At 52.6% G+C, this 60,948-nt stretch overlaps 2 protein-coding genes across 23 annotated transcripts; one reads left to right on the top strand and one right to left on the bottom strand.

Moving 5' to 3' along the window:
* Positions 1-807: 807 nt before the first annotated feature.
* On the top strand, positions 808-15,347 carry Lrp3 (LDL receptor related protein 3). Of its 3 annotated transcripts, none has more exons than XM_023563993.2 (7): positions 808-1,039; positions 3,573-3,620; positions 9,682-9,820; positions 11,185-11,399; positions 11,798-12,914; positions 13,147-13,279; positions 13,557-15,347. In XM_023563993.2, the coding sequence occupies exons 1-7, from the start codon at positions 823-825 to the stop codon at positions 14,139-14,141; spliced, it is 2,454 nt and encodes an 817-aa protein (XP_023419761.1). In that variant the 5' UTR covers positions 808-822; the 3' UTR covers positions 14,142-15,347. The 3 variants fall into 3 exon arrangements, with proteins under 3 accessions (XP_023419761.1, XP_003467256.2, XP_063108649.1); XM_003467208.5 differs by lacking the exon at positions 808-1,039 and adding an exon at positions 1,203-1,725; XM_063252579.1 differs by lacking the exon at positions 808-1,039 and adding an exon at positions 1,204-1,725 and having other exon boundaries at positions 9,666-9,820.
* Slc7a10 (solute carrier family 7 member 10) lies at positions 15,155-29,849 on the bottom strand. Of its 20 annotated transcripts, none has more exons than XM_063252588.1 (11): positions 29,496-29,849; positions 21,436-21,640; positions 19,161-19,312; positions 18,775-18,900; positions 18,553-18,706; positions 17,647-17,770; positions 17,442-17,567; positions 17,028-17,124; positions 16,691-16,865; positions 15,761-15,826; positions 15,155-15,454 (listed from the first exon to the last, which is right to left on the bottom strand). In XM_063252588.1, the coding sequence occupies exons 1-11, from the start codon at positions 29,713-29,715 to the stop codon at positions 15,385-15,387; spliced, it is 1,515 nt and encodes a 504-aa protein (XP_063108658.1). In that variant the 5' UTR covers positions 29,716-29,849; the 3' UTR covers positions 15,155-15,384. The 20 variants fall into 20 exon arrangements, with proteins under 20 accessions (XP_063108658.1, XP_063108657.1, XP_063108654.1 ...); XM_063252587.1 differs by having other exon boundaries at positions 16,691-16,858; XM_063252584.1 differs by having other exon boundaries at positions 15,155-15,504; positions 29,496-29,847.
* Positions 29,850-60,948: the final 31,099 nt, after the last annotated feature.

Here is a 60,948-nt window from a genome sequence, read left to right as displayed (position 1 = left end):
AACTTGATAAGTGTACAGAGGAGCTCACATTTCACCTCTTGCGGAATTACTCTCAATCCTTGATTCCTTGTCTAACTTGCAAAAAGGTACATGGAAGTGGATAGCATCCTCCAGTAGGGACAAAACTCCAGAGCCTCCCTGCAGGGACCTCTGCTGCTGTTAAACATTTGAGAAGTGCCCGATCGTGGCAGTCAGCAAGCCTAGGAAATTGTGAAAGCACTTACAGGTAGGTTAGTTCTTGATACTGTAAGTCAGAAACGTGTCTCATTATTTGATTTTAAATCCCTTACTACATCTGTGAAGAAAAAGTCTCCTTTGGAAAAATCACCCAAGAAATCAGAAGAGAACAGAAACACTAAAGTTCTCCTCCAAAAAAAACCCTTTTGATTAAAATCCAGGTGTTCTGCACCATGAAAGTGAAGTAGTGTGTTACTCTGTGTACAACTTTCACATTTAATAGACCATCCATTCCCCGCAGCTGTCCTTCCAGAATATCAAATCAGTGTGTGTGAGTGTGAATGTCAGTTGAGTGTGTGAGCTCAGGTTGGTGGGGCCTCCATGCCTAAGAACCTTGGGGAACCTCTGATTTGGCATGGGTTTTAAAGAAAAAGGACTAAACCTCCTTAACTCTAAAGGACTCCCAACCCTTTCCCTGTCTCTTCCTTTCCTGCCTCTTCTGGAGATGACCACTTCGATGACTGCTCTGAGGGGTGGCAGCTCCAAGCTGAAAAGCAGACCTCTTGCCCTTCCGGGGTCCTGAGAGGAAGACGAGCTCAAGGATCCCTGGGAGGGAGGAAGGAAGATCTCCAGAGATGCTCACCGATGTCCCCCAACAGGCTTTTGTCTTCAGAGAGGGATTGCCTCAGAGACGTCAGGCACTTGAGCTGTGACAAAGCGTCAGATACCTCAGGAGAAAGCCAAGCCTTAGCCTCAGGTTCCCTACGCAGCCCTTTCTGTGCCACCTCACTCTATCAAGCTCCTCTCTCCCTCTCAGTCCCAGCACAGCCCCTGAGAGACCAGCTCGGGGCCGGGAGGCCAGGTGAGCGCTGCACCGGACCCTGGCGCATCCCCAGCGCGGAGCACGGAGCGCGGCCGGGCCGGGCCGGGGCTGTGCGCGCGGAGCCGTCTAGCACCCCGAGGCGGGCGCACGCCCCCCGCCCGCCCCGGCCGCCTGCTCCCGCCCTGTTAGCGCCACTGCGGCTCGGCGGGAGCGTCACGTGGCTGGCGCGACGCGGCCTTCGGGCTCCGGGCGCGGGCGAGAGCCGGGCGGGAGGCCGACAGACTTGTCGACGCACCGCCGGCGGCTCCGGCCCGGAGGGCTGCGCGTAGCGGCCGGAGGGCGGCGGGGCCGGACAGCTGCGCGGCGGGGCATGGGCGCGCCCGGGAGCCCCCGGCTCGGGCCGGCCTCGGCGCGGCACCCGGGCCTCGGGGGCAGCGGCGCGCGGGGGTGCTCCCTGGCGGCCGCCGCCGAGCCCCCGCGGGGCCCGTGACGCCGCGGCCGATGTGGCCCCGCGCTCTGCGGGCCTGCACAGCCGCCGCGCCGCACAAAGACCTCGCGGGAGCTGCCGCCGCGCGCGCGCCGGCCGGAGCCGAAGCCGGTGCCCCAGGCCGAGCCTGAGCACGGGAGGCGGCGTCCGCGCGGTGGCCCCGGCATGGAGAAGCGGGCGTCTGCCGGGCCGGAGGGGACCCCGGGCACCCGGGCGCAGCTCGCCGTCGTCTGCCTGGGTGAGTGGGCCGCGCTGGCGGGCGGGTCGGGCTCTCCCTCCTCGGTCTGCCTCTCGCTCCTCGGAGGCCCGGCCTCCCAAAGCCCGCACCGCGGTGGCTGCCGCGGGAGGCTGCAGGGAACGCGGGTCCGTGGCACCTCCCGCCCGCTAGGGCCTTTGCTTTGGGAGGGCGACTCCTGCGGCTGGCGCCCGGGAAGAGCGGCGCGCAGGCTGCCGAATCGCAGAGGAGGCTGGGGTCCGCCGGCGACTAGGTTGGCGGGGGCGGCTTCTAGTCCCTGCCGCCGGCCTGCGCGCAGCGTGGGGATCGGGGCCTTGGGAGCTGGAGACAAAGGCCCGGCCTACTGCCCTTTAAAGAAGGAACCATTTCCTGCCTGGATTTGGGGCTGGGGCTGTGAAGAAAGATGGGGAGGAGGCAGAAGCGAAAATGATTCCCTTTCCCTTTATGTCTTCTCAGACCCAGCGGGTGGGCCTGCTGAGCACCAGGCAGTGTGTTTGGGGAGGGCCTGTCCAGGCCGGCACCTGGGCAGGAGGGCTCCTTCCTTGCCCAGCAGTTGTTCTGTCCACTTTTCCACGGCCTGCGTGGGGACGAGGGGAAGGAACGAGTTAAATCCTCAACCCACATGGCTTCTTTATTTACCTTGTTGGAGGAGGGAGGCTCTTAGAAGAGCTGGGGGTCACTAGGGGACAACCTGTGATGTCACCGTTGAGGGTTCTGAAACCTCATAGGTTTGCTGAAGCCAGTAAAATGACTGAGTGAAAAAGAACCACATTCTTTTAAGCTTTGCCTTCCTCGGCCCCCTAGGAAGCAGGGAGCTCAGAGGCTGGGGAAGGTTCTTGTCCCAGCAGTGCAAGAGCTGATCCAAATAACAGATGTACCCCCACAGTGCCACCCTCCAGTCTGGTGGTTCATGGGCTCTGGGTTCTGAGCTACTGTGTTCCTGGGGAGCAAGGCAGACAGACCACCTCGGTGCTCAGGAGGTGCTCAAGAGAACCTGAGCGGTGTGGTTCTGCCCTGTAGAGTCCTGGTGTGCTGACTGAGGGCAGTGGCCCCCTTCTTCTCCAGGAGGGAAATGACACTTCCAAAGAGGCTCCTTTGGCATCCTTGATAAGGGAAGAAAGGTACACTGACTCCCAGGAAGTCATTTGCCCTCCTCCTTGTCTACATTCTCTTTTTGGGCCTGGATCCCTAAACAGAGTTGTAGATGGAAGCAAAAGACCCCACAGCAGGGTGTAGAGACACATACCTATAATCCCAGCACTCTGGAAAACTGAGGCAGGAGAGACTGCAATTTCTAGACCAGCTTGGACAACTTAGTGACTTAGTAAGGCCTCATCTCAAAATACTAAAAAAAACAATGTTGAGGAGGTAACTTAGTGCAGAGGTCATGAGTTCAATCTCTAGTACCAGAGAACAAAGGTGTTGGGTATAAACAGAACGTGTTCCTCTCCCTCCCTGGCTGTTGGGGGGACTAGGTGAGTGGCAAAATCTCTTGGAAGGAGGAAGCTCTTCAGAGTGACGGGAGCCTTCTTGACAGGCAGGACTTCACCTGGGCTGAGCCAGGGCCCATCCAAGATGGGTGGCTCCAAGACTGATGGGAAACTCCTGCACTCCAGGGCAGGGGGTGATACAATGTGGTACGATAGGTGTGTCCAGGTGGGTTCTAAGACCCTCTGGAATCCACATCTCTGTCTCCTATAGGCAGAAGGACCAGTGATGGGAGGGAAAGTCTGGTACTCTCTGAGTCTCAACTTTGTTGTGCTGTGCCCTGGCCCCACAAGGCTGTCCCTGGGACCTGACCCTGAGAGCCCATCCCTCCCCTCCACTGACTCACTCTGTGTCTCCCACAGTGAATCTCTTTCTCACGGGGAGGCTCAGCAGCGCAGTTCCTGCCTTTGGTAAGTAAACCCCTTCCTCCTTTCCTCCCAGCCCTTCTGGGTTAGTGACCTCTGAGGACTCAGGGTCTGGCTCTACCCTCTAGTCACCTGCCCTCTTGTTGGGAAAACCAGTTCTTGTGTATCTTTTCTGCATCATGAAAGAGTTATTTGGCTTTAGACAAGCTTCAGCTTCCTGAGCCTCAGTTTTCTCTTCTGTAAAATGGCTAACACATCAGGCTGTACAGTGAACCAATGAAGTAAGATGCTTAGCGTGACACCTGGCATGTGATGGTTTAATACCCCTGGCAAACTACTAGGCCCTGCACAATTGCCAGACTGTGTCTCCTGTACACCGTGGGGTTCCTGAGAACCATGGGATGCACACCTGTGTTTCAGTGTTGCCTGGGATTTAATTTACAGAGTGATAGCATGAAGAGGATAACACCACTGAGAGAAGAATTTGTAAAAGGACATATCATGCCCTACAGGCCATGGAGGAATTACTAAGTTTAGCTAGGCAGGAGCAGGGGCGAGGGAAAGGTAGGGGCCAGAACTTTTACTGGGGTGTCCATAGGAAAGTCAAGGCAGAGCAGAATGGGTCTGAGTGCTATAGGGTGGGCTCTAGCTGTCTGGTACCCACGCCTGGGATGCTCAGAAGGGGTGGCGAAGATCATTGGCTTGGTGTATGAACATCATACAGAAGGTCAGAAGGGCACAGCCTTAAATTGGCGCTTTGCACGTAAAAGGTGAGTTCTGGGAGAGCAAGTTTGCAGGACAGAGGTATAGCTTTGGCTGGTGGGACACTCAGTATGTTATAAAGCACAATAAGGACTCCATGCCAGCCTCCTTGTCAGCACGGGCTGCTTGTCACACTGGGCTGGCCATCTGATGGCTATCTTTGGGCTTTGATCTGATGCACAGCAAAAGTTATCAGGAGTGGGAGAGATGGCCAAGGAGATCAATCTCTTGCTACTGTGGGCTGCTGGGGGTTGGAGAATGCACAGGTCCAGGCTCATTGCCACCAAAAGCATTCTGAGAAGGGACACTAGGAGATCTTGTTTTATGATTGATTCACCTTGATAAACCCACCTTCTCTTGCTCATGCAATCTGTATACACAGCTGTCTTTGGCAAACTCTAAAAAGGTATTCAAGTACCTTTGGGCTTGTTTTTTGTGTGCTATACTGCATGGTGGGGCAGGAGTCACCTGGGGATTCTAGTTCTGCTCAGGGACCAACAAGTGTAGGACCAGAGGTTGTATCATAGGGACCATGTTTGCCTGTGTGTGTGTGTGTGTGTGTGTGTGTGTGTGTGTGTGTGAAAGAGGATGGAGCTCAGGGTCCATCCTTGCTAACCTTCTTGTTAACCTTAAAGCCTTGGCTTCTGTCCCCCTCTTGATTGTCTCTGTGCCCAAGCAACATACTGTGTGCAGCCAGACCTTCTCTGCTGACCTGGGCTGGCCCAGGGCCCTGCCTGATGGCCCAGCCACAGAGGACAGTGCAATTTCCCATCTCAGTTTCCAGGAAGTGACTGGCCCAGCCTGGGTTGGTTTCTGTGAGAGAAGAGGGAGAGAGGGGGCTACAGCTTACAGAGGTGAGCCCAAGCTGGCCCTCCGGCTGAGATGGTGGGTGGACACCTTGCCCTGAACATGTGTGTGACATGCATGTACCCCAGGTATAGAAAAGTGATAGTTCAGGGACAAGGTCAGTCATGTATCCTGGGAGAGAGAAGGATACCCATCCAGATCCTCGTGTATGGCTGTTCTTAGCTGTCAAGATGTCAAGGCCTGGCAGGGTCCATGATGCCCAACTCTAGAAGCTGCCTGCTGTTGTCACATTTGTTTGTGCACAGTGCCCTTGGTGTCCTGTGCTGCTTGCACAGCTTGGATTGTGATGGATGGTATTGTGGGGCCCTGGGGCTCTGGAGTTCAACTTCGATCCCTCCAGAATTGCTGACCAGCTTCTGGCTTCAGGAGGCACCTCCTCCCACCATGGCTCCATGACTCTGCCTTTCCAGGGCCTTTTCTGCGATTCCTCCTGTAAAAGCCTGAATGAGGAACTGTTCCCTCAGCCTCTTCTCCCTGGGTCACCTGGAGATCTCACAGGTTTTTGCCTCTCGGCTCTTGCTCTGCTCCAGAATGTCAGGCACCACCTCCCCTGGCCTTCAGGGAGGCTCAGAGGTGTGAGCGGCCAGGATTTGTGCTGTCCTCTCCACACTGCCAACAATTTCCCTGAGGGCCCAGTGGGATTCCTGAGTCTCTGTCCTCAGGTTACACCAGGCAGGTTGTCCAAATTATCGATCGCCTCTGAAAACTGGATCTGCAAATTGTGCTTCCTCAGGCCTTGCTCTTGTCTTCTCAGGAGTATCTGACGACTCTTTGGACCAGGAAAGGAGAACAATGCCTGTAAAAGTGCCCAGTCATCTCTTTCCCACCACTGAAGATCAAGACTTCTGCCATCATGAAAGCAGGTCCCCTCCAACTGATGCTCAGAGACCTCTCTGATTGCCCCTAAGTCCCCCCAAATCCCACTTTTGCATGACTCTCACCCAAAGCACAGTTTCCCACAAATCCCTCTTCTGCATCAGAGACTCCCTAAACACAGTCCCTCTCCTGCATCGATCCCTCTCCTGTATCGGTACCCCTCAAACACACAGTTCTTCCATCTCTCCTCTGCTCACCCCTCCTTTCGTGTCCTATCACCCCGTCTCCTACGGGAGTTCCTGGAGAGTCCCCTGATCCCCTACTCCCTCAACACCTTGAGATCATGGCCTTCCTGAGATCTCTCAGTCATTCCTCTGATACATACACCAGGCACACTGGCTTCACTTTATGGGTGGACAAGGCATAGGGCAGAATGGGGTGCCTGGCATTGTGGGTCCAGGATTCGAGCCTTGTCCCTGTCTGGGCCTGGGTTCCAGAGCGGAACACTGGCTTGGGGTTAAGGCTCCTGTCCCAGAGAGAGGGGGGCTGACTGGCTGAGCTGGAGCCATCTTCCAGGCCCGTGGTCAAGTGGCAGCCAGTCAGCCCAGGACGCAGCTCCCAGCTCCTCGCCCTGCCTCCTGCTCCACTTTCCCTGTGGGTGAGTGAGGCTGGGCCAGCACTATACAATCTCTAGTCTCTACAGAGCTGGTCTCCTGGTTCCATTTGGAAAACAGCAAACATTTAACTGAGGGCTGGTGCCCTTGATTCCCACCTGATGTGTGTTAGGGGAACTCAGTGCTTTATCTGTGTAGAGGCACAGCTTGGCTGTCAGTGGTGCAAGCATCTGGAGTGACAAGCCTCCACTTCCTGAACAGGTGATTAGACAGAGAGGCAGGAGGGAGAGGTCTTCTGGCTGGGCAGTGGGTTGGAAGAGCAAAGTAGCCAGAGATACCTGAGGGGAAGGCCTGCGGCCAGTGTGGGTCAGATATCTGACCTTTGCCACTGCCCAGACAAGATGGACAGGGTTGGGTCCATCCTCTAGGGAAAGTCTGTCCTTGGGGCTGAGGGCACCGATGACCCAAAGCTGGTCCCTACCCTTACTGACTCAGTGCCCTGACTGTGGCCCAGTACTTGGTTTAGCACATGCTTTAGAGACTCGTTGTGTGCCCAGCTCTGATATGATATGCCCCATCCTCAGTGGCCCTTCCTTCCTGAGACCCTTTTGTCCAGCACTCTCAGGAAGGAGAAATCTCCCCGAGAATCCCAGGTCAGCAGGGGTCTCGGTGAGGTCACGCGGTTGGTGGCCTCACCCGCCAGCAGGAGCCAGGCTGGAGCTGGGGCCATGTTCACGTTTGGGTTGGAGCTTGCTCTGCCCTTTGCTGGGAGTGGAGTGCATTGCTTCCATTTTTCTGGTGATGTAACAGAGAGATGGGTGACTGCTTCCCAGGATCACCTGTGAGGCCAGGTACAGAGGTTCGGGCTTGTACCTACTCAAGCTGGGAGTGCTGAGGCTGTGACAGAGGCCTGAAGGTGGCCAGCCTTGTTGTGGGCCAAAGGTGGCATTTCTGGTCTAACTCTGATATTCTTGAGAGCTGTCAGTGTGGGTGACCAATTAGTAGTTAACAGCATTGGATAAAGACCCCAAGGTCATGGCTGGCCCCTAAGAGGGGACACCTGGACAGATGCTGCAGTGAGCCATCCTCATGGGCACCAGCCATAGGTCAGACAATGTGCAGGCGGCTGGGGATAGAGCGTAGGATCAGAGCATCGCAGCACTGCCTTCCTGTGGGAGCCTGTCAGCTACCAATCCCAGCACACAGAGGCTGTGAGGGATAGGTGGAGGACAGGATGGAAACTGCACTGGGGGTGCCCTGGGGAAGACTTTCCCGAGAGGGCAACTGAAGCCTGAGGGCTAAAGCTAAGCAGGAGTCAGGGTGGCACAGAAGGGCGGGGGAGCACCCACCAAAGTCTCCCCACTATGTAAGGGACGTTGGGGACTTGGAAGATGAAGAAGTTTTGGGAGGGATGAGGTAGGCACGGTGGGTAGGCACTCTGTGTGCTTGTCTTAAAAGTGTGAGTGGACAACCCAAAATGTGTAATTGTCATTGTACAAAAGAGAGGAAAAGAAAGTGCTCTGAATGATATAACTGCATGTATGTTTAAGTGTATAAGATAGAAAATGATATCACCGAGTTTTATTGGATCATTGAACAGAACTGTTTGCAGTCTCACTGTTGGAATGTCCACTTTACAAGCTTTAATTTTGTGACTTGAACAATTATTTCTAAGATGACAATATGTAATCCATTAACTAGTGATTTCCTACTGTTTACTTTTTTCTGTAAATCTGTATAACTTGTACCCCTTCTCTGCTTTTTTTTCTCCTTAAATAAAATTAAAAAAAAAAAGTATGAGTGGACGCTGGAGGGCTTTCTTCCCTTCTGCCACTGCCCTATTTGGGGTTCCATAGAGGTTTGCCAACAGCCAGAGAAATTCAGCTTCTGGGTCTAAAGGGCAAAGTGTCTCCTGTGGAAGAGGAGGAAGTAATGTCACTGGGCATGGGGAAAAGGATCATCACCTTTCTCCCTGTGCCTCAGTTTCTTCATCTGTAAAATGGGCCCTGTCTTTGCCATGGGCCAGGTCAGATAAACCAGAGCATTGCAGAAAAGTACAAGGGCCACTGCCTGGCCCTGGGAACATCAGGGCAGCCCCTTCAAGTGGGGTGGACTCAGCTGGGAAGCCAGTGGTTTGGAGGGGCTCCTTGCCTGCTCTGGCTGATGGAATGCTCTGTGCTCATCACCACCACATCATGCAGTCGCCACTCCACAAATGCTTGTTGATGTAGGGCTGGCTGTGAGAGACTGAGCCCACCAGAGGGCCAGAGAGAATTCTGATTCTGCTACCCACTGACTGTGTGGTCCTAGGCAAGACATTTCCCTTCTCTGAGCCTCAGTTTCTTCTTCTGGTTCCAATAGCCATCTCCAGTGGTGTCCCACATACACTCAGGAAAAAACCCCAGTTCCACATGGAGTGTCTCAGAATTGGCTTGCACTTCTGGACATTGCCGCCTCCCTCAAGGCCTGTTTCCTAACCTTCACTTCTTCAGGGGTTCCACATTAAGTCTCTCTCTACCCGTAGGCTCCACAGGCAGGGCTTTCACTGGACTTACTCATCCTGCCTATTACTTTTGCTTGGTGCGTAGTAGGTGCTCAGTAAATATGATTTGGGTCACAAAGCCCCTGTCCTCCTGGGGCTGAGATCTGCATTTGGCAAGCCCCAGGAAAGCCAGGCAGGAACCATAGTGAGATGGCCTAGGTAGGCTTAGTAGGCCTAGGGTGCAGAAGGCCCTGAGGCCATGGTGGTATACTGCGGAGGTGCTGGTCACTAATGGGAATTGATGATGGCTTATTCTTAGTGCCCTTAGTGGAGGGGGCACATTGCATGGCCTGGGGACTACACTGCCCTGGGTTCAAGTGAATTCCCTGACATTCCTGTGTACGGCACTTCCATGAAATCTTTTGCCCCTGTCATGGACGCCCTTGGCTGGACTTGATCTCCATGGGGAAAGCCTGTGGTTAAGCCATGGGGTCAAGCAGTACCCCTTAATTTGCTTTTCACCTAAAGGTGGGAATGTGCATTTCTCAGCCTCCTCTCTTGACAGCGGCCTGCAGTGGGAAGCTGGAGCAGCACACAGAACGGCGTGGTGTCATCTACAGCCCAGCCTGGCCCCTAAACTACCCACCAGGCACCAACTGCAGCTGGTACATCCAGGGAGACCGCGGGGACATGATCACCATCAGGTAAAAGGGTCTGGGGTGTCAGGGAGAATCCATGTGAGACTGCATGTGCTGAGTAAGCATGTGTGTGTATCTGATGATTGTGGAGGGCTCACGCATAGGTATGCACAGATTTGTGAGTATGTGCATGTGTGCACGAGCACGTGTATGCTTGCACAAGCCTATGCTTGAACAGCCATAAAGAGCCTATGGGTGCGCTCACATCTGTATAGGTGCAGAGGGCATGGGTGAGAGCAGATGTCTGAGGAGACATGTGACCATGTGGGAGCTAGGAACATGGGTGCATGAGTCTACCCAGCTGCCCATGTCTCTGTGGCTGGGCGAGGGAGGAGGGGGGAGGCTGAGCTGGAGCTCTTCCTGTTCCTGGAGTCTAAGGAATGCAGCCCTGTGAACTAGCAGGCATAGCTTGGCCATGGCAGATGTCCTCTGTCCTGCAAGGGAGGCTTAAGGCCAAGTCGCATGGAGCCTATAACAGATTTCTCCCAAGGGGGCTTGGGTGGTCTCAGCAGGGACAGGAGTTAGGCTGGAGCCTCTAGCGGTAGTGCTGTGTAGAGGGAAATGGTATGAGGCAGTCAGAGGGAGCATCGGGAGGCTGGAGGCCCTTCTGGGGGTGGTCATGGGGACAGCTGGCTAGGGTTCTGTCTGCTGTAATTCTCCTAGGTGCCTATGTCCAGAAGCCTGCTAGGCCCAATTACTCCATAGCCCCAAAGGACATGGACGTGGCTTGGGGGTGTAGCTCAGTGCTAGAGTGCTTGCCTAGCAAGAGTGAGGCCCAGGGTTCTGGCCCTGGCACTGCAAAAACAAATTTAAAAACCAAAGAGTATAGATGTACCAGGCATAAGCAAGGGCTGTCCTGGGTTCTGTGCCTATAGTTTCTCCATGGCCACAGGGTTAAGGCTGTGGGACAGGGAGACCAGGGCTAGTGTTTGTAGGTGACTTCATTCAGCTGTAGCATTGGCTAGCTCTGAGGGCACAGCATCAGCTTCAGTACCATGCTTGGGAGCTTGTGCTGGTCTGTCCTAGCTGACCTAGTGTGGGAGGGATTTGGAGACTGGGCAAATGTGGCAGGGGCTCCTGACATTCCCCATTCTGACTTTGGCTTGAGGGTGCTGTGTGTACTGATGGAGGGGAAGAGAGAACTCCAGCAGAGCTAAGTGTACGGTTACTGTCCATGGATGTGCTGATTCTTCATGGTGCTGCCTTTGATTCCCTGCGAGTAGAGAAATCAGGCATCTCGGGAGACATGGGACAGGGGTGGTGGGTAAAGGCTGGGCTGGCCATCCTTGCCACAAGCTCTGGCCTGACCACCCTATGTTTGTCCTGGGTAGCCTACTCATCCCTTTCCATGGTCCTCTCTGCCCCTGCAGTTTCCGCAACTTTGATGTGGAAGAGTCCCACCAGTGCTCCCTGGACTGGCTCCTGTTGGGCCCTGCAGCCCCGCCTCGCCAGGAGGCCTTCCGGCTCTGCGGCTCTGCCATCCCACCTGCCTTCATATCTGCCCGTGACCATGTCTGGATCTTCTTCCACTCAGATGCCTCCAGCTCTGGCCAGGCCCAAGGCTTCCGCCTCTCCTACATCCGAGGTGATACTGGTTGCAGGGCAGGGGAGGGACATCACAGAGCACTCAGTGTGTGGGCTTCCAGCCAGGGTAGAACTGTTCATGGCCTCCTGCTCCCTTAGGGTCTCCCCTGACCAATCCTGTCAATCATAAGATGGGGGTGGGGCTGTCAAGCAGCACTGATCGCCTTCACAGGTTGGCTAAAAGGGGGACTCATAAGCCTATGGTCAGTCAGGTCAGAGACCGAGCATAGCTGGGCATCCCAGGAGTCTCTGCCTATTATCAGCTGGTCCTACCTTTTCCTGGGCCCGGCAGAGGCCCAGCTGAGATGCTGATCTGCCCACTCCTGGCCCCAGGTCTTGGTGCGCTGGAAGGGGAATCTTCCCTCCTTTGACTGCCTCCTGCTACCCATTTGCCCACAGGGAAACTGGGCCAAGTGTCCTGCCAGGCAGATGAGTTCCGGTGCGACAACGGCAAGTGTCTGCCGGGCCCATGGCAGTGCAACACTGTAGATGAATGTGGAGATGGCTCTGATGAAGGCAACTGCTCGGCACCCGCCTCTGAGTCACCTGGCAGCCTGTGCCCAGGGGGCACCTTCCCCTGCAGTGGGGCACGCTCCACACGCTGTCTGCCAGTGGAGCGGCGCTGTGATGGCACCCAGGACTGTGGTGATGGCTCTGACGAAGCTGGCTGCCCTGACCTGGCATGTGGCCGGCGGCTGGGCAGCTTCTATGGCTCCTTCGCTTCCCCAGACCTGTTTGGTGCAGCCCGAGGGCCCTCAGACCTTCACTGCACGTGGTTGGTAGACACGCAGGATCCGCGGCGCGTGCTGCTGCAGCTGGAGCTACGGCTGGGTTACGACGACTACGTGCAGGTGTATGAGGGCTTGGGCGAGCGTGGGGACCGCCTGCTACAGACACTGTCCTACCGCAGCAACCACCGGCCAGTGAGCCTCGAGGCCGCACAGGGCCGCCTTACCGTGGCCTACCATGCCCGTGCCCGCAGCGCGGGCCATGGCTTCAATGCCACCTACCAGGTGAAGGGCTACTGCCTTCCATGGGAGCAGCCATGTGGAAGCAGCAGGGATGGGGATAGTAGTGGCTCAGGGGACCAGGGCTGCTTCTCAGAGCCACAGCGCTGTGATGGTTGGTGGCACTGTGCCAGCGGCCGGGATGAGCAAGGCTGCCCTGCCTGCCCACCTGACCAGTACCCCTGTGAGGGGGGCAGTGGCCTATGCTACACACCTGCTGACCGTTGCAACAACCAGAAAAGCTGCCCTGATGGTGCTGATGAGAAGAACTGCTTCTCCTGCCAGCCTGGCACCTTCCACTGTGGTACCAACCTGTGCATTTTTGAGACATGGCGCTGTGATGGCCAGGAGGACTGCCAGGATGGCAGCGATGAGCACGGCTGCCTGGCCGCTGTGCCCCGCAAGGTCATCACTGCCGCACTCATCGGCAGCCTGGTGTGTGGCCTGCTGCTGGTCATTGCCCTGGGCTGTGCCTTCAAGCTCTACTCCCTGCGCACGCAGGAGTACAGGTGGGTACTACATCAGGCCCAGCACTTCTTTGAGAAAGGTCGCAGGCCCACTGTGTGTACTCAGCTGTGTGTTTGCAGGTGGAGGTGTGGGCTATCCGCTTGGGGACAGCTCTTGCGCATGTAGGTCTAGGAGTCTCTCAATGTCTGGGTAGAGAGGTGGGCCCCCCAAGTCCTATTGCTATGGCAAATCCCAGCCAACTCCGACAACCTTCCTTCTGCCTCCTGCTTTCAGGGCCTTCGAGACTCAGATGACACGCCTGGAGGCTGAGTTTGTGAGGCGGGAGGCCCCCCCATCCTACGGCCAGCTCATCGCACAGGGCCTCATCCCACCCGTGGAAGACTTCCCTGTCTACAGTGCGTCTCAGGTGAGTCCAAGAGGGTATTTTACCTCACAGACCCCAGTCTTCCTGCTGGACCTGAGACAGCACCCAAGAACAGGAGACAAGAGTGGGACTGCATGTGGGCTAGGCTGATTCAGGGATCAAAGGAGGGGCAGGTGAGGTGTGGGCAGGCTGATGCCGAGGGCAGCAGCCAGGTGGAGAGACACAAGTTAGTGTCCTGGGCATCAGGTCCCTGGGGGGTATGCTAACCTCTGCCCCGGAGTGGCCTGGCCAGTCCCTTAGCTGTGGCCCCATCCTCCAGGCCTCCGTGCTACAGAACCTTCGCACAGCCATGCGACGACAGATGAGGCGACATGCCTCCCGCAGAGGCCCCTACCGCCGCAGGCTTGGCCGTCTCTGGAACCGGCTGTTTCACCGGCCACGAGCACCTCGAGGCCAGATCCCACTGCTGACTGCTGCGCGCACCTCACAGACAGTGCTGGGTGATGGGCTTCTCCACCCTGGACCAGGGGCCACCCCAGACCTCTCAGCCCCCTGCATGGACACAGGCAGCCCCAGAGCACCTGGGGATGGGCCAACCAGTGCCCCTGGCCATGCATCAGAGGTGGGACCTTCAGTGACCTTGCCCTCAGGCCTACAAGACCCAGAGTACAGAGCTATGGACAGGGAAAGAAAAGCCTGCAGGGACCCTCTGGTGGACAGCCCGACCACTGTGGACACAGCTCCTGAGTCTTGCTTGGCCCAGGACCCCCTGCCCCAGGCTCCCACAGCCAGCAGCACCCAAGGCCCCCACTCAGCAGAGCCACTGGGGGTCTGCCGGAGCCCCCTGCCACCCTGTTCCTCAATGTTGGAGGCCAGTGACGATGAGGCCCTGTTGGTCTGCTGACCTACAGGACATGCTGGTGACTGCCACAGCCCCGCTTTAACCAGGGAATACACAGTCATTTCTACCCTGCCTCTGAGTCTTTTCTTAAGAAAGAGGCCAGTCCATGGCCCTCAGCCAGCAGTGACATCAGCATAGCACACCCCTGGGTGCACATGGCCAGTGGGGGAGGCAGGGGGCTGACTGTAGTGATGAACACGTCTTTGGATCTTGTATATACACAAGCATCCTATCCCTTGCCCCTCCCCAACTCCGACCTGGGAAGCCATTTCCAGAAAAGTGGGTGGGGATAGACAGGGCTCCATGGAGTGTTTTTTGTGGCTTCTTGCTTCATTTACCCCATGGTGGCACCAGCTGCCTTCCCTGTCCCCATCTGTGCCAGGAGCTATAGTAAGGAGGGAAAGGGGCTTGGAGAGTGTTGGTTGCTTTATCCACACTGAATCCTCCTGCTGTCCTTCCCAGCAGGGGTTGGGCTAGGAGACTTTGCCCCATCCTCCTGCCTGTGGTGGCAGCATGGGCCTGGCCAGGCTGGTGCCCTTTCCCTCTGGCTGCAGGGTCTGTCTTCTGGTCACAATGGCTGGCAATGAGGGCATGGGTTAGAGGATCCCAGGACATGCTGTTCTGTGCTTTCACAGGAGATAGAGGCCAGGGCTGCAAAAGTCAGAGGTCAAACCCATCCTATCCTGCCTTAGGGTCTCAGTTTCCCCAATGTAGACCAAGGAGAGGCTTTGGAAGTTTTGGCATTTACTCTGTGGTCATTTCAGGGAAGAATGATAATCCTAGCCAGGAATCCCCGGACTCTCCCAGGGGGCTGATGCTAGGTTGGCATGGAGAGATCTGGGTGAGGGGCAGGGTAGTTTGAGACCCTGTGGAGCCAGCAGGGTTCAAGGGGCAAAGCTGCACAATACGGAAGACCTCCTGAGCTATGGCACTTTTTCCAGCTAGTAACACATGCGCCCCCTACTGGAGTATGCCACCACCCACGCCAATCCAGCTCCACCAGGGACTCCCCTGAGCACAAGCAAACAACCAGCCCTGTTTATTCATAGGCCTTTTTCAGGAAAAGCTAGCAGGGCAGCGCTAAGACAGGAAGCCATGTCCACATTGCCAGGGCTTCCTTAGGACAGGCCTCTAAGAGTCTTATCTCTTTTTTCCAGGAAAAAAAAAAGTTTTTGCAAAACACCTCAATAAACAACATGTAAACAAAAACAGCTGCTTCGGTCTCTACAAACATCTCATTGTGACTTCAAGGGCTTGTCCATTGTGGGCAGTGGGGAGGGATGGCAGGGACCATTTTCCTCCTCTTCGGGGGAGCCCTGAGGATAAACCACGAAACACAGCTCCTGGCCCCAGCGTGTCACGGACTCTGAGGACAGACAGACAGATTGACAGACGGACAGGGGCCTTGGGGCCCGATCCCTGGGGATAGACACCCCCCTCCAGGTACCACCCCTGGGCAGGCGACTTCAGGGAGCTGCTCCCTCTGCAGGTAGGCTGCAACCACTTCTTGGGGAGACAAGGGGACATGGCCGGGTTCCACATTACCCACCCTTGCGGATGCAAGACCCTAGGTGGGCCCCCTCTTTAAGCCCTGGGCACCTCAGCAAGGCTCCCCGGCTCACCTGTGAGTCTGTGCACACACTTTGGTTTGCTTCTCCAGAACACTCCCAGGAAGAAAATGGGCACACCTGTCAGGATGATGATGATGCCAACCCCACAGACCATGGGCTCCGAGATGAAGCTGAAGACCAGCAGGAAAGCCCAAAACACCAAGTATACCACAGGGATGAGGAGGTTCACCTGAGCGAGGGTGGACGGGAGAGCAATGGTGCAGGATTCCCAGCTCTCCCGCCTTGCCCCACCCTCAAGGGTCTGAGGTGCTTCCTCCCTTTTCCAGAATTGGGGCCTGACAAGGCGCTCCCTTCCAGCTCGCTGTGCCAGAAGTTAATTCATGGATTGCCTGGTTGGCAGGACCACTGAGGGTTTGTCAGTTTCATCAGCTCTGAGCTGCACAAGGCAGTTGTATGCATACTTGCTCGGGCTTGGTTGGAGGTCAAGTATTTTTTGGTGTTCCACATTTCAGATTTCAGTCCCGGAACACTTCTCCACTTAAGGATTTATATGCAAATAGAAGTTTTTTTTTTTTTTTTCTTCTTCTTCTTTCTGGTACTGAGGGTTGAAGCCAGGGCCTTTGCACCAAGCTATATCCCAGTCCTTTTTTATTTGTCACTTAGAGACAGGGTCTTGCTAAATCATTAAATTGCTTAGGTTGGGTTCAGTTTATGGTCTGCTGATTTCATGTGTGATCTGGAATGCTGGCTGTGTCACTGGCAGCCTGTGTGACTTTGACTCTGGACTGGAAATTTTCCCTAATTCTACACAGGGACTGTTCTTATAAGACCATTGGGAGGAGGGAATATGTCATTGTATATAAAGCTCAGCACTCTGCAAAAGGTGCAATCACTGTTACTGTTGTCACCTGCTTCTGTTCCTGGTACTTGGCATAGATGAAGGGGTAGGACATGAGCCAACCTGTCTGCCCAGGGCCTCACCTTGATGGGTCTGTGGAGTGCCGGCCGCCTCCAGCGCAGCACCAGCAGGCCCAGGATGGTGACGCCGTAGCAGAGGTAGTTGATGAAGGACACGTAGTTGATGAGTGTGTATGTATCTCCCACAAGCATGATGACCGCCGTAGCCCCACACTGGGAGAGGACCTGGGGCTGACAGCTGGCCTCACACCAAGAGGTCAGGCGGGTCCCATCCATTCCCCTCTCCCCATGCATGCTGCCCATCACAGCCAAGGACCAATCTTTGCCATTACCCAGAATGTCCTACATTACTGAGTGACCCTGAGTCCGTGTTCTGCTGGCCCTCCCCTTCCCAACTTACACAGACGAGGAGGGCAGGGATAGGGGTGCAGTGTCTGACATGGATCATGGCCAACAGGCTGGGCAGGTGCCCCTCTCGGGCTCCAGAGAAGCACAGCCTGGGAGTAGGGACAAATAGATACCAATAGGGACTGTGAGCCTCCCTGCTAGCTAAATCCTGGGTCTCAGCTGGGGACCTGATGTCCTTCTTGAGTTGTCACACTGACCTGCTCCAGGCCCTAGCAGTCCTATCAGACAGTTATTCCCTTCATCTAGCCTTCCTCTTGCTTTTTTTTATCTTAGCGTTGGGATCAGACCTTTGCTACTAGCAGTTTTATCCACTCAGCATTTCTCTTCCCTTGGTCCTCAGCACAGCTTTCGCCACACCAGGGCACCTGCCTGGCTATACCCCACCACCTTTTTCCAGCCCAGTCACCTGGAAGAGGTGAACAGGTAGCCATTTATCCCTCCAAAAGTGGAAAGGGCCACGGAGACAGGCATGATCCATGAAAAGTAGCCCAGCAGCTTCTCCCCGAAGGTCTAAGTGAGCACAGAACAAAGGCTGAGGGTGAGGCTGGTGTGGAAAGCGGGCTAGGGGCTGGGGGCTGGGGGCTGGGGGCTGGGCAGGGGTCTGCACTCACCACAGCCACTGCATTGGAGGCCAGCAGTTCTTGTGGGGACATGGCTGTGAAGTAGGCCACATTGGTGAATGTGTACACAAAGGTCACCAAAGGGATAGAGATGAAGATAGCACGAGGTAGGTTCCTGGGGACAGTCAGAGGACATCAATGTCGCTCCTGGTGCAAGGGATGGGATCTGGGGAGGGACCAGGGGACCCAGCAATAGGAGCAGCTTTGAGCCTCAGTCTCCCATGCTGGCCCCCATCTAGGAGCACTGGGGCAGAAAAGTAGGGTAGTGTTGTTGCTCAGGACATAGGGACCACTGCTCCCTACCTTTCCCCCACTCCCACCTGATCACAGGTTGGCAGAAGGAAGGGCAGATGGGGGAGGAGGGAACACTGTATCCTGAAAGGAAGATCTAATTAGTGTCTACATGAAGAGAAAACTGTAGAAGGCCAAAATCAGCCTGGTAAATCCCCTAAGTGCCCATGGAGACCAGTCTGCAGGTCTATGGTCTTCCCTGGGACTTCCCATCCATTAGCTCACTAGGCTGCAATAGCTCCCTGTCCAGACCACTGGCTGAGCATCAGATGGAGTCATTGGCTTCTGCTGTAGGGACCATGTTGCATGCATATGTGTAATTTTGGGCCAAATTCAAATCTCTGGATCTATTATAGAAGGATAATGATATTCAGGCTTTCTGAGGTCCAGTAAGGGGCTCTGATGTATCTACAGCCTCCCAGACCAGGCCCAGGCTTGTACACCAGCATTCCTGTTCCTTTCCAGGGCCATTCCCATGGGGAGCAAGTGAGACCTCCTGAGGGCTAGGGTGAGTCACAGGTGACCCTTGTTTGTGCAGACAGATGCCTTCCTTCTCTCGCCAATGGGCCTGCCCCTTCCCAGTGCTTGGCTGGGTGCCCCACTCACTTTCGAGGGTCCACCAGCTCCTCAGTGACATAGTTGAGGAAGTTCCAGCCACTGAAGGCAAAGGAGCCCTGGAGGAAGGCCAGGGCCAGGTGACCCACAGAAGGTGTCATCCAGAAGGCAAAGGCACTGCTGGGTCTCAGCTCCTCAAAGTGTCCTGAGGTCCAGACATAAGGGGTTAGTACAGTCTTGCCAGCCCTGTCCACACTCCCGCCCTGGCCCTACCTTGGAAGATCTGAACAAAGCCGACGCCAATGATGATTGACAGGGCCAGCAGCTTCCCGCCTGTGAAGATGTCCTGGATGCGTGTGGCCCAGCGCACACTGGAGCTGTTGACCCATGTCAGGAGCACTGGGGAAGAAAGGGCACCTGGGGCTGAGACCCTCACTGTGGGTCCAGCGAGGTCTAGCCCAGGTGTCAAGAGAAGGACATTTCCTGTAGCAGCCTGAACGTGGGAATCCCAGGTCCTGAGACTGGCATTGTAAGGGACGGGCACCTGGGGGTGGGGTCCCACCCAACTGCCCCTGCACCCAGGGCTAACAGCAGGGTGGGGTGGGGCAGTTGGATGCTCTGGGGACAGAGGTCCAGCCAGGGGCCATCTGGGGACTCACTCAGGCAGGCCATGGAGAGCACTCGGGAGGCTGCGGCAGGGGGGATGCAGTTGGGAAACACAGGCTGTAGCACGTAGTTGGAGAAGGTCATGGAGATGACGGCCAGGCTGGTGGGGTACATGATAAGCACAGCACTCCAGAGCAGCAGAAATCTGAAAGGAGCAGGGACCAGAGTGGCACAGGCATCCCCAGCCCTCCCAGTGACCTGCCTCAGGTGTGGGGCTCTCGGTCATGTTGGGACTGGCACTCAAGGCTAGGGAGGTAGGGGTGACGCTGGGCAGGTATTAGGAAGGATGTGGAACGCCTTCCTTAATGAGCCCCTACACCCCTTGACCATGGGCTGTATCCACAGCCAGGGTGGGCTGTCCCGGACCTGTAGTTGTGGTTTCAGCCATGGCTCCCAGCAGAGCCTTGTGGCTCACGATGGTGGATTCTGAGCTACAGTTGCTCCAAAGGGAGGAAGTTGGCGTGCCCAGGGGACCTTGCAGAGGGGCCTGGCTATGGGAAGGGCATGATTTATGCCCTACGTACCAGAATCTTGACTATGCAGGGAACCCATGGGGCTGGGGGCTCAGTTCTAGTCCCAGGGAGGGCCTATCCTCGGAGTGGTTCTAGCTCCTGGCCCACCCTTGAGGATGACAGTTGTACGGGGGACACTGACTTGCAGCCAAGTTTCCTACCCCTTATTTGCATCCCGCCCCCAGTGCCTTGGCTTCTGGGATATTCTGGCTCAAAAATCTTCCTTCCTTGTGGGCATCCATGGGGTAGATGCTTGTTCTCCTCTCTCCCTCACCTTCTCCCCAAGTGTTCTCTCCAGGCCCACAGCCTGATTGTTCCGCTTCCTAGAGACCCAGCCTCTTCTCAGAGGCAAGCAGCCATGGACCCACATGCAAGGCTGCCCAGTTCAGGGCCCTTGTCCAAGCCCCTCAGAACCAACTCTGTGCACTTCAGCCTGGACCTTTCCTCTGAGCTCCAGACATTTCATCCAAGAGCTCACCAAGCACCACTCTAGATATGTTGCAGACCCCAGAAACATGAGAATCCTTACATGAGGTCTGCTCCTCCCTTTCCTAGGTGAACCTTCTATGGGGCCTCTGAAATGGGCCAGCAGGTGTCCTCCCCACCACTGCACCCACCTAACCCTTATGCCACACTGGCTGCCACATCCTGAATAGGGTTCCTGAGTGATTCTGGAATCTACCTGGAGGGTCTCTTGACAAGATTCATGTGGAGCAAGAGTGTCAATCTCCTGTCTTTTCCAAGCCTTGCTGCCTGCCCTGAACCTGACCACAGAAAGCAGACTGTGCTGGCCCCAGCCATCAGGCCCTCTGTTCAGGCTCCCATAAACCTATCCTTTGTGCAAGGCTTGGTGCAAACACAGTTGCTGTGGGAGCCTTCCTAAGGTGGTGAGCATCTGGTTCTCTGCTGCGTGGCTGCTTCCTCTGGTACACGTCCTCAAAACAAGGATCTGCTAGGTTGCCTCATGTTTGAGGAGCTGTTTCTCTCTGCTCTATGATCAACATTTGGACAAGCACAGATCTTTTTATCATAGCACCCCAAGTCCTTAGCCCAAAGTAGGTGCCCGGCAAGCATTCATGGGTGAATTAAAAATGTTGTGTTCAACTGGGGAACAAGGCAAGGGGGAGAAGGGGAAGGAAGGGAAAAGGAAAAAAAAAAGAGATTGGTAGGGAAAAAATGGAAATGAAGCTTTTGTAAATGGGGAGGGGAAGAAGGATTAAAGGGAAGGAAGAGGAATGGGAAGAAAAGAATTAAGACATGTTATGTACAGGTACAAATTCCCTATGATGAATGTATCATTATGTATAGCAAATATGTACTAGTAAAAAATAAAAGAAATTGACTTAAATTTAAAAAAATAAAAATAATGCCAGAGAGCTGTGTGAAGGGGTTCTCTGGCAGGGGCCTCTGCCTCCCCTCTCCCCCCATGCAGATGGATTCTATTGTAGATGGATTTTCTACAATAGATGCTCTCCCTACCTAGGTGCTAGCTTGTCTAATGGCTTCAGACAGTAAGCCTTCTTCCCTTATAGAGGGCTTAAAAAGAGCTTTTTAAGAGAGGATTCAGAGAGGTTGAGGAGCCAGCAGATATCAGTAGAGTGGGACAGGCTTTGGTGCCACCCACCTTGGTCTTGCTGGGCACCCCACCCTCTTCTTCCATCACTCTCATAACCTCCTTGTGATAAAGAAAGAAGAAGAGGAAATAGGCCTGCTGCTGGAGAAATTGTTTCCTTCTCCACCAGAGTCCCACACTCACCCAGCCAGGCCCCCGAAGATCTCTGTGACGTAGGCGTAGTCCCCGCCGGACTTGGGGATGGTGACTCCTAGCTCTGCATAGCAGAGGGAACCCAGAGCTGTCACGCCCCCACCCAGGACCCAGATGAAGAGGGCCAGACCCACAGAGCCTGAGTGCTCCAGGACACCCTTGGGCGAGATGAAGATGCCAGAGCCAATGATGTTCCCTGCAGGGGAGAGATGGGAGGCATCAGGCCTGAGGTCCTCTGCAGCAGCCCAGCCTTCTCTTTGGGGCCCAGATGCTGCCATGAGGAAGGAAAACGGGGTGCTTTCTGGGGGAGGAGAGAGCAGTGGGCCTAGAGACATGGTTATCACTGCATTTCTCAGACCAGGCAAGGCCCACTCTGGGTCATGATCTGCCCCATTGTCAGTCCCTAGCATGGGAAACGGTAGCTTGTCCAGTCAACCAGGTTCTCCTGCTAGAAATGGGTTCTGAGTTCCTCTGATCTCCCTCCTCTCCTGTGTGAGGTGAAGCCAGCAAGGTGTGGTGGTCCAGCCACCTGAACAATGGCAAAGGGTGGCCACTCCTGGGCATCACCATGTCGCCCAGGCTCAAGGCCACCAATATTGCCAGCCTCCAGCTGCTTGTCCTCCCTGTAACCTGTTGGCTAGATCTGGGCTCCTAAAGTGAGGCTTTGACCACTCTCCTGCCTGCCACCCTCCTGTGGCTGGAGTTTGGATTTATAAGGTGGCTTGGGAGTAGCACCCCCCTCCTTGATTGTGGTTGGGGTGAACTGCTCTTCTCAGGCCACAGACCTGCTCTGTACTTGATTTCTTTGTCTTCTGTCTTTCCATTCCTTGTCAGGTAGCCTTCCTCTCAGTTGGAACCCAGGTTGTGGACAGAGACCCTAAAGAGACCTTGTTCCTGGTCTCAAGTCCTAGACAAGGGCAAGTGAGGTGAGTAAAAGACATGTTTTAGTGTTGAATGTTGTCAGTAGGGGCAGGTAGGTGGTGGCAGCCTGGCAGAGACTCCAGCCAGCCTGGAGTCTGGACAGACTGCCACGCTCTGTGGGATGCCGCTGAGTGCACAATGTGAAATTCTGGCGGGGCCCAGAGGTCGGAGGCCTGCTCTTGCTCACGTCTCCAATCCTGCCTGTAAAATGGGATTGTGGTGAGGGCCTAGTGAGATACAGGGGTGAAGCCCTCAGCTCATTCGCAGCCGTGCTAGAGATGGGCTGGCAACTTCCTTTGGGTGATTCTGCATCTACTGCCTGCACCTCACCAGCAGGTGGCGAAACACCAGCCTGCAGTTCCCACAGTCCCCACCACTCTCTGCAGGGTCTCAGTAAGCATCTGCTGAGTAAACACTAACAGATAACTAAGCCTACTGTCTGAAGTGGCATCCAGGCTTAAGGTAAAGGACTCATTTCCTTGCCTGTGAGGTGAGGGCAGCAGGCTTTGCTCAGTCCTTCTCTTGGGGGGACAGTGAGGAGGAGTGGAGGGGTGGCAGGCTCCCAAGGTTCCACGCGTGTGGAATATGCTGTTTCCAGAAAGCCTGTCCTATTTCCAGGGAAAAGACTCAGCTCTCCAGAAGTTACAGTAAAGCAGGGCAGTGACTAGGTTACATGGCAGGCATCACCTGGGCAAATAAATCGGGTGCCTGCACAGTGGATTCACATTGGGGTCTGCTTCAGGGTGGGGACAGCATCCCAGACCCACAAGCTATGTGGACAAAGGAGCCAACACTGGCGGGACCAGGACAAGAATCATCCCCGCCTGATAGAACCTTGGGATGAGGTCACACGGCCATCAGAGCAGAGGCTTCCTACTCCACCTGCCAGGCCACAGGCAGGGCTGGACGAGGACACAACGGTGCCTGCCAATCTGCATTCACTCCTTGTCCATGGTGCTACCCACCCCCGGTCGACACAGATTTTCAGTCTGGATGGTTACTTGGCTTTCTGGTCACATCCCAGGAGCCCTAAATACATCCAGATAAGGATGAAATAAGTCCTGGGCCTCAATTCTCAGAGGTAAGCTTTGTCCTTGGTCCACTCTGGGGGGTGGGTCGGGCATAGGAACTGACTTCTGCATCTACTGCAAGGAACCCAGGGCCTGGGTGGGCTGTTGGGTTTCCAGAGGGCCTTTGAGTTCACTTCATCCGGCAGCAGTTCTCAGGACCTGGCTGAGCAGCATTTGCCAAAAGCCAGTGAGGTTGGAAGCCAGCGGGGGCTGGGTAGCCTTGGAAGGAACTAGACATGTTGGAGCTGGGGGCATTCAGGGCCCCAAGACACCCACCCTGTGGAGATCTTACCTCCCTACACAACTCAGCCTGGTGAGGTCTCACAGGTGTCGTCCTTGGGGAAGTCATACCTGACCCCTGTCTTTTGGGATTGGGGTCTGAAGGGGGCATCAGTCCTGTGCCAAGTGGCTGCTCTGGGGGGGCAGGGAGCACCCCTACTGTTTTGGACACATGGCCTCCAGCTACCATTCAGCACTTCTCCCCATGTAGCTCCAAGAACCTCTGTGCTAGCCAATGCCTGAGGTCCTCAAGAGCCTTACTCCCTCTGGGCCTATATAACCTCCAGCCCTGTCCTCAGTTTACGCTTAAAGGTGACAAAAAACTCTCATTAAAGTCCACCACATACCACTCGAGGCACCACGTGAGTGGGATTCTGCAGGGTTCCTCAGGAGTGGGGGTTTGGTAGGAGGCAAAGGATGAGAGGAAGGAGGGAGATGCTAAGGACAGAGCTGGGTAATGAGGCCTCCACATTCTCATCCATCCAATGGGACAGGTGTTGTCTGCTCCCTTGAGGTCATCCCACGTAGCCAGTGAGGTGAGGAGATGAGTTCTTCCACTCTGTAAGCCTCCAGTGAGTCTCTACCTCCTGCCCCTTTTCCTTGATCCTTCACTGGGCGGTTTTTTATCACATTAAGATGTTTGGCCTGATGGAGCTTACCCTGGCTCCTCAGAGGAATGAAGAAAGGGCCATTGTTCCCCATTTCTGCTGCGGTGCATGCTGACCTATTTTTGGATGGCAGCAGCAGACTATGGAGGTCACAGGGGTGGACCATGGAGGCAAAGTCTGTAGAATGAACCACCTGCTGGTGATGTGCAGGGATGTATGCGTCTCATTTCGGGGGAGTCAGGGAGGTTCAGGTAAGTTGGGATACTGGCACCCTCCCATCCCTAGAAACATTTGGGAGCTGGCTCATTGCTATCCTTCTCGGCCTCAGTTTCCCCATTTACCAGGTGGGGTTATTTGCTTGGGGGGCAGCAGACAGCTGGTCTGAGTCTGATTTTGGCAGACAGGATGCCCCCTGTTACACTGTATGGTAACTGTAACACAGTCTGCTGAGGTCCCCTGTCTCCCATTGTGGTGGGCCTCTCCTGGCCCCCCTGAAGCACCCTGACCACCTGTCTTGGAGTCTCCTCCAATGGTGCCTGGAGAATGGTTAGGAAGCGATTCACTCAGTTGGTGCTGCATGCTTTGACCCTGTCTGGCACATCAGAGGCCACAGGAGGCACTTATGGACCTCACCCTTGGACACACTCCAGCCCATCTATCTTTATAAACATGATTTCCTTAGGATCCTTACCTGGAGTGAGCAACTACAACCCTGCTGAGTCTTAACTGGAGCCTTCCCCAAGCACAGGAATGTACTCGTGTCATCTCAATAAGCCTCGTATTACTGGGATAACTGATGTACCCACTAAGGTCTTGCCGGAATTCCAAGGAGGTAAGTGGGGATACTCAAGACATGCCTGGAATTGCTAACTGGCAGGTGTGCCTCTTCTGCTTCACTAGCTTTCCTTTGAAGAGAGGGGCTGAGCAGAAGTGGGGTGCACTCTGCCTGGCTCACTCAGACCTATTCCACCCAGCCCAGCAAGCATGACCTGCACCATATCTATCCCCTGGTTGTGTTGTCAAGATTGCCATGAGCTCCACATGCTGAATCCAACAGTCAAGCCCCAGTCAAGCCCCAGCTTGCATCTTCTGTGGCTCATGAGGCATGCAACAGGTTGGTCAGTCCCTCTTCCTCCTGGTCTCCTAGCCTCCCTCTTACCTTGCTGGTGGCTCACTGGAACTCTTTGCTGGTGCCTTTTCTTGCCTGACTTCCAAATATGGGTGTCTGGGAGGCATCTTTCTCCATTCACTCCTTTGGAGGCTTCTGCTAGTAACTCCTCCATTTATCCCCCTAGTATAGACATCAGCACCTGACTCATAAAAACTATCCGGCATATAGGCACTACGCACTTCATGTGTTCAAATGGGATTCTGGCTACTGCTCCTTTCCCCTGACTGTTCTGTCAGTTTTCTCAGATCAGTCAATGTTAAGCCATCCTCCCAACTGTTCAAGCCATGGCTCTGGTCCCTTCTTTTTCTCCCACAGCTTACATCCAGCTCGTCACATGTCCCCTGGCTTTATATTCCAAACATGGCTAGAACTGAACCACTCTCAGCACCTCCTGCTGCTTCCCTGGCACAAGCCATCACTGCCTCATGTCCAGGTGGCTTCCTACTCTCTGCCCTGCCCATACAGCCTCTCCACAGTAAGCACAGTAAGTCCTGGCCCGTTCTCCTTTAATCAAAGCCCCTACACGGGCTTCCACTTGCAGGCCTCTTGCAAAACTCCACACAAGGCAAACCTCGTCCCTTCCCTGACTTATCTCTGACGTACAGGCCCCTATCCTCAGCACTCCGGGTCTTCCTTCTGGCTTCATTGTCTGATCGCAGCACGTACCATGACCTATTGATTGCACACTTGGCTTGTTTATCCTGTTTGCTATTCTGTTCCTGGGCTGGGACTCAGCTCTAGGGCAAGAGGGAGTTATCTGCCTTGTCCCCTATTGGGTGACCAGCACCTAGATCAGTGCTCAGCACTGTGAACAGATGAATGTATCTAGGGCTGTCAAGTCCCTACCATGGTAACTCCAGTTTCTCTGGCCTCGGTGGTATCCTACAGCACCTTTAGGGTGTCTGCTTCTAGCAGGTTACAGTTTAGGGTCCTCGGTTTCCTCATTTATAAATGGGACGAGTTCTGGAATGGATGTCTCCTCAGGATCCCATAGGGGAGGGGCTGGAGTTCTACAGAGGTCCATCCCCTCCAAGTAGCTCAGGCGCTTCCAGGCCTGGAGGCCACAGACAAGAACCTCGCTGAAGCTGGATGAGCTGCAATTGGCGCCTGGAAATACGGGGTCAGAAAGGAGCCACCTGAGTCTCTCCAACATCTGTAAAGCTCAAGACTTGAGTTACACAGAGAGATGAAGGAAAAGCCTGGTCGGCAGGCCCAGGGTAACCTCACTCTGCAGACCTAGGCAGGCCCCTTCCTTGGTTGTGGGCTGTGTGAGGGTGCTTGCCAAGGTCCCCAAGTCAGGGTGAGAGAGGCTATATGTCCAGCCACTGGGGAGTTCTGACTTCTTTGTCCATCTATTTGTACCTTCACAGTGGAGTAGGGACCCCAGGCTACCCTGGTTGGCTGAGTTTCCACTTCATCCCTAACCTTCTCTCATCATTGGTTCTGAGCTGCCCCAGTTTTGCCCAGTATCAGAGCAGTATGGAAGGCATTACACAGAGAGCTGAATCCAAACCTGGTTCTGAATTCCAAGCCCACCACTTGTAGCAGTTTCATTTAACTTCCAACCTCAGGTTGTGTATCTGCATAATGTACATGAAAATTCCCATCTTCCAGAGTAAACATGAGACTCAAAGGAAGAAAGGACGTGTTTTCATAAGGCAGTAAGAGCTGTTTTCCTGAGCAAACATTAGAGCTGGTGTGCTGTCCTGCACAGCCCTGCCCTCGCTGGCTCGACTTCCTCCAGCCTGGCCTAGCCTGCTGCAGCTCTGCACTCTGGCAAGCACTGTTTAGGTGGAGTCTCAGGCCTGCCTATAGTGAGCCTTTCCCTATCTCTCCATTCCTGAAAGCCTGGCTCCTCAGTCTGGGAGGGGGCAGACATTATAATGAGTAACAAATGATATACTCTACCGGGAATATCTCTTTAGAAATTCTGGTACCCAACAAGGATAGATTATGGGACTGGATATAAAGTTCTCAAGATCTGTAACGTTAAAAGATGATGCTTTGCAGACTTTTGCTTTTGACTGGGTTTTCCAGGATGCAAAGGAACAGAAGTTGGGTGGGATGTGCATGGTGGTTCCCCAGAGCAGTGGGTGGAGAGGGCTGAGTCCCTGAGGGGATTAGTGACCATCAGGCCTCAGTTCCAGTCATATTCTAGATGAGGATGATACATCCTTTGTCTGCTGTCCAAGTTAGCCTCTTGCCCGCTGTCACCCTCAAAGTTCCTCAAGCCGAGCTCATAGGACTAACACTAAGGGTCATGAGCTGGGTATCTGGTTATTCAAGCTCTGTTTCTGAATCTACCATCCTTGGCTGGCCAAATTGCTTTTCACTCTAGCTCACATTTCAAGGTCTAGAGGCAAGGGGAAGTGGTGAAGTAAGAATGGATTGAAGGGTGAAGGGGCTAATGGGACCCATTTGGGCTGCAGGAGAAAACTCAGGACCTGTCCTGGAGAAGCATGGCAGGGTGGAGTTCGCTCCTTCCTTCCCACTACCATTAGAGCCCTCTTCTGAAGGGTGGGAAACCTGGCAGCTTCTGACTGACCTGAGGTGAATGGGATGTGGGGAGTGCACAGGGTAGGACACAGAGCAGACATGCTGGGCTCTATTGAGGCATCCCAGGTGGAGCTGTGTCTCCTTGCCCCTGGCTGGCATATAGCCAGCTCTAGATACAATCTATCTTTTGACCCCCTGCTTCCCCCCAACCCTGGTGTATGAGCTTCCCTTTCCTGGGGCACAGCTTCTAGAGAGTGTAGGGCTTGGCACAGGAGCCCTCGACCAGTCTTTCCTTCCAGCAACAGCCAGGAAGGGCACCCAGGCCTGAAACTCCAAGGACCAGATCAGCTCCCGGGAGATGACATCCGGGCAGGAACCAGGGAGACAGTGCACTCACCTATCCAGGGCTGGATTCCTGGGCCACTCTCAGTGTGGAGGTAGAGCATGGCTGAGAGCTAGGCAATAGCTCTGGCCCAAAAGCTTCTAATATGAGGCAGAGCAGAAGGTGGAGCCCCTGCTCTGTGGATCCCCAAGGGCTCCCCACGTGTAGGGCTCTGAGGGTGGGAAGGTGACAGTGTGTGTACAAGCAGCTCCTGCTAGCTGGGGAAGGTGAAGAACAGCCAGGGCCCCACCTTCTGGACACAGGGGATAGAAAATGTCACTCTCAGGAAGGTTAGAGGAACTTGGTCTGGGTTAGCCCAGCCCAGTTCCTGACTTGGAACAGAGGGAGAAAAATCTCACTATCATGTCCCTGAATCCTCTTCTTACCCAGAAGCGCTTAGGTGGAGGCTTGGCACACAGACCTATTCTCAAGGGGGAAGCTGGGATCTGAGAGCCCAGCCTGCTGCTATCCCAGCTAGGGGCCAGCGGCCTTCTTGCAGGCTTGGTCTGCCTACTGCTGTCACCAAGTCACTGTCTATTTTTCTCCCTCTCCTGGACCTGCTGCCATGTCTAGGGATGATCACAGGCTCTGAACTCACTTTCCCTCTGTACAAGCTCCACCAGCCAGTCTACTCATGGTCCTTCCTGCTTTCCAAGACCGGATCACCTGAGGTGCACGGCATGAAGGCCAGCACATTGTGGGGACTCAGGCCCACAAGTAGCCCAGTACTTGCTAGGTGCCTGCCTTACTATCAGGACTATAGTCATTATTTCCAGTTCCTAGACTGGGAAACTGGGTAATTGCTTTGCAAGTCCCATGGGTAGGTACAGGAGGAGGATTCAGACGCGGAGGGGACCAGAAACTCTCAACGAGCCAAGGTGTAGGGCGGCCGGGACTACAGGAGCAAGAGGCTGGGCAGCCAGTGCGTGTCCAGCATGCGGGTCTGCGTACCGGTCGATCAGTGCGTGGTCCAGGACGCACAGCCTAGGTGCGCGCGCGAACCCCCACAGCCCCACCGTCGTGCCTCAGACAGGGGGCGCCCCTTGCCCTCAACCTTTGGCCCTGCCACCCCAGCCCCATCTGTCCGTCTGCCCGTCTGCCCGTCTGCCCCGGGCCTTGCTCACCGATGATGATGGTGCAGGCGCTCACCAGTCCAATCTCCTTCTTTAGTGCCACCCGCTCCGAGGCGCCAGGTCCCGGCCCCGGGCCAGGAGCAGGCGAGGGAGCAGGATTGGGGTTCCCGCGCCCGTTCGGGTGCTGGATGTGGCCCGTCATGTCGCGGTCCCGCCGTGTCTCCGCTCCCTGCACTCTCCCGTCTGTCCGGCCGGCCACCATTCCGTCCATCCGTCAGTCAGTCTGTGCGCTCGTGGCACTTGCAGCCCGGAGAGCGCCCACAGACGGGCGCATGCGCTGGCGCCAGGCCCGGACCCCCGGCCCCAGGGCGGTGCGCGCCCCGGAGAGGCGGAAGGAGGCCCGGCCGGCACCCCCTCCCCCACGGCCCTTAAAGGAGACGCCCTAATCCCCAGTCCAGGCCTGGAAAGGAAGGATAGAACTCCGAGCGGACCTAGGAAGAACTTCCCAGTTGAGCCAGGAAAGGGCCCTCTTGTCGAGTTACAGTCGGTGCGGAAGAGGATAGAGCTGAGAGACAAAACGCCTCCTGCCCTTAAGAAGGCCGAGGAAGGAGGCATTAACAGTTGTGCAGGTATTGAGCACCTACTATATGCCTGAGCTTCCAGAAACCTTTAAATCCCAGCCAGGGATGCAAACTTTTAAACGTTTGATCTTGAGCTGCATCCCCAGATCATTTTCTTTTCCCTTTCCTTCAAAGTTTGAAACAGGGCCTCCCTCATTAAGTCAACCAGACCAGACTAGAATTTTCAATCCGCCTGCCTCAGTCTGCTGCAGTGCTGGGATTACAGGCGTGGAACATCACGTTCCACTGTCACAGGCCTTCTGAAGCCTCTGTGGCCTCTGGTGGACATGGCGGCTCATGAGAGACTGCTGTAGGCAGGATGATGCACCCCAGAGTGGGGGTGGGGTATTGATTAGGTGGCCTTACACACCTGTGGTCAAAGGCCTAGAGAGTGTGTGTGGAGGGAAAGACAGGGTCCAAATGAAGACCTGCAGTGTCAATCCTTACCTAGAGGGAACCAAAGGCCACGAGGAAGTTTTGGACAGGACCCCCCCACCCCCCCGCGCGCGCTCCCACTTCGCCCCGGGCTCTGGCCTGTGTCTGGCCTCAGGTCCCGTCCGCAGATTTGGCGGCCCGGGTCATAGCAGCAGACTAGGACTTTGGCACAGGTTCCGTGTGCACCAGCCCAGCTCGAGGTGGCCAGGCTAGTGGAGGTGCCTGGGAGACCCCCGAAAAGAGGACTGTGCAGCTCGATAGGAGGCCACTTCGTCTCAGAAGCCGCCTAGATCGTGTGGTCAGACCAGCGGGACAGATGAGGGGGGCCGCATCGGGGCCACCAGGGCGGCGGGCGGGGTGAGGTTGGCACGGTGCGGCCGGTGGCGGAACAGCCTTTGTCTCTTCCTGGCGGCCGCGGCGACGCGCCGTCCCCTGCATGCGGATGAGGCCGGGTCTTCCCTCCAACGCGGCCTCTGGGTTTGCTGGGGCCCGACTGGGGTGCGACAGCCGCGGGGCGGATCTGGGCTGGGGCGAGGGGCCGGGGTGGGATCCTGGGCCGGGGCGGAGCAAGTGGATGCGCGCGTGGCGGGGAGGGAGGCGCGGGACGCTTTGCTGGGGCCAGAGAGAACCTCGAAGTCGGGGCGGGACCTAAGGCAAGAAGGGAATTGGGAGGACCTAGGATCGACGTGCTGAGGAAACGTGGAGGGGGAGCCCCCCCCCCCCGGTCAAAGTTTCGTCCATCAGGCTACGGTCCTGTCGTCGGAGCTCGACATTCTTGGCGACCCGCGCCTCCCGCCCCAGAGACGCGTTCAGCTGCCCATTCTCTTAAAGGAGCCTTGCGCAGGGTCGGGCGGGGGAAGCAGCCCTAGCCCCACGCTGGGTGATCGTTGAAGGTGATAGGAACCTGAGGGGCCTCGATCTTTTCTGGTTTGACTCTCACCACTCAACGCTTGGGAGTGCTAGGTGAGGGTCTAGCCAGAGGCAGTGCGTTCAGGGGCTGGTTGCTGAGGCCCAGGGACTGGCATGAGCCTCATGGCTCGAGCCTGTTGTCTTTCAGCATAAGCCTGGAGGGTGGAGTTTGTGTCTGAGGAAAGCAGGTGCAGTGCGCTGAGTTTGCTTGTGGTTTTCCAGGATCCTGGCTCAGGAAAGAGGTCATTTTAGTGGAATTGAAGCGGAAACGTCTATGGAAATAAAAGATTAGCAAGACTGATTTACAATCCAAAAATCACCGTGATGTCTCACATTGAGTAAAAATGTAAACTATGGGAACTTCTTGGTGTATACAAATTTAACACACACTCACACACACACACACACAATTTAAACAAAAACTCTTAGCAAGCTAAAGGGAATTTTCTTTATCTGATGGTTTCTAACTAAAAACAAACTTGCAAAAAAAAAAAAACTCAGAAAGTTTCCAGGTATTATAATTATAATTAAAAGTGAGATATTGAATGCTTTCCCATTGATATTGGTAGTGAAAAAGGATGCTGGTACTCATCAGTTCCATCAAATACTGTCCTGGAGGTTTTAGCCAGTGTAATAAAGCAAGAAAAGGAATTAAAATGTTTCAAAACAGGAAAGGAAGACAGCATAAAACTATCATTCATAAATGACATAACTGAGTATGTAGAAAATAAAAATATGCAGATAAAGTTATTAAGTTCATTTAGTAAAGTCAGTGGATATAAGTTCAACACACAAAAACTAATTGCATTTCTATATACCAGCAACAATTAGAAAATGAAATTTGTAACAGCATAAAAATCAAATACCTAACAATAAACCTAGTGGGACCAGGGATTTAGCTCAGCTTCATAAGCATCTGCCTGGCAAGCATAAAGTTGTGAGTTCAATTGCCTTACAAAAAACCCAAAACCAAACACACACACACACACACACTCCTAGTGAGTGATGCATGCAATTTCTATACAGAAAACTGAAACACATTACTGAAAAAAATTGTTATAGATATAAGCTAATGAAGGGATATACCATGTTCATGGATTGTTAAATGTTTTCTCCAGCTTGAATTACAGAATTCATCAATAGAAGACACAATCGCAAAGTATTAGAGAATTTTGTTATTTTCTTGGATTTGGGGGGAGTTGAGTGGTGAAGTTTAGTGAGCTAATATATGAACAGAATGGGAGGCTTACAGTATAGTAAGAAAAACATGTGGTATTGGTGCAAAAGTAAATCTACTAGCGAAACAAAATAGGAAATGCAGAAGCAGACTTGTCCTGGGTTTATTGTGATGAAGCAGACACTGCAGAGCAGTGGAGAAAGGACAGACCTTTCAATAAGTAAGTGATAGTTTACCAGAGTATGCACACTGGGAATGGGCTTCTTACACCAGAGTTTAAAATTGATCTGTCTGGGGCTGGGGATTTAGCTCAGTGGCATAAGCGCCTACCTTGCAAGCAGGCAGTCATGAGTTCGATCCCTGGTACCGATAAAAAAAAAGATAAAGACCAAAAAAAAAAAAAATTTGATCTGTCTTAGATTTCCATTACTGTCACCAATACCTCAGATAATCAGCTTAGAAGGATGAAAGGTTTATTTTAGCTTCTAGTTTTCAAAGTTCTGGGCCGTGATTGACTGGCCCCATTGTCTTTTTTTTTTTTTTTTTTTTTTTTTTTTGGTCTTTTTCATTTTTATTGGTACCAGGGATCTAACTCATGACTGCCTGCTCGCAAGGCAGGTGCTTATGCTGCTGAGCTAAATCCCCAGCCCCTCCCCCACTGTCTTTTTGAGGCAGTGCATCATGATGGGGAGTGTATGGTGGAGCAAAACTACTTGCCTTATGGCGGCCAGGAGGCAAACATGGGTGTGGGGGCCTCGGGCCATCTCTTTGAGGGCCTGACTCAGTGACCTAAGCCTCACATTAGGCACCTCTTAAAGTGTTTGCCACTTTCTAGCAGCACCAAGCTGGGCCTTCCACACATAGGCTTTGTGGGGGGTGAATTCCAGGTCCAAACTATAGCATGACTCCAGGCGAATGTACATGTGAAAGGGGAAGGAGCAGAGTTGCTGGAATATGTAGGGGAGACAACAGATTTCATTTTCTTTAACAGGACAAGGAAAGCACCAGCAATAAAAGAGGCGACAAATGGGACTCATTAAAATTAGAAATACCTGTGGCTCAGAGGACACATGAGAAAGATAACTTCCATGCATATATCTGGTAAAGTCCTTGTATCTAACAAGTGTAAAAAATATGACTTGTATCTAAAGATGTATGTTTCAAATCAATAGGAAAAGATTTTAAATAGTATGCTTCCGTGAAGAGGGTCTCCAGTAGTTCTTAAACTCCTGAGCAGGTAGGTATTCAGCCTGGTTAGTCATCAAGGAAATGCAAACTAAAGCCAGAGTGAGACACCATCATGGCACAGCCACTGGAATGCTTAGTCTGAATTCCAGCATTGGCAAGGGTGTGGAGCTGCCTCGGATTTTTGGGCAGTGTTGGATGGGCTTGGTACTACCAACTTGAAAAACCATTTGGCAGTCTGTCCAAAATCCCTTGGCCCACATCTCCACCCCAGAGTGGACACTTCTGGTTTACCTATCTGAAGTCCTTTGGTCTCACTACCTTTTCTTCCATATCAAGTATAATCCACATCATCTCTTGGGGCTGCTCTACTGTCCCTGTGGAATGGGACGATGAGACTTGGTGTGTATAAACCTGGAAGTGGAATTGCAGGAGTATTAACGCATGAGGGCCTAGCCTTTGACAATGGCGGAGAAGAGCCAGTGAACATACGCTTCCCTTTCCTCACCTCAGAGGGATTATTATGAGTCATGTTCCTTACAAAGCCTTCTGGGAGATAGTCCCACAAGATCCAGCAAGCTGATGCCTTGGTACCAAGTGGTGGCCAATTCAGAAATTCACCCTCATCTTGCTTCTTTTGACTTCCCTGTACACTCCATTTCCCCCTTACCCTTGATTCTCTGAGACTGTCCCATCTGAGTATAGCAGTTACTGTTGCTATGATAGAATTCCCAAGACTAGATGATTTATAAAGACAAAACACCCATGTTGTCTTATGGCTCTGGAGGCCCAATGACATAGTGCTGGCAAGGGTCCATGGTGCTTTGAGTCATGGTGGGAGGGGGGAAGGACAATTAGACACATGTAGAAGATGGAAAACAGAGACAAGAGAGAACTAGAGGGGCTTCATTTTACTTTAAAAAATCCCTCTCGTGGTAACTAATCCAGGCCAGCAAGAGCAAGAACTTACTCCTGTGAGAATAATCCTTGGCTTGTGAGAACGGCTTTACTTCTTCCTAGGCCAAGTCACCTCTCAGAAGCCACCATGGCAAGTCAGTTTCAACATGAGCTCTGCAGGGACGAACCACATCCTGTTTCTGCCCCCCTCACCTTCTCTGCCCTTTGTCCTGAATTACCTCCCTCTCCCTCTGTTTCCCCTGGCCACATCCAGCACTAACAATGGCAGCCCTGAGACAGGTGCATTAATGGGGCTCCACACACCGGGCACTATGTATGCTTCTGCTGTGACCCAGTCCTGTTCACTCCCCAGCCCTGCGTATAACCTGGGAGTGTGGCATCCCCAGGCCAGGCCTGATGTCACTACTCGCTGGGCAGGGGAGGCTGAGAATTGGGATACTGAGCACACATCTTCCACGGAAGGACTGACCTGGGCACCCACTCATTCTACCTCTACCTCACTCTTCTAGCCTGGGACTTCTGGGCCAATCTACCCCACATCTAGGGCACTGCTTTCAACGAGTGTCTCAACTGGTTGTCCAGGGCACAGTCCATAATGGTTCTCTCTCTCTCTCTCTCTCTCTCTCTCTCTCTCTCTCTCTCTCTCTCCCTATCACCACACTCACCCAATTGTATTCTGTCTCCATCTTTCCCTACTTAACACACATAGACATCCCTCTTCTACCAGCCTCTTCTGGCCTGGGGGACTTTTGCTCACATATGTCCTCCCACAGTTGTCTTTCTTCCATTAGTCACCAAATTTTGAAACTCTTATGAAACTGAAATTTAAAAGTAATCTTTGTTCTTGCAGTTGGTGACCTGCTGTAATGGGATCCATGGCAGGGACCACCTTGCCCAGGTCCACGGGGAGCCCACCTCCATATCAGGCAGTACTCTAAATGGCCAGAGGTGTCACTCCTGTGCTTCCTGGGATTTGGACCCTGATCTCCCGGCTCAGGGCCCTGACAGCCCCACCTGGGCCTTTGGCATGGGCTCCTCTGCCCCTCGCTCTCCACCCCCCACTGTTTCCTTGAGGCTGACAGCAGTTTCTTCCCCACTCAGGGCTTCACCAAAGTGCAAAATGAATCCTCTTCCCCATCCCAAGCTTTCCCTGTCCAATGCAGCCATAGGATGAGGACAATCCCCACCCCTGTGATGTTTTGGCAATGAGACCAATTAACTAGTGGCCCCAGTGAGGATGCTTCTGAAAATCAAAAGAGGCACTATTAGTCAGGTATAAAGCAAGGTGCTGAAGCAAACTGGCAAGGGTGTCACTTTCTTGAAGGCTCCTGTCCCCTACTGTGGCCCATAGGTGGCAGAGGGTCTTGGTCACTTCACCTTGCTCACCCTGGTTCCTTGGCTGTGTCTCCTCAGCCTTTTAAGCTCACTCGGCTCTGATGAGTCAGGGAATCACCTTCTCCAGGGAGTCTTCTGGACTCCAAAGTGGACACCACACTCATTCCGTGCCCATACTGCCACTTCTTGGTGCCCCTTTCCCTGATGGGCTGCTCATAGGCAGGGAACTTGTCTAACTTCCTGTACAGATGGGTCTTTGGTGAAGATTCCAGGTGTTTGACCCATCAATCAAGAGATTCAGGTTTTTGTCCCAGCTCAGCTACTGATTTATAAACTAGATGGAGGTGCATGTGATGGCATATATCTGTACTCTGAGCACGCTCCGGGGCTGGGGCAGGAAGATCCCAAATTCTAGTTTAGTGAGAATCTGTCTCAAAATTAAAAAAAAAAATTAAAAAGCTGGGATTGTAGTTCTGTGTGAAGCTCCTGGGTTCAGCCCCCAGCACCACAAACAGCCCCACAAATATAAACTGCATGTTAACTTCTGACAGGGAATCACCTCTGGGAGGCAGTTCTTAAGGTCTCTTGCCCATGCTTGTTGTGAGGAGCAGTTTGCCAGAACTTGGTCCCTTGCTCCCCAGGGCCTAAGTGTCTTGGCCTCAGTGGCTCTCAGAGGTAAATAGAAGAAGGGTGACCTGTGGAGGAAGTCAGGACACGTCTATCTGTGTTACCCTATGTCCTCCCGGCTGCTCCCAATTGTCAGGACCAGTGTAGACCTCTCTAGGTGTTGTGGGGCTGGCAGTAGCCAGCAGGGATCATGAGAAGTTGGAGAGTGGGCCTCTGTTTCAGCACCAAGCTCTTCTTTCTCTTCAGCTGTTCCCAGCCTTGAGTTCTCCAGGATCAGAGTATCCTCTCCAGGCCCTTCCTTCAGGGACATTTGCTATTCCAAATAATGCCACCAGAGGGCGGCCTACCTTTCAAACGAAGCCGATGTTTCTAGGGCGGACCCCAGGATTGGCCCCTGTGGATGTCAGTAAATCCAGGCTTCTCCGGATTTGGGAGAGGGGTGAGGAGAGCAGGCGAGGATCCTTGGGGCCAGAACCCAGACTCTCTGGGGCCCCTGGAATCAGGGCAATCCTTGCTGAGGCTACCAGGTCCATCCTGCTACGCTGGAGTGGGGAGGTTTGCCTCCTGGCCTGAGAAGGGCAGGGGAGGGCCCGGGGCCGTGGGTGCTGACATGGGTCAGAAAACTCATAGTGAAACCAGAAAGATCTTGTAGTGAAATTCATTCCGTGCAGCACACCTGCCTTGAGGCGGGGCTGGAGGGACCTGGGAGGCAGAGAGCCTCCTGCGGTGACAATGGCTGTGGGTAGGACCTTATCTGATGGGCCCAGCCTTTCTCACAGCAGAGTGGAGATGCCTGGCCAGTGTGCAGGGGCTCTGCATACCCATGGTCTCAGCTCCCCATCGACCTAGCAGGCAGAGAGGCTGTGAGCATGGGAAAGGCGCGGGCGGGAAGTGGGCTGTCCCTGGAGGGGAGCGGGCTCTGTGGGGCTGGTACCAAGGCAGGCCCTTTCAAGGCACCACGAGTTATCAAGCCTGGGTTAAAAACAAAACAAAAAAACAATGCTGGGGAATTCAGCTGGGCATGCAATCCTGGCATTCTGGGAGGCAGGGTCAGGAAAGTTCGAGTCCAGCTTGGGGAATACAGCGATTTAGTAGACCCCATCTTAAAATAAGTTAAAAAAGGGCTGGGGTTGCAGCTCAATGTACAGGTCCTGTGTTCAACCCTTAGAGATTTAAAAAAAAAAAAAAAAAAGCAAGAAAGGAAATGCTAGGTGTTTACTTCTAATAAAGTGGTGCTTCTGATATGCACCAGATTCAGGCAAACACTGGTTCATGGTTTACTGAACCAGGAAACCTTGGCGGGACATGAACTGGAGGTTATGCCGTGGAGACTGCCGTGGGGACTGTTCTCCCTCCTGCTGGTGGCTTCAGGACTGTGTGGAACATCAGTGGGGATCACATGGGGAGTCTGATGATGGAGCCTTCTGGGATCCCCCACCATCCACCCCTACCTGATTCCTACTCCAGTAGGAGGTGGGGCCATGGCTTCCCTGGGTGAAGGAGGTGAACCACCCTGGACAAACAGGTCCACCAAGTGCTTCTGCAGGGGCCCTGTTAAGATGTGGGCTGTGGGGCCCTGAGCAGAGTCCAAGGAAAGACAGTCTCAGCATCTGAAGCAACCCTGGCCCCTCCCTGATACCTGTCCCTGTGGCACACCTATCCCTGCTGGGCACACAGCACCAGCAGCTCAGGGGGCTGGGCTGAACTGGCCACTCAGGAGGATCTGAACAGGATCTTGTCACCTCATGAGTCATAGTAGGCCCCCTAGCACAGCCACAGGGTCTGCAGAAGGCTTTCCCAAGGACAACCTTATGTCTCTCAGGCCATGTTAAGTGGAGGTAGGAATGAGAGGGGAGGATCCCAAGGCGAGCCAGACAGGCTGCTGATGGGAGGGCCCCACTCACCTGGGCCTGCAGTTTCCACATCCTGTTGTTCCCTCCTATACCCCGATTCCAAGCTCAGACCCTGCTACCTGGCTCCCCACAAGCTGAGGATTTCATTAGCAGTGTCCCAGCACGGACCTCCCTTCAAACCCAGGTACTCTCTACCTGCCTTAGCCAGGGACACCTCTCCACAGCCTGTAGTTTCAGAGGCAAGAACCTAGAGTGGGAGTCTTTCTGTCCCCTCACCCCCCTCCCATGAACGCAATCACACTCTGCCTTTTCTATCAGGAGTCCTACAATGTCCTCTTACCTCCCCAGATAAAATTCACAGATAATATAATCTGCAGTTGTCATAACTTTAAGGAAAAAATAAAATATACTTTCATCTCATGTACTTGATTTGAGCATGGATTCTCCAGTAAGGGAGGACTTAGAGGGTGGCCAAGTAGGCCAGCTGAGGCTGTAACTGCAGCAGACACAGGCAGGAGTGGGAGCAACTTTCCAGGCTCAGGTGTCTACTGGAGCCATGGTACCACCAGAAAGAGGTGTTTTTCCAACAGGGCAAATAATTCCCAAAGCAAAGCAGACCTCAATCTGGAGTTTGGGGGTATTTCCCAGTACTTTGGGGGGCTGAGGCAGGAGGATCACAAATTTGAGCCTGGTTTAGGCAATGTTTGTCAGTAGATAGATAGATAATCAGCCTGGGGATGTAGCACGGTACTAAGGTCCTGGGTTCAATCTCCAGTACTATAAAACAAACAAACAAAGCCTCCCAAATGAGGCTCCATACCACCTTGATATTTATGTTTGTTGAATACTTAGGAAATTCTAAAACTGGAACCTGGGTAAAACAGAAATAGAATCTTGGTATATTTTGGGTTAGGGTCTCTTCTAGAACCCGTGTGTTGAAGGTTTGATGTTTAGAAGGTGGGGCCTAGTGAAAGGAATTTAGGTCATTGGGCACGTGTTTCTAAAGGAGTCATTGGGACCCAGCCCCCTCCTCTCTCTCTCTTTCTATTGGGTTCCAGGTCACCATGAGGTGAACGTGGCCCCTTTGCCATGTGCTCCCACTACCATGTGTAGTCCATCACAGGCCTAACGGAACAGGACCAGGGTACAGTGGATGGAAACTTCTAAAACCGTGAGCTAAAGTAAATCTTGTCTTCTTTTAAATTGGTTATCTCAGGTATGTTGTCACTGTTATAGAAAGCTGACCAACTCAGGTGCCCACCCTGTTAGAGCTTCCACTCACCCAGGCTTTCTCACCCTCAGCACTATGAACATGCTGGACTGAGTAACTGCTGTGCACTGAGGCATGTCTAGCAGTATCTCTGGCTTCTGTCTACTATGTGTCATTAGCACCCCTCAGGTGGTGACAATCAAGTGTTTTCAGCTCTTGCTAAATGTCTCCTGAGGGAAAAAATTGATCACACTTGGGAATCACTGACCCAAACAATTGTCGTTGGAATATTTGGAGCCCATGTGAGATGCAGAACAAGCTGCTGCTGAACAGGACACCCCTCATATTCCAAACCCCTACCAACCAGTGCCTGTAGTGTCTTGGTCTGGCTCAAATGCATTCTCCAAAAAAGCTCCTGTGTCAGAAATTGTTCCCCAGATCCTGTGTTAGTGGCCTTTGAAAGATGGGACCTTTGGAAGTGAGGGTTCTGTCCTCATGAAAGGAATTATCCATGGAAGAAGGATTAATAGGTTATTCCAGGAGTGGTTTTGTTGTAAGAGCAAGCTGTCTGGCTCCTTGCCCTGTCTCACTATGTGATGCCTTCTGCCATGTTGGAATGTAGCCAGAAATCCCTCTCCAGATGCTGATATCTTGACAGTGGATTTCCCAGTCCCAGAACCATGAGCTAAACAAACCTTTATTCTTTATAAATTAATCACTCAGGTATTTTATTATAGTGACAGAAAATGGAGCTCATGGAATAAGCACAACCACGGTTGGATGTTTCTGACCTATTTGATTTTCTAATGCAGGTGGGTGAAGTGAAGGAAGCAAAAACCCTTTTGCTCCACAGAGGAGACTTACTTTTCTCATTTCTCCCTCAAGTCATTTTGTTTCAGCTGCTTCCTCCCTGGCCCCTGCAGGGCCATCTTTCTCATTCCTGCCATGGCTCTCATTGCCTCCTCTGTGCTGAGCTTTCTGTTTGCTCCTGGACTTATCCCGCAGGTATCCTGGAATTCCATCTGTAAACTTGGCTGGAGTTTTCTCAGTCCAGGTTTCCCTTCACCCATCCAGGAAGCCCACCTCCCAGCCTTCCTAGGCTCCTGGAGGCAGCACACACCCAATACTCTGCATCTGCCTTTCCCTTCCTCTTCCCCTGTTGATACTTCCTCTGCCAGAGACTCCTCTGTGCAGCGTCTCCATCTTGGCTCAGAGACTCCCCGAAAAGGCGCTGTAAACATTGATGGTAAAGCCGAGGCCATGACTCAGTAAATTCTACCTTCCTTCCTGGAGGGCTTCCTTAACCCTCCCCCAAAGTGGGTGCTTTCTAAGGGGCAGATCTGGAGCGGCCGTGGGCAGAGGTGGACAGGGTTACAGTGCTGGAGGGGGTCGGTTTGTGAGTCACCTGGAATCTCACCTTCCTGCCCAAAGCTTCTGTTCCTTCGGACTGGACCTGGGGGAGGCATGTCCTGTGCCTCAGTGGGAGTGTTCTGATGCTGTTCCTTCAGGTGGCCCCTGAAGTTTCTCCATCTGACAGTGCCCGCCAGGAAAGACCTGCTCCAATCCAAACAGCAGCTGGGACTGAGCAGAAGTGCTGAGGATGCAGGGCTGGAGAGCGCAGTGCTCATTCCAACCTGGGGGAGAGATCTCCAAGGAAATCTAGGCCACCAGCTCCCGGTGGAGCTGCTAAGGGAGGTCCTGGGGGCACTGAACGTGAGCAGAAGCAAGGAATAGCCACTTCATTTTATCTCCTCCCACGCCCACCCACCCCAGATTGAAGTTCATGCCAGGCAAGCAGGTTTGAGCCATGGACAGCAGCAGAAAAGGCTGCTGCTGTCCCTGCTTGACCATTCTTCAGCCAACTGGCTCACCCCGCACAAAGACCCCGCCCTATCCTGTCCTGCTTTGCCCTGCTCTGTGGGTGCCGATCTCCTGAAACATCTTTGCATTATACAGAGACAGAGGCCAAATAGGGACAGGGTGGGGGGGAGAAGCCACCTCTAAGCTGGCTGGACTGTGTGTACATCAATGAGGGACCTCTGCAGGGCTCGTCTCCCAACCCTAGGAGGGCCAAGTACCTGCCCCTGGGGGTTCCTGCCGGGCCCCAGTGCCTTCACCTGGGAGACAACCAAGTAACCATCACCTTTCTCTCTTAGTGACAAAGTTGAACAACCTGCAGTCTCCTCAAGATTCACCCCTGCAGACCAGCTGGGCCCAGGGGTTCAGGAAAAAACCTGCTGTGTATTGCTGGTCCTGGTGCCCCATGCCTCACTTGGCAGGGATCTGGCCACTGTCACCTACCAGGCCTTTGCCCCAGTACCTCAGGCTCTTCTCTCTCTGACTCAGGCAGCCTGGCCCTGGCTCAGCAGGAGGCTGCTTTTGGCGCATGTAGGGCTGGCTGTGCCGAGAGATGGGCCCTGGCCATGCCGGCCTTGCCTTGAGCTGGCTCCTCCTTGGTCTGGTGAGGCTGATGACCTCCTTCCTACTTGCGCTTTGCTAGTTCTCAACCTGGATCTTCTGGCTGTGGCCTAGGTTTGCTTTTAGCAGCAGTAAGGCCTGGCTTGGGGAGGAGTGGGGGTCCATGGGCAGGCAGTGTGCCTCCTACCTAGGCCTCCTCCCAGAGTGTTAGATGGTCATGAGGGCACCCTGGACAGGCCCACTTAGCCGCAGCTGGCTGGAGGGGTGTTGCTAATCTGGCAGGGCACTGGAGAAGACCCTCTGACTAGAAGCCTGAGGACACCTCAGGTCCCCATGCGGCTCTGTCCCAGTGTGTATGTGGGAGGATGAACCACGAGAGGGTGTGAGAGCTGTGAGCATGTGGGTGCAGCTGCCCGAGAGCCCTTGGGGGAGGGGGAGCGTGAGAACGGGGCCGTGGGAGGAGACCTGTGGCAGGGGTGGCCTTGCCTTCCGGGGACATCCCCCGAAGCCAGTTTGGGGAATGGGGACAGACGGTGCAGCAGAAAATTTTGGCCACTAGGTGTCACCAGGAGCCCATGGGACAGAAAAATGGCCCCCAGGTGAAGAAGAAGCCCTTCTTACCTATGAATTGCCACTCTCATATGTAGAGGGTGCTTTCCAGTCTTTCAGGTGTCAGAGGCCACTGACACATTCTCTGTGGAGGTCACTCGATCCCCACTTCTGCCCACCCAGCTCCTTATCTGCCCAGGTGCCCTGCTGCAGGGGGCACCTTCCAGCCAGCACCCTCTGGGCAGAGCCTTGGCTCTGCACCTCCTCAGCCCACCTTTCTCCGTGAAGTAGGAGGGAAGGGTCCCTCTCCCACCTCACACCTCTGTTCCCACCCCTCAGCAATTAGATCCGCATGGTGACAGCTGTGCGAGTGTCTGCGGGGATGCAGTCGGCAGGCAGGAGGAACCAGAGGGGCCTTTAGTTATGTCTTCTTCTCCCCAGGCCCTTTGGCTGGTGTGTGACCGTAGGGCTGTCCTATTTTCTACTGGTGGTGCTTGGTGAGAAGATGCTATGACTTGGGGACAAAGGAAGACTCAACTTTGACATCTCTGTGTGCTGAGGAGCAGCTAAAATCCTTAGAGGAGCCCGACTCCAACTGACTAGGATGCCCAGGCAGCAGGCTGCCTAGATAATCATCTTCTTTTCCAGGGCTGAGGTTGGCCAGACTGTACGATGCAGCAAGAATGACAGGTTTCCTGTTGCTGAGTCCCTGAGAGTTCCTGCAGTGTCTCTGTATCCTCTGAGGGTCAATCCAAAGACTTTACCATGGTAATGACCTTACATGCAGCCCCCCTAAACTTGCCCTCAGCCACTCCCCCTGAGAGTGGCTCCAGTCTACTGCTTTTAAAGAAGGTATAATCTGCCTCAGGACCTTTGTGTGTGCTTCCCCTCCTGCCTAGAATGCTCTTCCTGTAGACATCTTCAGGGCTCATTTCCTCAGGATGATATTTTCAGAGGTCATTCTCAGGAAGTTTTCCCCTACCATTCCATGCAGGGGGCTCACCAATCACATCTCACCTCAATGCCTTCTCTCTTCTTTGTCTTGCTTTTCTCTCTGATCACCATTTGAAGTTCTAGATATTTTTACTTATTTTATTGCCCATCTCCCCCCCCCCCCAGCCCACGTGAATCCATGAGCTGAATGGTCTGTCTTGCTCACAGGGGTGATCATGCCACGAGCATGGTGCCACTACAGAGCAATAAACGCTTGGATGAATGGAGGAACGGAATGGAGATGCATAGGAGATGGCTTCGTCCATCCTTCTAGATCTCACTTGACCATAATGGGACAAGGGTTTAGCCTGTAGAATCTGCTCATCTCCAGTAGAGTTGTCTGCCTTTAAGGTCCCTAGTTTTGTCATACTCTGCTTGGAGTGGCCCCCCCAGGGAAGCTTCCCCAGGCTACTCTAACCAGGGGGTGAGGGCCGGTGTGGCAGAACCCTGTCCAGGCACATTCGCCTTGCCAGATGACTCCATGAACGGATCCAGCAAATTGTATTTAGTGATCTCTGGCTTGCTGCTCAGCCCAAGTGACATGGAGGCACTGGGGACATGGCAAGGTAGGGAACTCACATAGCAGGGAGGAAGTCTTGAGGAGAGACAGGCTTTAAGGGCCCTGCCCCTCTGAAGGAGGAGTCAGTGGGCCACTGAGTAAAGGTGCGCTGTTATTAAAGTGCCCTGTGCGAAGGCCTGAGCACTGGGGCAGCGCCTGCCCCTGGGATCCCTCTTTTACCGGAGGATGCCCTGCTCTGGGGGACACCTGGCTCTTATTGCCTGTTCTGTCTCTAAGAGGCATTGAAATCAGAACTCTCAGCTGGGCATGGTCGCACATGACTATAACCCCAGCACAGGAGACTGAGACAGTCCAGCCTCAGAAGCTAATGTCTTAGTGGGGCTGTATCTTAAGATTAGAAAACAAAACAAAACAAGACAAGTCAGGGAATATAGCTAAGTTCAAAGATCCTGGGTTCAATCTCCAGCCCTGCAAACACAGTAAAAAACAAAGAAACAAAAGTCTCCCTCTGCTTTTGGCTTATCCAGTTTCCTGAAAGCATTTGAGGGGACGATTATGTTATTAATGCAATAAAACCTGTTTAATCATTCTGGGAAAAGAGCTGACAAAAATATACTTATAAACAAGCTCCTGGAGCTGCAAGACTAAAAACTAGCCTAGAGATTTTAAAGCATTTTAGGAAAAATGCCTTTGAAAATCCCAATTTATAAAATCAATCCCCTTTTTGAGGCCCAGATGGGGAGCCATGAGTCTCAAATCTGGGGAGCCATTAAAAAGACCTGAGGGAATTCTGGGGGGTGTTTGGAGCACAGTTTGAAAACCAGAGGTTAAAGTTATGTTCCTTTTCATTGTAGGGAAGAATCACATTCCAGTGAAGGGGCCCTAGTTGCATGGCAAGGGCTAGTAAAGTTGTACTTGACATCCCTGGAGTCACTGCTAGAAGGATGTCCAAGCCCAGCCCTGGCCCAATCAAGGAGCACTCTAGACCCAAGCGGGCCCATGTGCCTCTGCCTCAGTGCCAGTGACCTCCAGCCTGGGTCTGCTTTGAGCCAGTTACCACATGTCCTTCCATTGGACAGAGCTGCCCTCTGGCCATGCTGCCAGCTGGCCAGTGCCTGTCAGAAACCCTCAGCTCCAGGACAGTTGCCAGGGTCAGAGCCACAGGGACTGGTAAAGGTTTTGGCTAAGTCCTGGCCAACTTATTCCAAAGGACAGCTGAAGTATCTCCCTAGTCTGTGCCAGGAAGGGTGCCAGCCTAGCTTCTGGCCTCCAGACCCGAGCCAAATGCATGGTGGTATATGCAAACACAGGCATGCACCACATGTACACACAAACGTGTGCATACATAAACACATATACACGCAACCATGCTTACATATATGTTCAGTGCATATAACTGCTAATATGTGCACGCGCAAATAACACACACATGCAAACATATACACCAAGAAGTACATGGATTACACAAATGCAAAAACACATACAAACATGGGCAAAAATACACATGTACACACATTCACTCATACACCCGCTCCACTGTCTCCCAGCAGGCTGGAGGAGGAATGGAGAAACACTTCCGGGACCAGTCTGTTCAGCTAATTCAGCTGGGGGAGAGGACCTCTTCCCACCCACCTGCCCCAGTTGCAACTGCTCCTCTCCTCCAGGCTGGCTTCTCCCCTGTCTGGCCTGGTCAGTGTGTGTGTGTGTGTGTGTGTGTGTGTGTGTGTGTGTGTGTGTGTGCTCGCGTGTAGGAGGGGTAAGGGGAAGCTGGAGTGGCAGCCACGCCTTGAGCGGCTCCAGGCAAGGCAGGGACAGGAGGCTTCCCCAAGCTTATACACTGTAGCTTTCTGAACAGAGACACTAGGACTGGCCCTGTGTGCCATGGAAGTGAGCTGGGCTAAGGGCCAGTGTGAGTGCTTTGTTGGGAGGACCCCAGGTCATCCCTAGAGCAGGCAAGTCTGGGAGACCATCAAGATTTGCTGCGCTGCAAAACCTGTGCCCCAGAAGACCAGCTGAGCCCTCAGCCTCCTGTGTTTTCAAAGACACCTCAGCCTCGTTACCTGTCCTCCCTTGGATGGGAGACTCTTGACCGCTCAGTTCCTTAGTTGTTTGTGAGAGCCTCAGAGACCGGAAGACATGGCTGTGTGGGTCCTGTTGTCCTCTGGCCAGGCTGGCCAAGCCACCCCTGAGCAAATCCCAGGGGTGACAGTGAAATCACCTGTGGAGACCCTATCAGTCTCATACTGTGGAGGGACCTGGAGCCACGGGAGGAACCTGCTCCAGATGGGTCCAGCTTGCTGACCACCAGCCCATGCCCACAGTGCTTGGCAGGGGACAGAATTCTCTCACCTCCCCCACCAGATAAGTGCTTCCCAGTCTCCTGTCAGCAAGTCTCTGACCTCTGGCCTGGCCACACATTGTGATCCCTGAATCTATGGATCTTTCCATCAATCCTTGCCGGGGTCTCTGGAGTGGGTGAGGGGTGACCCCAGGTGTCAAGGGGGAAGGGTGAGTGTGGGGCTGTCTGTCGCTGTGGACCCTACCTCTTTCCTTCCCTCCAAATAACAGGGTGTCTACCCCGTGAGGTATCTGGGCAGGGGGACCTGTGAGTGGGCTGCATCCTGGCAGGTGAAGAGGTAGGGCCCTGCAGCTCAATATGCTAAACTGGCTGTGAATGGAGGATTTGGAAGCCCCTTCTTGGGACCCTTCTGGGGGCTCCACCTGTCAGAGAAGTGACTGTCCCTCCTATCTTCCCTCCACAGTCCACAAAAGTACCCATCCTTAGTGTGGTCCTGGCTGATAAAGACACACTCTAGGACAGGAAATTAGTACAGCTGGTCCCAACGCCAGGGCAAGAGATCACGCACGGCCTGTCAGGGATGGGGAGACACTATCTTTCTCCCCCAGTAGGGTCCTTTCCTGCCACAAGTCCCCCTGGTCTTCTGGGGTCCCAGAAGCCCTGAGCTGGGAATGAGGGAAGGGACGCTCGGAAGTCCCCAGCATGTTCCCTGGAGCCTGTCTTTGGTCACCACTGCTCTGGCTAACCCTGTCCTACCTGCTCACACTGACCACTCAGGGGCTTTAACCCAATGTCTTGCTAAAATCCCAGGGGCCCCTGGTGGATGTCCTAGGACCCTCATTTCCTGAGCCACTTAGTTGAAATCTGGGTAGTCCTGGTTCCACAGGGGACACACTGACCTGAGACTTCCTCCTGAGGCTTTGGCTAGTACACTAGGCACTGTGTGACAGTTACCTGGCTGTCTTCCTTTGCTCCTACTCCCAAAAGGACACCTCTGCTCCCTCTACCATGAGGTGTTCTGAAGACCATGGGTCCAGAAGAAATCTATCCTAGTCCATGGGGGAGTGCAGTGAGGAGAGGGACAATGTCCCAGAGACTCAGCAGTGACAAACTTCCCCTCTCAAGAGAAGGAGAGGAGAACTGGAGGGGGAAGAAAACAGGAATGGGGATGACAGGGACTGACCTCCAGGATGGAGATGTGGGTGAAGGTGCTGGATGGAGAACGCCCTGTGGATGGGGAAACAGTCTCAGAGCAGGGGCAGGCATGGTGGGGCCCAAGTGGGCCTGATCCCAGACTTGAGGACGCCTCACTTCTCCCTTGGCCTCAGCAGCCTTCTCCTTGATTACCAGGTATGCTGGCTCTGCTGACCTGTGGCAGGGACCCTCGTGTCCTGCCTAGCAGCTCCCTGGGATACTCTCAGGGGACAGGAGGCACCAGGGTAGCCTGGGTGGGGGACTTCCACCATGGCACTTTGCCATTCTCAAGTCCACACCCCATACCTGGCTAGGGCCATGCCCTAGGCATCCGACCTAGAGTGCTGGGTTCTTTCAGTGGACTAAGACTTGTGCTCAGTGCCCCATCCAGGCCTACTCAGTGCCTGTTCTACTGACCAGGAACCGAGTCTCCGAGAAGGGAGGTGACTTACATAGTGGGCCTTAGAAGTAGAACTGGTCTTGGAGCCAATGCTAGGGACTCCAGGCCACTTGGTGGGACATCTTGCTGTAACTGTACAACATGGACCCTGGCCGTGGTGGGTCCAGACTAGGCTTCTGTGTCCATGGCCTTGCTTGGCTGCCAGAGAGGTGACATGTGTCCCAGGTTTGCTGAGCCCCGTAGTTGCTGGGCAACATTGGAGAAGGTGAAGAGCAGATAGCTCCAGAGCCCTGGTCCTAAAGTGTGCCCACCCTGCCCTGTGATCCTCAAAGTACCTGAGGATTTGGGGGACACAGACTCTTCCTGGTACTAATGACCTTCAGTCACAGACATTATATAACATATTCACATACATGCACCAGCGACACTGCACACAAATGTTACACACCACAGGCAGATACAGGTCACACTGCCACAGCCCCAGATCTCACACAACAGATCCCCACCCCCCACCCCGTGACACTGTCTGCGCATGTCCTGCCTCCACTGGTGGCCAGGAACCTCCTGGAGCCTCCAGGAGCCAGCAGTCCGCCAGCAGGGGCCCTGGGGTCATGGCTCTTCTCCCATCCCAGAAATTCTAGAGTTGTATTTGGCAGGGCCTGGAGCTCAGGGAGGGCTTGGCCTGGGGGAAAAATTCAGAGGGAACTGGAGGACTGGGGTGGGAGGGGTAGGGTGCACTTTGAGGGTGGGGAGATCGATGCTGAAACCTGGGGCTGGAGGAACTCCCCTCACCTTGCATCCTCAGAGTGGGGTTGTCAGCACCTTGGGATTGCTTCAAGAACCTCTCATCTCCACCGGAGCAAAGTACCCCTGTCTCCCCACTGGGGAGTACAGAACAGGCTGTCTGTGACTCCTGCTTGTCCCTTCTCAGGTGACTAGGGTGGCTGCCAGGCCTGCACTCTGCTGACCTCCTAGTTTAGACCACAGGACTTCAAATGGGTTCTCCCCTCATTTGTGTCCAGGACAAGTGGTCTGGCCCAGAGAACACCCCAGTCCTGGTCCAGGGTCCATCATATTCCCTGAGCCATGCACAAAGCCTTTCCTGGACCCTTGGGGCAGGCCAGCCCAGCGTCTCTCTCTGATTGAGAAGGAGGCTGGTGCAAGAGGCCCATCTTGGAGATCAGAGCCCTAGAGACCTCTGATTGTATGTCTTGGACTGCCATTCTGCCCTGGGGCCAGATTCTTCTGTGGTACAGTGCCCCAGGCCCTAGTTGGAGGGGCTGGGGCAGCAGAAGAGAGTCAGGCTCCATGTGGGCTTGGGTAGGAGACAGCTTTCAATGTCTTTGGGCTTCTCTTGGTGGTCAGGCTGCTGTTCTTCCTGGATGTCATCCTAAGTGGCAGCAGCAGGACTGCAAAAGATAGAGGAGGTGCAAGACCCCCAGCCCAGACAGCCTTTCAGCGGCCATATGCCTTCTGCCAAGATCACAACCCCCGGAGACCTTCCCTCTTGACCTATCGCTGCCCACTGAGAGCCACAACTTTCAGCATCAGCCATGCTCACTCGGCTTCTCTCCCAGAGAAAGGTTAGCTATGGCAATGGTAAAAGCCATTAGGACATCAGAGCAGTGACCTGGACAAGGAATGCCAAAGACTCTGGACTCCTGAGAGGACCTCCCTTCCTGGCACAGGATCTGGGGTAGGATGCAGCCCCAAGGGGTGCTGAGGGTGAGGATCACCTCTCTCAGTAGGTCCGCATGCTTGCTCTGGTGAGGACCACAATGCCACAGCTGACTGTGCTTGAATCCTGGCTTTCATCCTGGTCAGCTGTAAGTCACAGTTCCCCAACCTGTAGCTCTGGCCCTTCTGGAGGGTGGTGAGCCGGCCTGTCTGGGCAGGAGTCATGCTCATGGCCAAGATGGGATGAAACCAGGAAGTGGCCCTCAGTGCCAGACAAGGGACCGCCTGCCATCCTTCCCAGTTGTGGGGGTGGCTGTACCCGAGAAGGGCCTTTAGTCACCCTCCACTAGCTGCCGGGAACCCTGTGCCTGGCTTTTGGGAAGCGCCACAGGCCTCTCCAGCTGGATCCTCTGAGGATGACCCAAAAGTCAGGTCCAAGCTACCTGTGGGGATTCTCTCTCGTGTGTCCTTGCTGTGTTGGTTGACTGGAGCTGCCCACTGCCTCTGCCAGCTCTTGGCTTTCTCACAGTTCCAATATGGAGCCTGGAACTTCAACCTACTTTCCCCTGGCCCATGAGCCTTCCTGACTCCCCCTGGACATAAGCGAAAGTCTGACATTCTGGGCCATTTTGGGACATCCAGTCCACCAACCTTGTGATCTTACTCTTTCTTGGCTCTGGTCCCAAGATATCTCCCCCTGAGACCTGGACAGGGCCAGGAACCTGCCCTGCTCCCTGGTCTGCAAGCCCTGACTCTGGGCCCTGTGGATATCCTCTCTGCCTAGGGTAGTTCCATTATCAGGGTGAGGTACAGATGGTGAGCACCAGCAGGATTGGAAATCTCTTGAGAGTTCACATGCAAAGTGCCTTCTCAATAGGTATAGATGACACTCAACTTATAATGGCTTGACTTAGGACTTTCTAAGTTAACGATGGAGTGAAAATGACACACACTCAGTGGAAACTGTACTCTATATTTTGAAATTGGAGCCAAGTGTAGTGGAACATGCCTGCAATCTCAGTACTCTGGCAAGCTGAGGCAGGAAGACTGTAAGTTCTAGCCCAGCCTAGATAGTTTAGTGACTCAATGAGACATTATTTCAAAAGGGCTTGCCATTCCCTGGGTTCAATCCCCAGTACTGAAAAAAAAATTGGATCTTGCAATATGCATTGTGGTCCTCTCTTGTGACGCTGGGCAGTGCAGCAGTGAGCCACAGCTACTGATCAGTCAGGTGATTGTAAGAGGAAGCAGCCAGGACTCTAATACATTGCAGCTGTCTCCCACTTTTTTGATTCCAGTTTTAGGGAAGACAGTTTTTGCATGGGCATGGGGTTGGGATGATAGTTTCAGGACAATTTAAACACATTACATTTATTACACTTCACTTCTATTAGTTTACATTGTAATATACAATGAAATAATTATGTGACTCACCATAATGCAGACTCAGTGAGAGCCATGAGCTTTTTTTCCTGCAGTTGGACAGTTTCAGTTGGAGGTGGTGTGAAACAGTGACACCCAAAGTGTGTTACCTATGTCCACTCTGTAATCTCATTTTGGTTGCTGTCACTGTAGAAAACTCTGCTTCAAGAAGATAGGATTTGGAAAAAGAAGAAGGTTTTTCGGTGCTTACATGTCAATTTTAGAATAAGTCCACTTTGACTTTAATCCAGAATGTGTGAGGATGTGACATGATCTCAAACATACTTTTAAGGCCATCATTGTCTGTGATCTCAAGTGACTGATCCTCTTCTAACACAAAGTCATTTACTTGGTTTATTCACAAAGGAGTTGTGGGTCCATCCCTTTCCAGTTCAGGGATGTTTCATGGTTGGAAAGTAATACTACCCAAACTCTCTTGAAGGCTGACATAGGTGATCATTACAAGCTGGGAGAAGGAAGATCCTCCATCTCTTTCAAACATTAGCAGAGACTTTAGGAACCGCCTAAAAGGAGGGCACGGACTCATAATCAGAAGCTGCTTCTTTGACATGAGCAGTGAAACCAGAAAGACACCCAATTGTGGCAATCACTCTGCCCATGCATATCCCAACAAAAATGACCAATTCAGTTTTCCTAAAATGTAATCATTCAAAGAATTGAATGTTCTGCGTCTGTAGTGCTGGTTGGCAACAAAAGCACACATGATATATCCCCATGTGCATTTTCCTGACAATATCACACAGAAACCAGCACTGCTGCCTTGTCAACAATGGCAGATTCATCCACATGGGCTTTGTACCAGGGTGAGGCATTATTCTCTAACAATTGTGCTATCTTCTGCTATTTCATCAGTTCATCTAGTTACACTGCTGCCGTCTTTGAATGCTGGCCGTTCCTAAAAGTTTATGAAAAATAACCTTATAAGCAGACAGGATCAGCTCTTCACCAATAGTCAAGGGCTGCTTTGTTTTAGCAATGCAGTTAGCCACTAAGAATAAAGCTCTCAGGACAGACTCGTTTAATGAAGTGGTGACCTTCGATAATTGCTTCTGTTGTTTTGTATTCGGTTTTTAAAAAACAAAAACAAAAACAAAAACAAAAACCTCCAGACTATTCGTTCAATGTAGGGTGCTTGGTCTTCACATGGGAAAGAAGTTTTGATGCTTTCATATGGTCAATAGATGGCTGATGCCACATATACAAAGTGGGCTTGGAGAGTGTGAATAACCTGTTACAAAGAATTTATAATTTCAGTAGGAGTCTTGGCATTTTCTTTTAAATGCAGCTTCTTTTTGTTGGCAGTCATAGAGCCTTCTGCTGTGTCTTCATTGGGATTTAACCTCCTTTTCAAAGAGGCATTCTGGTGACATTTATTTTTTACTTATTTTGGCTAGGATTAGCTTGTGGACTTAAAAAGCTGTGACTGAGACAAGCTCACAGTGCAGGAAAAAGGCATGAATGGAAACAGTAAATAAAACAAGGAGTGGTCCCTGCATAAACTAAAGTAAGTGTTGGATTCTGACTTAATGCCTACCACCAGATACAGCCAAACAGCTAACGTACATCAACTCACTTGCCACTCTAAAGCTTGCCACCAGATGCAGCCTAATGGCCTGTCGCTTGCCACTCACTGATAGCACCTGATTTGAGCTTATAAGCAACTGGCTAATTACGGTCAACCTGCTCTGCTCATATAAGCTTCTATTTGCATCTGCTTCCCAGTTCTAGCCTCACAGCCTCAGCTCCACCTCAGATCATCAGGCATTAAGATCTCAAAAGGAGCACACAAGTTAGATCTCTCATGTACAGTTTCTGGTTTTGCTTGATCACTTACTGCTTGCCTCCTGCCATGCAGCCCAGTTCCTAAGAGGCCATGGACTGGTCCATGTCTTGGAGTTGAGGACCTCTGGTTTACTGTGTTGCTAAGCTATGATGTTGGGGCAAGTTAGGTATATTAAACATATGCAATGTTCATTTTCTGTTGCTATAACAAAAAGGGAGTCCAACAGCACAGCACTGATTTCTATTGTGCATCTCAGGCATCTCTTCCTCTTCCTATAAAGCCACTGATACCATCATGGAGGCCTCACCCTCATGAATTTGTATAATATTAATTATCTCTCAAAGGTTCCACATCAAAACATCATTAACACAGGAATTTGGGGATTAAGTTTCCAACATGTGAACTTTTGGGGGACACACTGAAACCATGGCAAATATTTTCAACATAGAGTGGGCTTATCAAGACACTTAGCCCCATGATAAGTTAAAGAACATCTTTATTAGTTATCACTATTTCTGTCTAATCCCAAACTGTCTTTGTCTTATTGCTCTTCACTGTCCAGCAGCCATGGTTGGGTGAGAGGTCTCTGTGACAGGTGCTGTGCAGCCTGTGGCCCTGTACCCTTTCTCCCTGGCCGCCCTGTCACCGGAGGATCTAGAGAACAACAAAAACAAAACCCTACCATGGTTCATGTGGGGGAGAAGTGCATCAGGTAAGGAGTCAGGGACAGGGAAGAGACATAAAAAAGAGATATAAATATCTGAGTAGCTTGCAAAGAAGGGTCAAGTGACTGTGCTCAGAAACCAAAGCAGCTTCGGGTGTAAAGGGTTCACTCATGACCTTGATCCTGCCCTCATGATCCTGTCAGAACCAGACATCTAGACAGTGGATGTTTAAATGTAGAAAGATTTATTGTAGTGAAAGATACATTGCTGTTAATCCTCTTCAAAATATTCCTCAGGCTTCAAACACACTTATGCCAGCATTCTTGCTGCTTTTCAAAAGTGCTACTTTGTGAAGGTCTTTACAAGGTTCGATAAAGAATGTAGTCGGTGCTGTGGCTGAGGGCTGCTCAGTGGAAAAGCAGGCTCAGGAATACCCTGCAGTGTGTCCTCGTCGACATTATTCACTGGATCTGACGCTGTGCAACTTTTGTCTCTTTCTCAAAGTCAACCTGGGCACGAAAGGTGAGCATTTTGAATCAGTTTGCGATATCAAGGCAGCTGTGACAGCACAACACACTGATGAAACAGGAATTCCAGAACTGTTTCAAGGTCATGAGTGAACCCTTTACACCCGAAGCTTCAGCACTCTCTAAGAATGCCGGGATGTGTTCAAGTGGGAGCATATGTTTTACAGAAAATTGATGGCAGCATATCTTTTACTGTATTAAGTTCAAAAAATTAAACACACACCATAGTTTTTTATCACTTTACCTCATTGTTCTCAGGAGCACGTCTTAGTTTTTTACTTTGGTTTTCATCACTTTTTAGTCTAACATACTCATCCCAGGTGAAGACACCCACTCCCCTACCTGTTTACCAATAGTGATTCATTCTGAAAGCTGTGTCATCTTCTCACCAAGACCTTGTACAAAATGCACTTCTCATACCCAATTCTTTATTTCATGGTGGGCTAGTTTAAGGGGATTCTTGGGGGAAATTCTGTTTTTCAGCAACTAGAAGATCTCATCCTCTAACCCATATTTTGACAACTGCTTCTGGTGCTGCTGCTGGTGAGGAGTCTGTTTTCAGTATAATTGTTGACTTTTTGCAGTACTTATTTCTTCCTGGTACTTTTAAAATGTGTTAATCAACTCTCCATCGCTGTGACAAAATACATGAGGAAAACAACTCAAAAGAAAGCAAGGTTTACTTTGGCCCGTGGTTTTGGAGGCTTATGTTTGTAGTTGCCTGGTTTTGTTGTTACGGGATCTGTGGTAAAGCAGAAACGTGCTGGTGGAACAAAGCCGCTCATCTCCTGGTGGACAGGAAGCTGGGAAAGAGAAGTTAAAGGGCCTGGGACAAAACATACCCTTGCAGAGTATGGCCCCTGGGGATGGATTTCCTCCCATTAGACCCCACCTCCTAAACTTCCACCACCTCCCCCTAGCCTACTAAATTATGAATCTATCAATAGGTGCATCTGTTCATGATGTCAGAGCCTTCATGATCCAATCACCTCCCAAAGCCCCACCTCTGCATACTGTAGCAATGGGGACCACGCTTTCAACACATGTGCTTTGGGGGCATATTTCACATGCAAATCATAACAACCGTATTTTTGTCTTTAATGTTGTTAATAGTTTTACCATGATGTGCATTTGTTCTAAATTTATTCTTCTTAGGACTCAGGGTGCATCATCAGTGTGCAGACTTATTTCCTGGTTCTGAAATTTGTCAGTGATTCGGTCTTGACTTACTCCTGTTTTCACCTAATAGGTCCTCTGGTTTCATGCATGTTGGTTCTTCTTAACTCCTTTTGTGCTAATCTTTGAGAGTCTTAGCCTCTCAATTTTTCCTTGCTTTTATTCCTCTCTACTACCTTTCATGAAATTTGTTTAAGTGTCTTTTCCAGTTTTCTATTTCCTCTTTCAGCTACAACTAATTTTCTATAAGATCCATCTACTGAGCTGCTATTTTATATTGTGGTAAAGGTATTTTTAAAAGATTATTTGATTTCTTTGAAATCTGTTAGTTTTAAATAATCTCTCTGTGTCTCTGTCTCTGTCTCTCTCTCTCACTCTTTGTCTCTCTGTGTGTCTCTCTCATGTGTGATGCCCTTGTACTAGGGATTGAACTCAGAGTTTTTGCACTGAGATAAAAATCCCCATCCATTTTTTTTTATTTTTCGTTTTGAGACAGTCTCACTAAGTTGCCCAGGCTGAGGTCAAACTTGGAATTCTTCTGCCTCTGCCTTCTAGAGTGCCTCTTCCTGCCTTTTGAGTAACTTTAAGTATACTTGTTAATCAATATTTTTCAAATTTTCTCATAACTCTATATCTGACCATTTCTGCTGATATAGTAGTTTGTTTTCTTGGATCATTCATAATTACTATTTTTTTTCCCAGCACTGGATATTGATCCCAGTGTCTTCACATTAAGCTACATCTCCAGTCTTGTTCTATTTTTCATTTTAAGACAGGATATCACTAAGTTGCTCTGGCCTGAGTCAAACTTGGATTCCTTTTTCCTCAGCCTCTCGGGTCTGGGATTATAAACATATGCTACTAAGCTTAGCTTCATAATTGCTTTTTTATTTTATGTTTTATTGCTTTTTATCGTATGCTCATGTTCATAAGGTTTTGTTTCTTCTTGTGACAAGTGTCTGGGCTGTGAAAGTATAGTTAGAGTGGCTAAAATCATTTCATTTTTATGTTAATTTTAATATTTGTTTTGGTACTGGGGATTGAGTCTGGAGGTGTTCTACTGCTAAGCTAGATACATGAACGTTGTTTTAAAAATTTTGAGGCAAGATCTCACTAAGTTGCCAAAAATGACCTTCTTCTTGTTATCCTCTTGCCTGAGCCCCCTGAGTAGGTGGTACCTATCAAACCCACTCTAATTTTAATTTTTTTTAAGAGAGTTGCTCAGGCTGGTCTTGAATTCCTGGGTTCCATTAATTCTCCTGTCTCAGCCTACTGAATAGCTAAGACTACATGTGTGTGCTACTGCACTTGGCCTAATGTTAATTTTTAGATTTGGAATTCTAGATCTGATGAATTATGTATATTTGAACCCTCCTGTGTATTCATTCTCAAGGCTAGGGTTTTAGTTTCTTAAAGGTGACCTCCTTTTTCATATTATCACAGAAGAATAGAAAGCATCTTTACTAGGCCCCTTTGTACAGGGCAGCCCTTCCACACTTGGGCTTTAGGGGGTCAGGTTAGTTCACCTCCTGGGGCATCCAGGGAACATTACCTATCCCCTGTGCTTTGCCTTGGTTCTTCAGCCTTTCCTGGTTTTTCTGGCCTAATACCTTGAGCCACTTGTGGTCCCAGTGTGACTCTATTTATGCCCTCCACACATCTCCTTGATCTTCCCTAGGAGGAAAACTCCCACCCAGTATCACCATTCACCACCTCACAGGGACCCCTCTCCTGGCTCTAAGCTCTGTGCTAGTTATTCCCAGAACTCAGATGGGGAGTCTGACAGTACAGAGTCTTCAGACAAGAAGCCCAGATTCTGGCTAGACTCTTCCATCCAGGAATTTACAGCATAAAATTGTAAAATAGGCCAGGCGAGACTTGAAACTTCCTAGGTATAGGAGCCGGGTTCCCATGGTACATCTAGATCAGTGGGTCTTGACATGGGACAATGTTGCCCTCCCAGGGAATGGCGATGTCTGGAGACATTTTGGATCACTGTGATTGTGTAGGAAACTGTTATCAGCATCTATGGGATCCTGGACTTGGATGCAGTTAGGTATCCTACAAAGCACAGAATAACAGCAACAGAATTATCCATCCCAGATATCAACAGTATTGAGGGATGCTGACAGCTGCTTCTTCTCTTCTTCCCTAGTGGGTCATGAATTCCCATATGTACTCTGGGAGAAGGGATGGGGAGCAGCCTGAGACCTTGATCCCAAGAGATTCCCTGTTAGGAGAACACAGGAGCCCAGGAGTAACACAGTCTAAGAATGGTTGTGTAGGACCTAAAGGCCACCAGATTCCCAATGCTCTCAGCTGCAAACAGAGCCTCATCTGAGCCGATGAGCTAGAGTGCCTCACACATCCCAAACTACCTGCTCCCGAGGCCTCTTGCTCTGTTTGTCCTCAGCATAGCCCACATGCACGTGCCAACCACACACACCAGTGTGATGTGGTGAGCAGGCCCCGTATGATGTGGGGAACCGGCGTGTGGTCGTTGGAGCAGGCCAGGCCCTCCTGGGCAGAGTGAGGACATATCTCTGGTGCCATCTTTCCTGTTCTGATAAGTAACTGATCTGTGGTTGTGGCAAGAAGGTCACCTCTGCCCAGGGAAGCTCAGGAGCAAACCACTTGTGACCGGTGGGAAGAGCCCTGGGTGGGGGCAGCGGGAAGTCTGCCTACCCTGGCCACCAGGCTGCTGGGGGCAGATTTCAGAAAAGGGAAGTGCTGAGCTGGGGCAGCACTTCCTGTGGTCGCCAGCAGTCAGGGCATCAGGGTTGGCAGGGCAAATCAGAAGGGTGGCTGCCCTACCCCAGGAGGGGGCGAGGTGAGCCTTCTTGGACAGCAGGCCTGGGTCAGGAGGCCCCCCCACCCCGACTCCATCAGGCACGCTCAGCTGTTGTTCTTCATGTTGTTCTAAGGACCCTGGGGTGTAGAGTGGCTTATTAAAACACCATTGAGACTGGGGTCCCCAGCTTGGGAGCCTCCCTGGGCTCCTCCCTGCCTTCAGAGTGAAGTCCCCTGGCTTTGTGATTCTGTGATTCCTGCTCCTTGGCCTATCTCTCCAGCATCTGCTTATCAAGTTTCCTTTGCAAAATTCTGGCTCCTTCTGTAGGTCTGAGCCCTGAGGGAGACCTAGGCCTCCCTAGAGACCCTCCCACTGCCCCCCATTGGGGAGCCACTGTCCGTGGCTGGCTGCTCTGGGAGCACCCTTCCTCCCTAAGGCCTTGAGCCCAGGAGCCCTGTGGGAGCCTTTCTAGTTCTTGATACCGCTCAGATGGGCTGACAGGTGTTTGTGTTCCTCTCTCTCTTGTCAGGGAAGGAACTGGGGCAGGCATTTAGAATCTGAGGAGTGACCAAGGATTCTCCCTCTTTGTTCAACTCTGAGCATCTCAGAGCTTGGCACAGATCTGACCCCAGAAGCCTACTAGGCATGGAAGATCAATAAGGGGAGACTGCCTCTACTTTATCCATCCGTAGCCCAGAGCAGCAACCTGGGGTACAGGTGCAGGTCCTGACTTACTGTGCATGCTCCCCATGTCCCTGTCATCTCTCCAGTGAAGCACAGATCATCTGCCCTAACTCTAACCCTTACCCTGCTCTGAGCCCAGCCCATGCCACCTTGCCCCATCAGACCCATAAAGAACCCCCAATGGACTGACCAAGCCCTCTTTTGCCCTGGTGAGCCCCCCTCTGCAAGCCCCATGGACAGGGACCCTGGCTTATCCATCTCTCCCAAACGCCAGTCCCAGCCTGGGCCTCTTGGGCTCTCAGGGTTTGGGCTTCCTGAGGATGGGGAGAGGTATGAATGGGGGTGGGGATTCACTGCTCTGGACTCCTCTGTCTCAGCTGTGGGGGGTATAGTCAGCAAGACCACTGCTGCGCTGTCCCGCTGTGTCCTGGCACATGGGCCATGCCACAGAGGCCAGATCAGTCCCCACCTCGTCTCTACACGTGCCCTCTCTGTTCACTGCCGCCACCTCTCTTCACCTTGGATCACCTCTTGTCTCTTTTTGTCTCTCCCTCAGTGTCTTTGGTGAGTTCCTCCAGCCCAGAAACCCCAGGCCCTCCTGCAATACTCAGGCATTTGTCAATCTGTCTGCTACTGTCCTGCTTTCTCTCCTCGTCTCTCTTTCCTATCACCTCTGCTGACCTCAGTCCTGTGTAACTATCTCTGCTCCTCTCTCATCCTCTTTCCCTCTCTTCATTCCTATTCCCTCACCCTGACTTGCATTTTCTTCCCTCTATTATTTCTCGCTCCATCACTCTCTCTATTCTCATTCACATTCTTTTCCTCTCTCATTTCTGTCTCTGTCTCTCTCCCCATTCTCTCTCTCTCTCTCTACTTTCTCCTTCCCTGCCTTGGTCTCTGGCCTCCCTCACTCTCTGCTGTCCAGCAGGTGGCTGGTCACAACCTGGTGGGGACCTGCCCTCATCCCGCTATCAGTTGGAAATGAATCAGAGATTAGGAAATGGGGTGAGGGGCTGGGGGTGTTATCGCCCGGTGCACACGGGGTTCTCGGCTAATCTCTGGCAGCCCTGGGTTCGAGAGGAAATGCAGTTGCAACACCAAGCCCTACTTACCATCACTGTCACACCCGCGGCAAGGCTGTGCAAGCCAGGGCCCTGAGGTGGGCAGAGGGCCGGCCTGAGCACCTCGTAGACACATGTGGAGCCATGTATGCATACTCGGACAGCTGTGTGCACACCCACACACGCAGGGAGCCTCCTTGGCCCATCCAGCAGCAAGCTGTGACCACATCCTGCCCATGCCTTCCCGAGCTTGTGCTTGTCTACCTCTCCCATGTTTTCTCAAGTTCCAGACCACTGTTACTCCTCACGGGGTGGCAGCTCTGGTCACATCCTGGGCCCCCGCAGCCTGTTCTTCTCTTAGCAGATGGGAGTCCCGATCAAATGACCACATGAGCATGTGACCCTTCTACAGTTCTCAAAACCCACCTACCTTGCCACTGTGGCCTCCAAATGCATGTGTCTGGCTCCACCTTACCCTGCCCACGCTGCCCATACTTGTCAGCTTCTTCAGCCCCTCTTGCCATTCCTCTGTGCCCCGAGGTGCCCCACTGTGGCACCTGAATTTCTCTCTGCCAGGAAACATTTCCTCCACCCCTCACCTGGCCACACCCAGGCACTAGGCTTTCCAGCCCTTTCCTTGGAGTATCCAAACACCTGAGTGCCAAGCTATATTGGTTCCCATTGTCTTGGGGGCTCTGGCTGCCTGTGCTCTGCCTCAAAGCATGGATCCCATGACACCATCACGACTACATTTTAACAGGTACAATTCCTCTTTACTGTCTCCAGCTCACCAGACTGCAGGTCAGATGCACTGAGGATCACAAAGTCTGCTGTCTGCCACCCTAGATCCTGCCTGCAGCCTGGCCACCCTAGATAGTGGTTGAGGGAACAGGTGTATACACTCACCACGAGACACAGGAGAGACTAGGTTACCACAAAAACACACACTTTATCCACAGACAATGCAGAGACAAGCACTCAGACAGATGTGAGCACACAAAAGGAAGTATCCAGAGAAGACACATGATTGAGACACAGAAGTGGCCACCGTCTTC

The sequence above is a fragment of the Cavia porcellus genome, unplaced genomic scaffold (genome assembly GCF_034190915.1).
Source record: "Cavia porcellus strain 051 isolate PalLab524CR breed Dunkin Hartley unplaced genomic scaffold, mCavPor4.1 scaffold_7, whole genome shotgun sequence".
In the NCBI taxonomy this organism is placed as follows: Eukaryota; Metazoa; Chordata; class Mammalia; order Rodentia; family Caviidae; genus Cavia; species Cavia porcellus.
Note: the sequence above shows the minus strand (reverse complement) of the source record. Positions and strands in the feature narration are given on the sequence as shown.

Coding starts and splice junctions, on each gene's coding strand:
- Lrp3 (XM_023563993.2), top strand. CDS start 823: ATGTCCCCCAACAGGCTTTTGTCTTCAGAGAGGGATTGCCTCAGAGAC. Junction 3,621..9,681: donor CAGCGCAGTTCCTGCCTTTG/GTAAGTAAACCC, acceptor CTCTCTTGACAG/CGGCCTGCAGTGGGAAGCTG. Junction 11,400..11,797: donor CCGCCTCTCCTACATCCGAG/GTGATACTGGTT, acceptor ATTTGCCCACAG/GGAAACTGGGCCAAGTGTCC.
- Slc7a10 (XM_063252580.1), bottom strand. CDS start 29,715: ATGGACGGAATGGTGGCCGGCCGGACAGACGGGAGAGTGCAGGGAGCG. Junction 17,771..18,552: donor GAGCTGGTGGACCCTCGAAA/GTGAGTGGGGCA, acceptor GACTGTCCCCAG/GAACCTACCTCGTGCTATCT. Junction 15,505..15,760: donor GTGTGTGCACAGACTCACAG/GTGAGCCGGGGA, acceptor GTCTGTCCTCAG/AGTCCGTGACACGCTGGGGC.